The sequence below is a fragment of the Miniopterus natalensis genome, chromosome 18 (assembly GCF_054644295.1).
Source record: "Miniopterus natalensis isolate mMinNat1 chromosome 18, mMinNat1.hap1, whole genome shotgun sequence".
In the NCBI taxonomy this organism is placed as follows: Eukaryota; Metazoa; Chordata; class Mammalia; order Chiroptera; family Miniopteridae; genus Miniopterus; species Miniopterus natalensis.
The window spans coordinates 36,888,195-36,949,732 of NC_142098.1; the positions used below are offsets into that span (position 1 = coordinate 36,888,195).

Sequence of the window (61,538 nt, forward strand, 5' to 3'; positions counted from 1 at the left end):
GCTGTGGCGTCACTAGCCCCAGCTGGCTACACTTCAGAACAGAAAGGACAGCCCGCCAGAGGGCACCCAAATCTGAGGCGACCAGAGGACAGGCAGGGCAGGGGCTCTCAGTAGCTCCTCACACCTGGCTCTGCTGCACCCTCGCCACTCAGGTCCCGCTGTTTCCCTCCTAGGGGCACAGAACAAACACCTTGAAGCCACTGGTGACTCAGCTGCCTCTTCACTGGCCTGGAGGCTTTGCCTGGCACAGTCTGCCCCCCCTGTGGCTGTCACAGGGAGTGTGTTAAAAATGTCAGCTCATGTCCCTCCTTTGCACAGAGCCCTCCTGTGGCTATTGTCGTGGCCCAAGGCAGCCCACTTCAGGGAGGCGACAGCCACAGGAGGGCTCTGTGGACACTGGATTTGGCCTCAGAGCCTTAGTCCACTAACCTCTGCTGTATTCCGGTAACAGAACCTCTTGCTGTTCCAGGAATAGGCCAATCTCACACCTGCCCCAGGGCTTTTGTATTTACTTCTAGGCCTTTCTCACTCCCAGGCAGCTGCCTTTAGGGCTCATCTCAAACATTGCTGGCTCCCTGACCCCTGATCTAAGTCAGCCATCCAGCATTACTCCTGTATTCTGACACTGGGTTAGCTCTTCTCTTTTTTTTTTTTTTTTCAGGGAGAGGAAGGGAGAGGGAGAGAGATAGAAACATCAATGATGAGAGTCATTGATCGGCGGCCTCCTGCACAACCCCTACTGGGGATAGGGCCTGCAACAGGGGCATGTGCCCTGACCAGGAGTCAGACCAGGAATGGAACCTCGATCTCCTAGATCATAGGTCAGTGCATAACCACTGAGCCACGCTAGCCAGGCAGTTCTTTACTTCTTTGCTCTCCCTCTCCTGCACCAGAAGTTAGCTCCATAATGGCAGGGACTTCGTCTTGTTCCCTGATAGTTCTCAGCTACTAGGATGGGGCCAGGCACGCAGTAGGTGCTCAGGAAACATTTGTTTAATGTGAAGGTAGATTTCTCCTCTCCCTCTGTCCTTGGGGCTGGGGCACCAGGCCTAGCCACTCAGCATCACAGTGGCTCATACAAGGATGGCTATATGGGCCAACAAATCAGGCAGGGGCTCTGGGAAGTCCACTTTATCCTAGGGTGACTCTCTCCAGGCAAGGGCCTGCCCGACAGGGAAACCAACATGGAGACAGCAGGGCCTGCCAGGAGATGGGTGAGGCAGAGCCCTCGGACATGATTTGAGGCTTTTGGGAGCCAGTGTGCATGGGTTTCTGTCCTTTCCTCCCTAAAGCCCCAGTACCTCAGGAGGGAGGAGTCTGGATTCAGCCCAGCCCCTAATTCCCAAATAACCAGAGGGCCAGCAGGTAACACTGGGAAAAAATGTCTGTAGGTGTGGCTGTCTCCCCACTGGACGGTGAGTCCTGTGAGGGAGGAGTGAAATTGTGTCAGTCACCGTTGGAACCTCCCCCCCCATGGCACAGAATAGGGCAGGGCACACAGTGGGCACCTGGGTGACAGTTTCTTAAATGAAAGAACAAAGTACATTTTTACTAAGGTTAACAGGGACTTTTCAAACACGAAAAAAAAATGCAGCAACTTGAAGATGACCAACTTGAATTACAAATTTATTCTAACCCCTCTCCCCAAGTCGCAAATCCAAACACAACTTTTGCTAGTAGGAAGTCAGAGTGATGAACCATCCATCCTTTGGCCTCGTGTATTTTGAGAGGGGGCTCTTTCCACTTCCACACACCCTGGGTCCCAACCCCACCAGGCAGGTGAAGCTGTTGCATCCACAGGTGTGGCCTCTTCAGGACACAGAGTCTGTTTTCAATCTCACACATGAGTGCAGCACTACTTTAGGGTCAGGTTGGTGCAGGAGGTAGGGGCCTGGCTCTGACCCAGACTGCCCATCTTCACGTCCCACCTCTGCCTTTTTTCCCTGCCTGTATGACCTTGGGCAGGTCACTTTCCCTCTGTGCTTCAGTTTCTTAATGAAGTGAAGAAAATGTTACTGGGAACCTGTAAAGCACTTAGAACAGTGCCTGGCGCCTCGCCAGAGCTCAATGCATTCCATCTGACGGCTATTGATTGACATGATAGGGGGAGAGGTTTGCAGTCCGTCCCTGGCCTCCAGCAACCCGTGCTCCAGAGATGTGACAATGCCAGAGTAAACCCTCTCAGGGGTAACCATGGAAACCAGGCACTGAGCCTGTTCACCGGCTCCTCTGTCTACCACCCTCTCCTGCAGTGGTATCTCTAGCCTTCCCCTCATCATTTAACCCTCTGAGGTCACTCCTACTTTAAAAAACAGCCCACTCAGGACCCATCTCCTCGGTTCCCTCTACACCAGCCTCTCCCCTTCTACACAGAACTAATGTTTCAGAACCCAGTTTACTGGTTTTCTACCAGGTCTGTGTCCAGAGCATTTCTAACTGCTTGGGGAAGTGAGGTGAGGGAGTGAGAGAAAACCTGCCTGTCCCATGGCTTAGAAAAGGGCCAGGTGAAATGAATCTAACCCCACTCACTAAGTGCCAAGATCTCTGATGTGACCCGAGGCTACTCTGATGGGGGGGGAGGGCCACCACTCCCAACACTACCTCTGGGATCTCCATAGAGATCCCCGGCCCTCCCCCAGTAACCTGCCTCCTCTCATCTTCCTCCTTCCCCACACCCAGGATAACCTGGGCTCCTGTTTCCCTCCTGGCACCCTCAGTGGGTTCATAGCCTTGGGCAAGTCCTTTTGCTTCCCTGAGCCTCAGTTTTCCCATCTGGGAGAGTTCACAGGATGACTCCCAACTCACCCCCATGAGATCTCTCAGGTTCTCTCCTAATTTTAATGAAACTTGTCCCACTTTGGAGATCCATATAATGGTTCTCAGACATCCTTAAGATGACTTCCTCATTCAAGGGCTCCTTTAATCAGGCAACATCTACAGTCTGAGAAATAGGACCCTTCCCTACTTCTGTTGTGAGTCCTGGAAGAGAAACCCAGTCATAAAGGATGGTTCCTGGACTGTTCCTCTCACATGGGTAAGGCCGAATGTCCCATGGGGTTAGCAGAAGTCCCAGTATACTCCTGGGGTGGGGAGGTGTAGTGGGTTGAATGGTGGCCGCCCCCCAAAAAAGATTTGTCTACATCCTTACACATGGAACTTGTGAATGTGAGCTTATGTGGGGAAAAGGTCTTTCCTAGATTTAGGGTAAATCCAATGACCAGGTGTCTTTATGGGACAGAAAAGGAGAAGGCCACGAAAAGATGGAGGCAGAGACTGGAGATATGTGGCCACAAGCCAAGGAGCACCTTGGGACACCAGAAGCTGGAGAGACAAGGAAGGATCCTTCACTAGAGCCTCGGAGGGAGTGCAGCCCTGCGGACACTTGATTTTGGATCTGTGGCCTCTAGAACTGTGAGAATAAATTCTGGTTGTTTTAAGCCACCGAGTTTGTGCTAATTTGTTATGGCAGCTTTAAGAAACTACTAAAGAAGGTAAGACTGACTAGTGGCTCACACTAGTGAGATGGAGGTGGCACTGGGGCTATGGAGGCAGGAGGTACCAGTGCATGGAGAGGAACTGCTGGACCAGTCCAGAGCCCCAGGGGAAGGGGCAAGGAGTCCACAGAGCAACCGGTTTAAATGAAACATTGGAGATGTGATCATCTCATTTCAGTTGCCTGAAAGTGGCCACTGAAGAAGACAGTGGGGAAGGTAGGAAAGGGCAGTGAGAACAGGCCCAGGGACTCTGGGGACAGGTAAACAGGAAGCCAAGGCTGAAAGACAGGCTGGATTAGCCCTGAGCAAAATCAATTTTTCCACTAAGTAAGGGGGGCTGGGAGGGCATGGCCACTCCAGGGTTGTGCCACAGACTGAAGGATGAGGGGCTCTGTTGGAATATTCCACTTGCAGACTCAGGGAAAAGTATCACGCACACACCAGGTTAAGGAAAGATATTCAGGGGATCAATTGCAAGCCAGGATCCTTTTCCCCCCTCCTCTCTCAAAGAGAGTGGTGATGCCCAGCCACAGCCCACCTTCCAAAGTGAGGGCACTTAAACCCGAGGAAAGACACTGCAGTCCTTACAATGGCCTGTACCAACTGATAAAAGGAAGGGGGTATTCAGTGCAATGGATGAGTGTCCATTAAAGGTAACAGTGATCAGGTAAATGTGGAGCTTCACAGGTTGATTCAACTCAAGTCCAAGTTTCAATCTTTTCTTCTGCCGTAGGTGTGTATATCATCTTGCTGGCTGGGACCCTGCAGGTCTGAGGTCTGGGATGGGGGTGGAGATGAGCGCTGTGGACTGTACCAATGAGCTACAGGTTGGAGGGGCTATTTGGAACGCTTCACAGTCCCAGTGGAACGTACCACTGGTCAGTAGGGGGTGACCATAGGCCAAGTTCATCAAGATTTCAGTGGTTTCCGCTGCGCCTGCACAGGCAGGGGTAATGCGGGAAGGTCACAATTGGGCACACGTGGCCACAGCCAAGTCCAGGCTTCATTAGCCTCCTATTTCTCGGACGCGGCCCCTGCCTTGGGCGTGGATCGCGCCTCGCCGTCCCGGGCGCAGAGCTGGGCGCGCACCTCCTGCACCTGCGCCCGCAGCTCCTCGAGGGCGCCCGGCGCCGCCGCCGCCTGCACCTGCGCCTGCACCTGCGCCTGCAGCGCCTCCAGCGCCAGCGCCAGGCGGCCCACTTCGTCCTGCATCGCGATCCAGGCCGCCTGCTGTTCCTCCTCCTTGTGGCGCTGGTGCGCCTGGTGGCGCGAGTACTCCAGCACCATGCAGCCGCCGCCCACGATGAAGATGGTGGCCTCGCCCAGGAGTTCGGCGCCCAGCTCGGCGGCCGCCTCCTCGTTCAGCGGCTTGATGGCTGTGCCCCGGAAGCCCATGATGCGCATCTTGGTCCGCATCTCCACCCAGTGGTACACTGCAGGGATAGAGAGGGGTCAGGCCACGCTCCGCACGCCCCTGCCAGCCCGCCCCAACACGCCAGTGTCCAGGTGGGAGTGCCGGCCACGAGGCAAACACAGTCGCCAGGGGGCGCTCTAGACAGGCCCGCACCGGCCTCGGCCAGAGAATGTCCTGAGGGCATGGCATCCTTTTAAATCGCCCAGGAGATTCCGGCAGTCAGAAGAGAGAAACCCTGCCCCGGAGGAGAGGTCCTCGGACTGGGGACTGTGCCCCTGGAGGGTCACAAGGAGCTCTCAGGGCACAAAGTCCCCAGGAGCTGTAAAGGCTCAACTGCCAGACGCTTAGCTCCCCCTGCTCCTCCCTCAAGTCATCCGCTGGCCAGCTCCTGTCCTCCCCTGGCACTGTCGCCCCGTCCACTTCCCCAAGAGAAAGGACGACCCCCTTTCTTTCCGAATCTTCCCAAAATGCAGTGTTAGGGCTGCGGCAGAGGGTGACCCTGGATCCAAAGAAAGGGCAGCTGAAATGTGAGAACTGAGGTTACCCTGGGAACGCCGGGTAACCAATCCTCCTTGCAGGGCTGGGGGCTCCTAAATTGTCCATCAGCCCCGAAAAGGGAGCTAACAGTTGTGAGCTCTTCAGGTGGGTTTGTAAACACCTTGGAAGTAGCTGAGGAGTTGAGCGATGCTGCTGGAGCAGAAACTGCCTCGCCTAGCTGCTGCTTTGTGCAGGAAAATTCTCAGCACTTGAGTCTTAGAACCCAGGCAGGATTGATGCTGAACCCTGACTCACTCCTGTAATAATGGATCTTCATCCGAGGACACACGAAATTGACGGGGGAGCCCTGTCTAGCTTATTTGGAGATTCATTTCCAACATATTTTACTTTTAGTGTCTAATAATTATTCATGAAAATACGTCATACATCAAATGCTTTATATTAATTATGCACTAATAATAATTTTAAAGGGAATTCAATCTAGAAGAAAATATTTTAACATTTAGAATCTTATGGTCACAGGAAATTAAATAAAATTAAAATTTTAGTTTTTGTACATATTTTGGTTGATGATACATAATTCATGAGGCAGAATTCTGTCTGGAAGGGAGCTGTAAGTTTAAGGGCAAAGAGGAGGAACGTAAAATTTCTGACTACAAAAGAAGAGTTGTTTTCTTCTTTTCTTTTTCTTTTTGAAACCAGACATGGGCTGGCACCAGATCACCAGAGTAGATGGACTGCATTAGGTACGTCAGAGGAAGGACGTGTCAGCTCTGCTTGAAAAAGTCCATACCACAGATTACATCCTTGGCAACTACTTGAACTTTCAAAGAGAAGTTTTAGTTGTCAACTTGAAAATGCACTAGAGGGTACATAATTTGTCAGATTTTTAAAAGGAGAGGGTAGTGCTCCGACACTGCCGCAGCCTCCTTCTGCCGCTCCTGGGGCTGCTTGTGGGCTTGGTGGGTGGGGACCTGGCATCTCTTTTGTGAAGCGGTGGCTGAGGTGGCTCCGGTGCTCGTCAAGGCCCAGGGAAAGCCCCAGGAAGGAGTGAAGATCACATGCATTTGAGGGTGGTGCGGCAGGATGGTCTGTGGTGCCCTTGAAGACTCAGAGGCATACAGTGCTTAGTAAACTAGTGAAGGCCTATTGCGAATGGCAGCTTTGCCAATGAGGTGGATCCAATTTGGACTGGAGCAGCAGCCAGGCAGGGAAACGGACACCTGCCCCGCTGAGACCGAGGACCAGGACACCGCGCTGTGCTCCCGCAGCAAACGCAGGGCCTGCTGACCGGGGGCTGGCTGCTCCACGCTGCGGCGGCCGCACCTGGACAACCGCAAGATGTGCTTCAGCAGGTTCGCCCCGTGGTGGAAGCGGCCCACCGACTGAAGGGTCCCGGCACGTACCCCGGGGGCAGGCTCGAGCCCCGGCCCGGTCAGGGTGCATGCGGGAGGCAACCAATCGATGTGTCCCTCTCACATCAATGTTTCTCTCTCTCTCTTTCTCCCTTCCACTCTCTGGAAGGCAATGGAAAAATATCCTCGGGTGAGGGTTAAAAAAAGAAAACCTCAATTTGGTTCCACCACACACTGACTACCACAGTACAGTTCCTCTATTCTTTCCCTTTCCCTTTCCACTTCCCTTCCCCATTCTTTTACTATACATCAAGTAACTGATGTATGTGCACAGCATTTGCATTTTTAAAAATTAAATGGCCAATGGTGTGTTTTGATTGACAGTAAATGGAGATGGGGTGGGGAAAACACTGGCCGTGAAAGTAGCCCCTTTTCCATTAGTGGCATGCGCATTCGCTCTTATCTTTATATTCCAGTAAGTTATTTGGCTCTCACTGCTTAACAAAAAAAGAACATAAAAATCCTTGCATACTTTGTTCAACTGGAGAATTTTAACATTTTTCATTTATTATTATAAAACCAAGGACAACTTTACAGCTTTGGACATAGCTGTTTCATGTAGGGCAATCTGTCTCTTACTTTTATTTATTTATTTTTAGAGAGGGAGAGAAAAAGAGAGAGAATGAGAAACATGGATTCGTTGTCCCACCTACTTATGCATTCATTGGTTGTGTCTTACATGTGCCCTGACTGCGTATCAAACCTGAAACCTTGGCATATCGGGACGATGCTCTAACCAGCTGAGCTACCCGGCCAGGGCCGCCACCTGTGTCCCCAGCACCATGAGGTACCAGGCCAGGCACGCAGATGATGCTCAGTCTATCTTGTTGAATGTCAGCAGGTCCCAGCCTCCTCTCCATCCACAGCCCAGCCTCAGTCCCTGCAACTGTCCTCCATGCAGCAGTCAGGATCTGGCTGAGAGACAACCCAAACCAAAAAACTACAATTGTCTTCACCAACACAATGTATGAAAATAAAGTACACAAACTATAAAATGAAGTCAAAGCCAGCAGAGGACAGGAGGCTCAGTTGGCTGGAACGTCATCTTGTACACCAAAAAAAGGTTTCAGGTTCAATTCCTGGCCAGCGCACATACCTGGGTTGCGGGTTTGATCCCCAGGTGGGAAGCATACGGGAGGCAACAGATCGATGTTTCCCTTTCACACTGATGTTCTCTCTCTCCCCCAAACCAATAAACATATCCTCAGGAGAGGATTAAACAAGTGATAAAGCCAAAGCCCTCGCACCAGCCCTGATCCTCAGACCCACCACAAACCCACCCCCAAATCTTGCCTTAATCGTCCTTTCCCCCCTCGTACCATCTCCCCAGCATCTGATCATAAGCGCACATCACTCATCTCTGAGTTTTTCAACAGGAAATCCGCTTGTATTTATAGTTTTCTCCTCTGGGCCCCCTCCCAGCCCCACTATGAAAGATGAGCGTTTTGTCCCCATGAAGTCTGTCCTTCCCCCTCCCTTCTGCCTCCCCATTTTACAGGTCATTTGTATACACTTCTTATTCTTCCACTATCTCCTTTCACCGTCTCCCTCAGCTCCCAATATGACCAAGGAAGAAAACAGTGCCCCATGCCCCCATCCCTAGGCCAGACCATACTTTCACATTATAGGGTTTAACACACAGGCTGTCTGGTGGCTATAAGGCCCCTTGTACTTTGTGCATTGGCCAAGTCAGAAAAATAAAATTAAACAGCTTGTACAAGGCGATGCTCATGGAAACGCGAAGTGACCAAGCTAGGGCGGAACCCCTCTGTAGTGCTGTGTCACGAAGGGCGACGCCTGGAGGGCTGCAATCTCGGTATCAAGGCCAGATAGCTTCTCTATTCTCACCTCCCCTCAAGCCACTTCTATGTCATCTCCTCCCACACCCGTCAGTTTGCTCTCGGATGGAAGATGATTTTCTAGAATGACTTGGTTTCCACTCACATGGTACTTCTAGAACGGCAGGGATTCTGGGGGGTTTTTTTGCTGGCTGTTTGCCATTTTCCACTTGGAGAAAGGCACCTAACACTTGGTCAGGAAGGCGTGTGTCTAGTGTAGTAAGAAGCGGGGGCTCTCTCAAGTTCCTTTTTTTTGTTTGTTTTGCTTGAAAAAGACAAAAAAGACAACTATTTCTGCTTGCTGCAGCCTACATAGTCTATAGGGTGGGGTGAGGAGGGGAAAAAGGGTAGAGGAGGAGGGGTAAGGAGGTAGGGGCTGGTGGTGGCCACTCAGGATGGGGGCCCGCCGCTGGCTTTGCCGAACCGGCTGCCAGGCGCTTCCCTTGTGGCTGCCCCAGCGGGGTCACAGGTGACCATGCTGCCGGAGGCGGGGCAGATTCTGAGTGCTCTGCAGACTCCAACACTGCAGCCATGAGCGAGAGGACTTCCTCAAAAAGATGACGGTTCGTCCACCAGTGGTGACCGGGCTGGGCCTTGGGGAGACCAGTGTGGTGGGGATGCCTTCCACAGGGTACTCGGTACCTCCACAGGAGCTTAAACCTGCAGATTTTGTCTCGTTAGTGGGTAATGAAATCAATTTAGTTGCATAAACCAGCATTAAAAACATGATCAAGACACAACAGGAAATACTGAAGCCAATCTGAAGTAATCAGGGTAAGTATTGTCACAAAACTTTTGTTCTTGTCGTGTGTGTGTGTGTGTGTGTGTGTGTGTGTGTGTGTGTGAATGAGTCAATGGAACACAGTTAAAAGGTTGAAAGCCATTGTCCTAGATTTTGGTCGGAATCCACTGAGTCTACAGATTACTTTGAGGGCACTGACATCTTCCCAGTGTTGACTTTCAACCCACAAATGTGGCATCTCTCTCCATTTAGTCTGATTTTTCTCTGCATGTCTTGTACTTCTTTGATTATATTTATTCCTGGGCGTTGATATTTTTGACATTATTATTATAGTATTTTACATTCCATTTTCAATTTGGTTGGGGCTGGCGTACAGAAAAACAACTGAGTTACCTAAATGAGTTTCTATCCAGTGACCTCACTAAATTCACTTTTTTATCTTTTTAATTAAATATAATTTTCATAAAGTACATTTTAGAAACTTGTCCAAGCCAGAAACACAAGCACTACCTGTGGGCTTCCAGGCCTCTGCCCTGACCTCCGGCCCGGTCTCTCCCCTGTCCATGCCCCTTCTATAAGTGAAGTCACTATATGAAAGTAAACATCAGATCAATGTTCTCCCTCCAAGGGTTTCTATTGACTCCAGGATGAAGTCCAGCTTCCTTAAAATGACCTAAAGGTCCCATACAATCAGCTTATCTTTTACCACCAGTCCCCCACATACGAGGAATTCTTTTCAGTGTTCAAAATATTTTGTACTTTCTTCATATATGCACCCCCTTGCCCCAGGGCTCAGCTCAGTGTCCCCTCCCAGATCCTTAGGCTAGGCCGGGTGTTCCCTGTGGGCTCTCCCAGCCTCCTGGGCTCACCAGCCTGACTCTGCCCACTTGGGGCCATCACTGTCTAGGGACAGGTCTGTCTCCCCCGCCACACTCTGAGTTCTAGGGCGGCAGGACAGAGCTGGACTCAGAGTGGGGCACCCAGGGAGGGTGAATGAAAAATTAAATGAAGGAAATACACCAAAACACACATCCATTAACTCCTGCTTATTTCTGACCACTGGAATATGGGTGCTCTCTCTATTTTTTTCTTATCTGTATTTAAAATTTTTCTGCAATAAACATGGATTGCTCCTCTATTTTTAAAAATAAGAAAAAATGCTAATTGCTCTTCCTTGAAACCACAGTTCTGAGTAGGAATTTATTATCTTCTCCAAGAAAAGAAGTATGGATTTATAGACAGATTTGCATACCAGAGAAATGTCCCCTTACCCCCTATATGACTGGTCCATTTCCAGGCCAGGGACCTGCTCTGCACTCAGCCATCTGGCGGTACACCCTGAGCACTAACCACTTGGAGGGGGAACTAACAAGGAGGGGGGTTTATGGTGATTTCAAGGGTGAGAGGTGACCCAAATGTTTGTATGGCCATGTGATAAGGTCACTTTGAATACTCCTTATGGGAGCTCTTAGGAAGTTAATCAGGAAGTTCCTCAGCTGGGATCTGAGGAGCCTTTGGATCTTCCGTAGGAAGCCTCACTGCTGCACAGTGAGTGTGCCAGCCAGAGACCAGGCAGCAGGCCCTGCCAGCTCCGCTGTAATGGGACCAAGAGCCTGCTCCACTTGGAGGACCTGGCTTCTTACCTTCTCAGGTACTGGGACCCAGGGCCCTGCACCCAGGGCCCCCTGCACCCAACCCCTCACTCAGGGCCCCCTGCACCCAGCCCCTTACCCAGAGCCCCCTGTACCCAGCTCCTCACCCAGGGCCCCGGCACCTACCCCTCATTCTCTTTTCTCCCCTGAAGCCCTCTGCCTCCTGCTGTGGCCGCTCTCTAATGGAATGCCAGTGCCTACCTCACACTCCTGGAGCCAGGAACCCAGGGGTGAGTACAGGGGTGAGGATCTTCTGAGGGGAGGCAAACAAGTAAAGCGGGTTGGCGGTAACACAACCTTCCAAGTGGGAGTTTTTAAACTTCATGTCTACGATCTTAAGTGGTGAAATCAATTTGGTGTATTATGACCAGCATCTCTTTAAAGAAAAAAACGTGTAATTCCATTTATATAAAATTTTAGAAAATGCAAACATCTCTGGAGGTCAGGGGGTAGGGGGGCTGGGATTACATGGAGCATGAAGATAGTTTTGGGGTGATAGCTATGTCCGTTCTCTAGATTGTGGGGATGGTTTCACGGGTGGTCCTTTTAAAACTTATCAGACTGTAAACTTTAAATAGAACCGGATAGACTAAATCATGCAGGAAGGAAGAGGGAGTGGGCGTAAGCCAGGTGAAGTGACTAACACCACAGGAGATGAGGGGCAGTCCCCCGATGCCCCAGGCTGGGCCCGCCTCCCAGCTCTGGCCAGGCCCAGGCTGAGCCATTTCTGGTCCCCAGGCAAGGTGCTGGTAGTCCAAGCGGAGGCTTGGAGACGCTGTGGCAACGTGGCCCTGGACCCCAAGGACAGCATGTGGAGCTGCTGTGGGCTCCACTACCCCTTCCATCGGGGCTCCCAGAGGTGCTGCTCAACCTACATGGAGTTCCGGGTCATTCCCAAGGATGACAGCATGTCGGAGTATGACGACTGCAGGAAATACACCGGGAAGGAACTCTAGGCTCCAGGAAGGCATCCTTCCCTCCCCTGACTGCCCCCCTTCCTCCTGAGCCTTCACTGTGGGAACCTGGGAATTACCCAGGGGCCTCTTCTTTCCAAGAACCTAAGTTCCCATGGTGAATCACCTCCTAATTCTGGGCCTTAGGCTCCTTACCTGCAAAACAGACTGAATCAGAGGAGCTTCCAGCCTGGCTGGGGGAAAGGATGACGGCCCAGCGGCCAGGGAAGCAGAGACCCGCAGTTCTGGGTCCCCTTATCCAGAAGGCTTCTCTTAGCAAGAGAACAGGCTGAGCTGAAGGCCCAGGTTGCCAAGTTCACCCCAAAGTGCTGCAGGAACGTCTCTCTGTACCTCCTCCCTAGCAATTCTCAGCTGCAGGTCTCTGCCCAGGTCCTCCTCCCAGCCCCTGAGAGCAACAGGTCCAAGAGGGGAAAGCTGGGCATTCGAGGGCGCTCCCCACGATGAGGATGAGAGCGGTGAGAAGTGGGAAACCCACCTGCCAGGAGATGGTTCCCAGTTCGTGCACGTGCCAGTCCCTGTGACTGGGCCTTCCTGTACCATGACACTGCGACGCTCTAAAGGCTACTCCCCCAACTGCGCTGCCACACAGACCCCTGGACGTGAGTTAGAGTCGGCCAGTGAGGAGCGAGACAGGGCCCCCAACTGCAGCTTCAGGTCGCAGGCCGGGGTGGGCTGGGGATGCTGGGGTTTTCAAAGTGAACTTCCAGTGACTTATCACCAACTTCCTGGGTGTCATGGCTGCTTGGACCCTGATGGCATTAGGTCGATATGTTTTTCAACACACCATTTGAGTAGCAGCCTCAAAGGCACCAGCTCCCCTGGGGGTCAGTTCGGTGGCATCATTCCCAGACCCAGCCAAGAACTGCCTTACCCAGCCCTCCCAACAACTGTGCCAGACCCGGTCTCTGTATTAAATGCTTCCTGCCTAATTTATTTTGAAATGCATAAAAAAATGAGATGGATAGAGGGGTGGACCAATGGATGGAAATGTGATCAAGCAAGTACGGTAAAATGTTAGTGGGAGTATCTTCATGTGGGTACATGGGTGTGTTTCAATGTAAAATTCTTTCGAAGTTGCTGTATGTTTGAAAATGTTCATAATAAAATGTTGAGGGGAAAATTCCTTTCTTCTTTTTTTTTTTTTAATCCTCACCTGAACACATGCACATTAATCTGAGAGGGGAAGAAAGAGAAACAGAGAGAGAGGGAGGGAGGGAGGGAGGGAGGGAGGGAGGGAGGGAGGGAGGGAGGGAGGGAGGGAGGGAGGGAGGGAGGGGGAGGGAGAAAGAGAAACCTGGCTGTGAGAGAGAACAATGACTGGCTGCCTTCCACATGTGCCCATCTTTCAGCACATGGGATGATGCTCCAACCAGCTGAGCCACACCAACCAGGGCACATTCCTTTCTTCTTAAAAGAGCTGGAGTGTTTCTCTTTCTGACAGGTGAAATGTGATGATGCAGTAACCTTAGAAATGATGAGAGCAAGTGGCCCTGAACACCACAGGTGAACTGAGCAGCTGTCTTGGCCTTGGCCAGGTGCCTAGCACAGTGCAGAAATCTCTTCCCAGAAAGGAAGGCAGAACTGTGTAGGGTCCTCCTGAGTCACTGGGTCTCTGACTCCCTGGTGGCCTGAGATGAAGCACTTCCTCAGGCTCCCTCAGCAGAACCTGCTGGCTGAGAGTTAGTGCTGGGATTCAGGTGTCCCCAGGCTGGAGTCCCAGCAGCACTCCCTCTCCGGGCCTCAGTTTCCTCCTATATAAAACGAGTTTAATAATAATGTTTACCCCTAGGGTTGTACAAAATCCAACAAGACGGTGCCTGGCTCCATCTGAAGGTTCCAGTAAAGAGCAGCCATTGTTGTTATAAATTAGGCCCAGGATAGTGCCCCTGAGTCTCAAAACTGAAGGCTTTCATCCACTGCCCAGGAAGGTGACAGAAGATACACTGGGCTGTGTTCCTAGAGGTCTGTTAGCAATCCCCAGAGGCTCCTCTGTCCTCCTGTGACTGCCAAGACCACGGTCTAATGGGGCCTGGACTCAGACCCAATCTCCATTTCCACCATGAATCTCATTTCCCTCACCAGTACAATGATTGGTCAAACAGCCCCCAAGAAGGAGCAACAGCTCTTCTTACTTACAATTAATAAATGGAGAAGGGGAAAGGGAACAGGAAATCACATCAGGCAAACACTACAACCACTGCTGCAGACAAGATCCACCGACAGACGCTAATATGAGTGGGCAAAAGTTTGAGGAGAAACAGAGTAATGTGTAGTCTTAGGGTATCTTCCCCAAGACATTAACTACAAAGGGAAAAATAGTAACTTTACAATGACAAACCCAGCACACATCACCCTAAACATGTGACCAAGGTCAATATGCCCAGAGATAAGACATATTTAAGTCATGGGCCCCTGATGGGCACTGAAAAGGGTACAACATCATTTCTGTGGTAATCTTGCCAAAAAGGCAGAACCTCTTTCCAATCACAAAAAAGCATCAGATAAACCTAGGGATGTTATTTATCATATTCTCACAACAAATGTTTATTTATTATCACACGAGTAAGCACTGAACATCACCATTCATCAGAGAAAAGCAAGCAAGTTGCCATTTTATACCACCTGGAATGGCTAAAATTTAACTATGAAAACATTAAATATTGGCAAGGATGTGGAGAAACTAGAACTACACTAAACAACTCTTTGGTAGTTTCTTATAATATAAAACATACCTTTACCATATAATTCAGAAATTTTACACCCAGCATAAATAATAAAAAGCTGCCAGGTCTTGGAACTGGGCAGTCTGGGAGGGACCCAGCTCGACCAGCTCAAATGTGGTCATCAGAAATTTCTCAACTCAGTACCTGTAACCTTGAGCAAATACTTAACTGGTGTTTAACGTACAGCAGAGAAATGTGCTCATCATAAATGTATAGTCTGCTGAATTCACAAATAACCCATCCACGTAGCCAGCTCCCAGCTGGAGAAACATCCCCAGCCCCCCCCAAGCCCCCTTGTGCCACCCTCAGACTGGCCAATCAGAGCACTGCTTTCCTTGGGCCACAGTGATTGACTCGGATGGGGATGCCACCGAAGCTGGACCACTGAAAACCAGTCTGGAAATTTGGGTGGAACTACTGGGAAGAGGAACCTCTCTGTGCCCTGGAGTCCCTAGGCAGGTAACTAATATCCTTAAATGTGAGAGCAGGAGTTGTGTCTGTTTTGTTGACTACTGAGTTAGTCATACTTCCTAGAACAGTTCCTGACACACAGAAGACACCAAATAAAGATTTGTTGAATGAATTATACAGCCCCTTAGTGGACTGAAATATGTCCTTGTCTCAGAGAAGAATCCCCACTCAGACCTGGAGAGACCAACGCAACTTAGTATAGATGGCATCTGGGAATTTTGGAGCCACAAGGGAAGCAGCTAACAGAGGCTAAGCTTAGAGTGCTCTGGAGTAGGGTGGTCCTGGGTTCAAGTCCTGACTCTGCTATTTACTTGCTACATGACCTTGGGCAAGTTTCTCAGCCTCCTGCATCTTCATTTCCTGTTTTTCAAACCAGGATCATAAACCCTGACTGGTAGGGATGTTGGCACATTCAAGGCTTGTGCATAACCTGATGTCTAGCGAGAGACTCAGTTTGGCTGCCTGCAGAGACCAGGAATGGGGTTGAAAACGTGGGTGCAAACCAGAACTAGATCATTTGGTTCTAACTCTATCATTTAGCACCTGTGTGCCCTCGGGCAGCTTACTTAACAGCTCAGAGGAAAAAACCTAAAAGTAAAATAAAATCTGATTCAATTTTAAAAAGAAAACAGATAAAAATGACAACACACGCAGCAAGGCGTGCTGAGCCCTCCGCAGAGGGTAGCTGCTGTGGCTGTATGCTTGTCCAAGGCGGGGCCCAGGTGGGTCTGGAAGCCGGAGGACAGCTCAGGAAAGAGAGGGAGTGAGGGAGCTCTGTGCAAATCACCACTTAATGGAGGCTTAAGGGTCTGAGGCGGGGTCAGCAAGAGCCCAAGGAGCAGGAAGAGGAGGAGCCGAGAAGCTGTAAGTGCAGGTAAGGCCCAATTTAGGGGCAGAGGCATTGGGGGGGTCCAAGGCACTGGGTAGGCCCCTAGAAGCCGACCAGGGAGTCTCAAGGAGGGGTGGAGGAAGAGGGGTGGGCAAGGTGTTTCTCTGGGGCCCAGGAAGAAAATATCAGGGCTTCTGGCATGTTTACATTTTGAAGGAGGAGGGAAGGGGAAGAAGAGAAGGGAAAGGAGAAAGGAGAAAAGGAGGAAGGGGAAGAGGGGAAGGAGAAATTAGCTTTACCGGCCGCGCGGAGCTACACCGAGGTCGGCTACAGAGATGGCCTCTAGCGCCCCCGGCGGCAGGTGCCGCCAACCCCGGGTGCTGGAACCAGGAGCCAAAAGGGCGGCACGGGCGCCCTCCCCTGCCCGCGTGAGGTAATGCAGCCAGGGCAAACGGGCTGGGGATACTCCCAGGCTGCAAAGCAACCACCCCGCACGCGGGCTTCTTAAAGACTCCTGCTCGGGAACTTCCACTGAAGATTTAACAAGGTGAGCACGAGCAAACTCCAACAAACGTCTCCACATAGGAAGGGGAGGGACTGAAAAAGGAGCAGCGGGATTAAACGGCCAGTGGCACACTGCTCTGGTCTTTGCCAGCTGTGACAGCCATAAAGAAATGCCAAAACTAGGCTCTCACAGAGGGCTGCAGCAAGAGTTTCCAAATGCATCTAACAATGTCTGTAAAAGAAATCACTTTTGGTGAGAGCAAAACTTTTGAGGAGCCATAAATACATAAAATAAAAATTTTATGTTTAAAATATTAATTCCAACCCCTCTAATTTTTGTGTATGTTTTAGATGCACATAATATATTTACAGTATTATATGCTGGCACTATACATGACCGCTAAATAATTACACACACAAACACACACACACAGAGTGCAGAATGCTCAAAAATGTTTCCTTAAGAGGAGAGCGTAATAAAAACTGTTTGGAGGTCACCGGCAGCAGTCTGGCTGTCATGTAATATAACTTATGTGGTGCTCTGGGGATTATAAATAGACTCCAGGGCAGTGATTTTCAAACACTCATGCATACAAGAATCCTCTCTGGAGAATGTTAAAAATAAAAACGTCCAGCCCTTCCCCAGATAGATCCAATCAGGGCCTGCAGGTGGCACTCCTGGGCAGGTGAGGGGAGAACCCCACAAAGCTCGCTTTAGTCCCTTCAGATGGGCTGTCTTTCAGCGCACCATCTTCTAAGCAGCTGTATGTAATCTGGTGTTTGTTTAGGCCCTCTAAGAAGCTCTGAACATCAATTGCTGTTTTTGTCATCTCTCAAAGTTCTATTTGGTTCTTTTTCTAACTTCCTGGTAATTGTTTTATTGTACTTATGTTTTATATTCCTCCTATGCTATCCTTTTCACATACAAACGTGGGTATTTTATCTCCACATCTGATTATTCCAATGTCCGCAATGTCTGCAGGTCTTGACCTGCCATGCTTTGTGTCTGCTGACTCTCGCTCATGGTGCCTGCTTCTCTGTACAGCACATAATGTTTTATCATGAGCTCCTATGTGCCAGAACTCTACCTGGAGAAATCCTCCAAGGCCCAGGCCCAGGCCCAGGTGGCACTTCTACAGAGAGGGTGTGTTTGTGCTTTCCAGGAGCTTAGGGGCACACGGTCCCAGATTCATTCTCACACTACTGTTTCCAGGACCTTTCAGACTATAACTCAGGGACAAACCCACATGAGAGACAGCCAGTGGCCACAAATTCTTAGAGGAGACCTTTTCAGTCTCCACCTAGACCTAAAGCTGTGTGCCTTTGCAAGGTGGGTTTTCTCTAGTTTACCTTTTCCAGGACCTGGCTTTGCACAAGCCAGTCCCCCCGCCCAGCTTTCTCACAGCACAGCCCCTGTCCCCAAGACCATGGGAATCTGAATGTCCCTGGAGCATCGGGCAGCTTCAAGGCTCAGTTCCCTCCTCCGCTCTTTGCTCCTGCTTTCTCCTTGCTCTGAGAAGAGTCCCTTTTCTTCCTATAAGTACAGCCACTCATTTGAAAGGATGCCTTAAATATTTTATGAAGCATTAGGTAGTGGGTAGCTCTCTACTCAGCCACACTGCCCTCTCTCTGATTGACTCTGCCACTTTTCTTTATTCAGAAATATAACTCCAATCCCAGGGTCTGATCAGACGAACATAATAACTGCCCCATGCTGGTTAGTACAGACCTTTCTGCCTGTGATAAGCCCGTGAGGGCTGACAGGAGGTGTGACACCACCATCTAGAGGCTTGAAGTCCTGACTGCTCAGCTGTGACAGGCGACTCAGGAATACACACTGAGTGAGAAGAATCACGCTAGAAGGTTTAGCATTAGCTGGTGATGATGATAGAAAAAATAATGGTGCACGACAGTCAACCAACATTTATGCAGCACTTAAGGGCCAGGCACTGCTTAATGCTTTATAGATATTAATCTATGGAATCAACATTAACAATCTAACTTATAGACAACAAAACTGAGGCCTAGAGAAGTTAAATAACTTGTCTGAGGTCACAAAGAAGGTGACAGGACTGGCATTCACAGGCAGGCAGCCCAGCTCCAGAGGCTGGGTTCTTGGACACTCAGCCACACAGCTGTTCACTGAACTTAGTAGGCGCCAGGCCTGTGCTAAGGGTGTTTCTGCATGAACAGATCCAACCCTCAGACCTATGAAGTGAATACAAAGGAGGAAACAGGTACAGAAAAGCACAGTGACTTGCCCAGGACACACACCAAGTAAATGGCAGGGGAGGGATCCAAGTACTGAAAGCCTTTCTCTAGAAGCAGAGATTTTAGCATCTGGGCAGTAATGCCCACATACGATAAGAACAAATTCTGTATGTTCTCGTAGCCATGTTAACAACCGAATATGCATACCCTGGGCCAGGCCTTGATATCCAGTGTCATCTGCATCCTCACAAGAGTTCCAGCGGATGAATTCTATTATTACTCTTATTGGATAAATACAGAAACAGAGGCTCAGAGAGATCCAGCTACTTGTCCAAAGTCACATAACTAATAAGTGCTGTCAAGATTCAAACCCAGGAGTGGCAACTCTGTAGTAGCCTGCCTTTGGTGGCCTTCCATATCACACCCTGGGCATTCCCCTCCCACACTCACTCTAGTCTGTGATAGAGCTGCTCTGCCCAACAGAGCGTGGTGGAAATGGCACTGTGTAGCTCTAGGCCTTGCCCTTAAATGGCCTACAGCTTTTGGTGTTTCCCTCCTAGAAATCTGGCTTTTGGGAGCCCTGAGTGACCATGTGAGAAGTTCAGCTACCCTGCTGCAGAGACTACATGGAGAAGAGAGGCCCTGAGACAACACTGAGAGGGAGAGAGGGAAATGGCCATTTGAACATCCCAGTCGAGCCTCCTGATGACTCCAATCCCAGCCACCCTCTGACCACAACCCCATAAGAGACCACCCAGCAAGACCAGCAGAAGAAATGCCCAGGTGAGCCCAGTCAGGCCACAGAACTGAGAAGGAGAATAAAAGGTCACTGTTTTAAGCCACTAAGCTTAGGTCAGATTGCTATGCAGCAACAGAAAAACTGGAACCAACTCCAAGGCCTACACTCACAAGAATGACCACACAAAGTTTTAAGCACTTCCAAAAGAATTAGCCCAACAACCTGAATGAATTAATGTGGCATATTAATTTCCCATTGTTTCTGTAACAAATGACCACAAACATGGTGGCTTAAAACAAAACAAATTTATTACCTATGGTTCCAGAGATAGTCAAAATGGGTCTCACTGGGCTGAAGTCAAGGTGTCAGCAGGGGAAAGTTCCTTTCCAGAGGCTCAAGGGCAGAATTCATTTCCTTGCCTTTTCCAGCTTCTAGAGGCCGCCTGCATTACTTGGCTTGTGGACCCTCCTCCATCTCCAGCAGTGTAGCATCTTCAAATAGTTCGCTTTCTGGTCTTCCTCTTTCATTTCTAAAGATCCTTGTGATTACAATGGGCCCATGTGGATAATCCAGGATAATCTCCTATTCCCAATCCTTGATTTCATCACATCTGTGAAGTCCCCTTTGCCATGTATGATGAACACATTCAACAGGTTAGGGATTAGGATGTGGCCATCTTTGGGGGTGGGGCAATTACTCTGCCTAATGTGGGCAGTAAACTAGAAAAATGACCAGTATACTCCAAAGGAATAAGCAGAAACTAACTGGAATCTTCCCTCTGCCCAGAGACATCCCACAGTCCCCCCGGAAATATCAGCAGTGCACTTTGCAAAAGAGTGGCCTCAACCAGCCTGGCATCACCAACCTCTTTTAATTTTTCTCCCCCAGAAATCTTTGTTTAAAAAGATCATTGCCTCCCCAAGATAGTGCATCATCAATGAGTTATGCTTCTGGCATTTACTATTCTTTCCTCAGGCAGACACACCTACCACTCCAGCCTCTCTGCTGAGTCAGAAGCACCCCGGACAAAGACACAGACATTGGATGTGTTGGTCAGCTCAGGAGGACTGACCCAGGAGAATGCAAAGCTGCTACTGAATCTGGGAAATTCTAATTGCGCAGTCTGGGGGCCACAGCAATGGGCAATTAGCAATGTGAAGACAGAAACAACATAAGAAAAGAAGTTTAAAGATTAAAGTCAGTGCGCTCCAATATTTAATAGCATCTCCAACTAAACCTGTCCCAGACTGAGCTCCTGGTCCTTTCTGTGCAACCTGCCCCTCCGGTTGTCACACCCAATCCAAAGGAAATCCTGCCGCCTCTACTTTCCAAACAAATCCACTGGTTATTCATTACTAAGGGGAAAAGGAACTTGTAGTGGTCACCACCTTAACCAAGGGATCCAAGTTGCCATCACAAATGACGGAAGCAAGAGACATCAGTAGCCCCCTGAGGTGATGTCCCTAGGACACACCATCATGCCTTTGGTATCCCGCCAAAGATGCTCAACATAAATCAAATCAGAGGAAACGATCAGAAAACTACAGGTGCGGGACACTCTCTGGGACATCTGGCTTGGACTCTTCCAAATGTCAATGTTATGAAAAACAAGGAAGGAGCGGAATGCTGTTATAGGGCAGGGTCAGCAAACATTTTCTGTAAAGGGTTACAGAGTAAATATTTTAGATTTGTGGGCCATACAAACGAAACTTTGCAGCCATGGACAATATGCAAACCAACGTGTGTGGCTGTGTTCCAATAAAACTTTATTTATGAAGACAGGCAGTGGGCTGGATTGCAAAGCCCTATTGTAGACTAAAGGACACTAAAGAGACATAATAATCAAATGCAGTGCATGATCCTTAAGCAGACCCTACATTAAAAATAATAATAAACAGTAAAAAGGGGCATTTGGGGGGCAATTGGAGAAATCAGAATACAACCTATATATTAATATTGTTATCAATATTATCAGTATTAATATTCTCAGGTATGACATCGGCACTGTGTTACATAGAATGTCTTTGTTCTTAGGAGCTACAGGCTGAAATATTTAGGAGTTAAGTGTCATGTCCACAACTTATTTTCAAATTGTTCAGGGAAAAAAATGTATACATACATACACACATACGTATGAGAGCAAAGACATAGCAAATTTATCAAAGGCTAATAAGGGATGGAATAGGTGGTAAAGGGTATGTAACTGATGACTACCACTTTTTATAATGGTTCTGCACATGCAAAAAGGTGGGCCGACTGTGCAGGGCCTGTGACCACTGCAAATGCTTTGGCTTTACTCTGAGTGGATGGGACTCACCAGAGGGTCTGAGCATTTTTATAAAATATCCATTATAAAGAAGAGGAGACTAAAGCTCAGAGTAGTAAAGTGACCTGACCAAAACTACCTGGCTGGGAAGGGGTGGGGCCCAGAATGGAACCCATGTCAGTCTAACTCAAGAAGCCACTTCTAAACCACAATGCTAAGACATGTCACAGTGTTTGGGAGGAAAAAGAAACCAGCTCTGAGAATCCACAGTGCAGGATTTAAGTCCTGCCTTTGGCACAAACTCACGTGGGACCTTAGCAATTCACTTCTGCTTGCGAGGTCGCCATTTTCTCTTCTATAAACTGGGAGAGGTCATTTCCCATCCCTGACATGGGGACAAAATAGTGTGAGACTCAAATGAGATAGCTGATATGAAAGTACTTGATAACTGTACAATCCAACACTTTTCCAGGCTAAGATCTGCAGCTATGGCAGAGGGCCGACCGAACAAACGTCAATGGGCTAAAGAATTGTAGGGACTGGAAAGCAAACTTTAAGCGCCGAAACTTATAAGAGTGTGCTCCTCTTAATCATTTGACCTTTGTGCATGCTCCTCCCTCTCTCTCAACATCATTCCTGCCCCCTTTGTTATCTGGTGAGGTTCTCCTCACCCTGAAGCTGTCCCTGAACCCCAAGCCAGGTCAGGAGTCCAGTGGGGAATCCTATTCCAGCTCTGCCCACTCTGGTGATCACTCTTGCAGAATGGGTCGGTCCCTGAACTGTGAACTTCTTGAGGGCACAGACTGGGCTGACTTGGTCCCTGCTGTTTCACAAACACTGCCCAGCACAAGGCCAGGCACAGAGCTAAATGGATGGATGGATGGATGAATAGTGATTCCTTGAGCCAACGAATTACATTAATTTCCTTATTCTGTGCTCCCACAGACCTATAGCATATAGTTCTTTATAAACTAGCTTATATTTTGAGTGTTTACTATGCCCTTTAGATCTCAGCTCGGGCTGCCCTCCTCTAGACAGCCTTATTGGCACCATGTCCGGGTCAGGTGGCCTCTCTGAGCTCCACCGCCCCCCCACCACCACCACCACTCCGGGTTCACAATGAAGGGTCATGAGTGTCTCACCCAGGACCTAGCAAAAAGCCAGCACGGTCTGACTCCTGAATGAATGGACGAACAAACACGGCGTATAAGTGGGTTAATGAAAAGATGGATGAGTGTTCACTCTGGTTAAAATTACTCTTTGCCAGATTCCCAGGCCACCTCCCCAGACCCCAACTTCACTTCGCCCGGAGACACGCTTCTAAGCCAGTCTTATTTCCCGGAATATTAACTGGGGCAAACCGATATCCTAAATGGAGGATATACAAGCACCTTTCACCTCCCAGGACGGGAGGGAAACTGAGGCACAGCAAGGAGTTTTAGAAGCCTCGGCGCCTAAGGAATGCCCGGCAAATGACTCCGCCTAGTCCCTCCTCGGCTTGCCCCTACCTCCTCCCAGCCCAGGAATGCCCGGCCCAAATTACTCTCGTCTCACACTATTGGCTCGCCTAGACGTCAGTCTCTACGCGCTCTCTTCCTCTATTGGCTAGCATTTTCAACTCGGGAGCTAGCACCCTGTCCCCGCCCCTTAACCCACCCCCGTTCTTGCAATTGGATTAAGCACACGCCCTTATCCCCAGAGACCCTCCCTATTGGCTGCAAGACTTTGCCGGTTCGGGCTGTGACTGGTCGTGAACAGAAGTCCATCCCCTGAGCAACCACCTGAGAGGGGTTGGAGAATGGAAAGGTTGGAGGGACGTGGGGTCAGACTCACGTTGAGCCGGCGGGAGGCAGACATAGGTCTTGAAGAACTCGCTTCGGCGGGCGGCCGCTTTAATGCGGTTGGCAAGAGGCTTGCTGACCTGACGGATGCCCAAGTACAGCAGCTTCGCCATAGGGAACGCGCCTACCACCATCTTGGCGGTCGCACGAGGGACGCGTAACTCGGCCGACTGGGCGGGGCGCCTCCAATCTCTGCCTCCTCCCCCGCCCGCCCGTCGTCGTGCGTGCTTGCGTACCTACGTACACTTGGCGCGGACTGCAGGGGCGCTCCCTGACGTCACCTCGTCGCGCTGACGTCCCGACGTCCCTTCGCTGAATATACAAATATACGGCGGAAGTGAGGCCGTCAGAGGGTGGTGCCGTTAAACGGCCGCTACCCGGAGCGTGGGTTTGTTCCCACGTCCCCACAGGCTGTTGTCGCCACGCCTTTTCGTGACGTTACGTACTTAGGTGGCCGATCTGCCCAAATGAAGCTTTCAGTTAGTCCTAATTAGGGCTAATGAATCCCAAATACATCTACCCAGCAGGTTAATTAAGAGGAAACGGGCTATGTAGTCATACCGACCTGGTTTGCGATTCCAGTTCCGTCAGTCATTTGCTGTGTGATATTACGCGGGTGACTTAACCTCTCTGGGCATCAGTATTCTAGTCTACAAAACGTGGATCATGATAGCACTTATTGGGTTGTTGTGAAGTTTGCATGCACATCTTGAATGTAAAAACAGTGAACTATGTTAAGTGCTTAGAACGGTGCCAGTCACATAGTAAGCACTCAATAAACAGCCCTTATACAGGTATTAGCATCATTATTGCTAACCCTAGCTTGAGGGTGCATTTCATCTCCAGAAGCAGCTAATCCAACCCTTTCCCAAGTAACTGACAAACAGGCTCAGAGAGGGGCAGGGGGCTGGCCAGCAGAAGTTGATAGCCCAGCATTTTAGCCAATAAAACCATACCCATCTCAAGCAGCCCCACTGCCTCCATTGCGAGGCGAGGGTCCCCAGGGAGCTGGCTCAGGAAGGAGTTTAAGGACATGTCTCAGACTGTCCTCGCTTACCCAGCAGGGAGCAAAATCATATAAACAAGGTCAGGAAGGGGTTGAGAGAAATTCCTGGATGGTGGAGTGCTGATGGGTAATTGAGAGATTCTAGGAGAGGCAGAGGGAGACAGGAGCAGAGAAACTGTGTGTAAGAGGAAACAAAGGTTCAGGACACAGAGTCAGGGGACCCTGGGCTTGCTTTGATATCCACTCTGACTCCCTGAACATCCTTTGTCATGTCCCAGGCACTGATGGACCTCTGTGTCTTCATCTGTAATAACGATAGCACTGGCATGTGTGAATGCGGAGTCTAAATTATGTATTAAGAATGACAAGACCATAAAAACAACCCTTCTCTGGAGTCCCTTCTAGCCTAAAAGTGTGAGGGAGCTTGGGGCCTATTCAAGGTCCACATCCACTTGGAACCAACCCCCTCCCCATTTTGCAGACTGGCCAACTAAGGCCAGAGAATGAAAAGGATTTATCCAGTGTTCCAAGGGTCATCAGGTGGAGCTGAGGCTAGGATTTCTTGAGTTCCAGCCCAGAGTCTTCTCCTGATCCCTAGAGGTGTTAGCCTAGGGCCAAGGACCTACTGGGGAGACTAAGGGCCCCCATGATGGGATTAGGAAACTTCCAAACTTGTGCATGACTTTTTTCTGTATAATTCACTGCTGTTTCCTCAGCTCCTAGAACAGTGCCTGGCATGTAGTAGGTGCTCAATAAATATTTATTGAATGGGAGTGAGCAGTTGGTGGAGGAGTAATGTGTAGGCTTTCACCCCATTCTCTGAGGGGGCTGTGTTCAAAATACCTGGCCCCCTCCAGCTCCATCCCAACAGCTTTATGGTGGTGAGACAGGATGGGAAAATTACTAAGGCTCCCAGATCCCAGGCCTCCCTCTTTTCTCTCCCCCAACACCAAAGCCCCGACTTCCTGCATCTCAGTAACCTCCCTCCTGCAAAGCCATTTTCTTCATTAAGTTCTTTTTTTCTCATTCCCTTCCTCCCTCCTCTTCCTTTCTCTGAGAAGGGTTTCGAGGAACCTCTTCTGGGAACTTCTGGGACAAGAATGTGTGTAGAGAGATATGGGGTATTGTCACATCTCATCAGGAGCTTGAAGCCTGTTACACACCAGAAGGGTGACCTACCAGAAGGGGCGAGGCCTGTCCAGAGCTGGGGGCTTCCTCCTGTTCTCCAGCCTGCTTATGAAAGGAGGGCCATTCCTGGTGACCTCTGAGAGCTAGGGGAGGGAGGGCGACACCAGTCAGAGGAGGCAGCCTTGGCCACTCTGGGTCGTGGGAACAGAGGCAGAGACGGGGAAGGGAGAGGGAGCCTAGGATGGCCCCAGGCTGACTCACCGGCTGTGCAACCCTGGGCTAATCTCTTGGCCTATCCAGTGACCGCCCCGTAATAGGGCCTGGGATCATTCCCAGAGGCCCTTCCGGCTCAGGCTCTCAGTCACTGTTTTCCCAGAGTGGGCAAGAGGCTCATGCTACAAAATCCCACAGGCCCTTGTGCTTCTTCCATCATCGTATTCCTTCAAAGCAAACCTCAAAACTCACCACTGTTCCTCCCTCGCCCCACCACCCACCTGGGTGCAGCTGCCAGCATCTCCCACCTGGACTAATCCACCGCTTCACGGGCTCCCGGCTTCTGCCCTCACTTCCCATGTCCTGGTCCCCACCCAGCAATCAGGTGGATGCTGTTAACATTTAAGTCAAATCACATCCCTCCTCTTGTGGCTCCCATTTATCTCAGAGTAAAAGGCAAAATCCTCACCAGGCCTTTGAAACCCTGAAGATGGGCCTCTCTCCCCTCGCCAGTCTCACTCCCATTCCTGTCCCCCTCCGTCTTCTCTAGTCACACCACTGTATTTCCTGTGCCTTAAATTCAGGCACGCTCTTCCTCCAGGGCTTGATACTTGCCTGCAATGCCCTTCCCCCTGACAGCCACAGGGCACCCCCTCACCTCCTTCAGGTCTTTGCTCAAATGCCAACTTCTCAGTGAGCCATCCCCTGACCTCATCTAGACCAGACTCCATGTCACTCTCTGTCCCTTCGGCTTCATTTTTACCCAATATACTTATCAATTCCAAACATTATATCTATTTTGATTTACTCATTTACTGGGAGCTCCGTAATGGTGGAGCCTGGGCTGTCTTGGTCACCCTTGTGTCCCCAGCTCCAGCCTGCAGAGAGTAGATTTTAAGTACAAGTAAATCTGTTGACTAAATAACTCCTCCTGCCAGTCGGCCTCGATTGCCCTTCACTTGGCTTTGGATATTCTCCCTCTTCTTCCTCAGTCCTGACTTGGAGGATGCTGTTTATCTAAAAACTCACAATTGCTCTGTCCTGCTCACTCTCCCCTACATGACAGGGCTTCCAGAGAGCTGATCACTCCACGCTCAGAGAATTTCTCCTTCCACCTTCCCCTTGAGTCACTGTCTTTTACCCCCACGTTGGAAATAACCTTAACCTTTCTTTTTGTCTTTACCTCTGGAAACTTAATTTACTGGTCCTTTCCTCCAGGAAGCCCCCCCAGACTGGGTCAGATGCCCTTTTGGGTTCCCCCAGACCCTGGCCTCTCCTGTCTGAGCCCTGCCCACTCTGGGCCATCACTGTCCAGGGACAGATCTGTCTCCACCACTGGAGTGGGAGCCCGGGAGGGCAGGGCCAGGTCTGTCATTTGTCACCACTATGTCGCTAACACTGCCCAGTAAACTGGGAGGCACCGCTCAGCTGAATTGTTAAGGGGTCATGGTAGAGGATGACAACTGACCAACGACACACCAACCTTGCTGTTTTCCTATTTTCTTATATTCTTATGAATAGTTACACAGCCTTATTTATGTACAATTTGCACACACCAGACCAAGAGCGCAGGGAGCGTGGGGTGTGATTCTGGGAGACGGGGTCTCTCCGCGATCTGAGGGTTCACTGTGCCGGTGGCGGCAGCATCTTCAGCTGCACCTGGTCCTCCTGGGAGGAAGGCGCTGCCACCCAGCCGGCCGCCGTGGTCTTGGCCACGTTGTTCCTCTTGGAAGTGAGCGGGGTCTCCAGGGTGATGGAGGCGTTGGCCATTTCCTGGGGCTTGTCACTGGCCAGGAAGTGGAGCAGGTTGTGCAGGGCCTTGGCCACGTCACTGCGCGTGCCCTCGTTGACCAGGCAGTAGAGGATGGGGTCGGCCACGCAGTTGAGGCTGGTGAAGGCCAGCGAGCTGTGGTAGGCGGAGAACACGCGCTCCTCGAAGCCGCAGTCCCAGGGGCGGCCCAGGTAGGCGGCGCTGCGGGACAGCAGGAGCACGTGGTAGGGCGCAAAGCAGACCAGCACGATGGCGATGAGGCTGAGGGCCAGCCGCTTGATCTTGGTCTTCTCCTGGCGCTCGGTGGACACGCTGCCGCGCACGGCGCGCAGGATCCCACGGTAGGAGAGCAGCATGAGGGCCCACGGGAACAGGAAGCCCACGAAGACGCGGTAGAGGTTCATCCAGGCCACCCAGCCCTCCATGGGGAACTTCTCGAAGCAGAAGGTGTGGTTGTAGCGATCGCGGAAGAGCTCGTCATGGAACAGGGGCGCCGAGTTGGCGCCCAGCTCCGTGGCCCAGACCACGGAGCTCACGGCCACGGCCGTCTTGACGCGGCGCAGGCGGGCGAACCGCAGCGGGTGGGCCACGGCCAGGTAGCGGTCCACCGAGATGCAGCACAGGAAGGCGATGCTGATGTAGATGTTGGTGTAGAAGATGAAGCCGAAGAGCTTGCAGGAGCCCGGGCCGTGGATCCAGTTGTCGTGGTGCAGGAAGTAGTCGACCCAGAGCGGCAGCGTGCAGATGTACAGCAGGTCGGCCACGCTGAGGTTCATCAGGTACACGCCCAGCTCGTTGCGCTGCCGCACCTGGCGGTAGGCGGCCCACAGCGCCAGGCAGTTGGTGGGCAGCCCCACGCCGATGACGAAGATGTAGAGGGAGGGCGGGAAGAGGTGGTCCATGCGGGAGTCCACGTGGCAGCCCTCCCATGTGCGGTTGCCCATTCTCAGCACTGCGGCTTTCAGCGGCTTCCCATGGCCCGCGGGGGCGGTGGGGCCACGGGGGGCGGGGGGCCATGGGGCTCCCTGAGCCCCCTCCTTGGAGGCTCAGGGGAACATGGTGGGAAGGAGTCGGCGGGGAGGGGGGGGGAGGTTAACCGTGGACAGGAAAGGGTGGAGCTTGAGAAGGAGGGGTTGGAGGAAGGACAGAATTACCGCAGGAGGGAGGTTTGGGGGATGGTGGGATGAACAAAGAGCTTAGTCAAGGAGGTGTTTATAGACCCTGGCAGAGTGTAAAAGAGGGAGGAACGGGCTAACACAAAAACCGGCCGAGGGGTGTTTGTGGAGGGGAGGAAGGCATCAGTGGGCAGCGGAGAGAGGGAGGTATCGGTGCAGGGTGAAGGGAGTAAGTGGCTGTGCCACAGGAATGGTGGGTGGAATGTACTAGAAGACACAGGAAATACACAGGAAGGTGCTGAGAGGGGGCAGGCTACAATTAGGGAGTGTTGCAAAGAGCAGACAACGTGGGCGTGGGTGCTGGCGTGTCCTAGGACCCCAGTAAGAAATGAGGCAATAAGTAAGGTAGCCCCTGAAGAGAAGACGATGGAAAAGGAGGTATTGGGAGGTGGCGCGGACAGGGAGGAAGGGCTCAGTCTGAGGAATGCGGGAAGGGTTTTTAAGAAACAGGAAGGAGGTGAATAAGGGCTAGATCAGAAGATTATGGGCGGAAGGGGCAGTTTGAAGGGGGCAGGGGAGGGATCCGGCTTGTCCTGCTGGGGGCTGGGCAGTTGAGATGAAGTGGCCCCCTCACAGTTCCCAGGTGACTGCAGTGCCTGTGGGGAGAGGACCCCAGTGAGGGTGTGTGTGGCCTGCCCCCTCTCCCGTGTGCATCCCACCTCCCCATGGCTCCTACAGGCTGCAGGGTAGATACCCAGATAATGCCTTATTGAACCCCATTCTAGACAACAGATCTCTGAAAACACGGATTTGAGGCGCCAGATATTTTGCCCTAATAGATGTTAAAATGATGACCCTACTTAGAGTTTAGAACTTTCTTCCAGAAACCACATAAAACTGGCACAGGAATCGGACCATGTTTTGGGAAATGCTAGATGAGGTTAGCGCTGTCATTTCACAGGCAGAGAGGCTGGGCCACTTCCCTCAAGGACACACAGCAAGGTAGTGACGGATCTGGAACCAGAACCGGAACTGGAACCAGGACCAGCCTCCCACTTCTAACCCAGAGTACCCCAATCTTGATGATGATGATGGTGATAATAACAGCTGAAATTCATGAGTCCTACCACATAGCAAACCCTGTCCTAAGTACTGTTATGGCCATTAATTCATTAAAATGTCAAGAACCCCATGAGGAAAGTACTGTTTATTCCCCCTCTTTGACAAACTGAGGCACAGAGCAGTTCAGAGACCTTTTCAAGGTACTGGTGCCGGGAGAGGGGAAATCTCTGCTCTGGCTCCCTTTGTTCCAGCCCATGCTTCAGGTTCCACTAAAAAATAACTGGACAGAAAGTAGCCCTGGGCTGACAGCAGGGGCCGGGAGAACTACAGCTGCAGAGGGCCGGGGCTGCTGGGTTTGATCAAGGTCAGGGAGCAAGGTCAGGGAGCAAGGCCAGCACCTGCGGTCCCCTCCCTCGGAACCACACCCTTCACTGCCTCTCTTCTGACTTTCCTGTGAGAACCTTGCACCCGTTACCTCCTTGGTCCTGGGAAGACCAGCAAGCACAGGGCGGAGGGCAGTCCTGGACCAAGCCCCTCACGGAGCATGCTGAGCCCCAGAAAGGAGGGGAGCGAAGCCTGAATCAGAAGCATCTTCAGAAGCCACTGCATCCAGGGGTTTGCACAGGTTTGATTTTAGGGGCTTAAAAAAAAAAAAAGATCTTAACTGGAAACCCCACTTAAGACAGTGAAAAGGGAAAGCTGCTCTGTGCTCTAGATGAAATAAGGTGAGGGGGGCATCTCTGAAGAATCCCCCGACACACTTTGAAAACCACTGATTGAGTCAGTTGGACAGATGACAAAACTGAGGCCCAGAGAGGGGAAGAGATGAGCCCAAGTCACACAGCAGGTCCTTGGAAACCTCCCAGATGCCTAGGCGTCATTCTGTGGGAAACTCCTCTGGTTCCCCCCACCTCCACAATGTGCCTCGAATCCTGAATCCGTGCAGGTCTCTAAGCCCCCCCAATGCCTGCTCTGCACCATCACGGCTGACTAGCTGGGACCCTTCCAGTAGCCTGCTCACTGCATTCTTGGCTGCCATTCTCACGTCCTTCGCCGCACATCCCACCCTGCAGCCAGAAAGGTGTCTCCAACAGGGAAACCAGCTCTGGTCGCTTCTCTGCTTGAAACCCTCCCATGGTTTCCCAGTGCACTTAGGGTAAAATCCCAACTCCTTGTCCCAGGTGACAAGGCAGGTGGTGCCTGCCTTTCCTGCCCACAGTCCCTTCCCCACCTCAGTGGGCTCCAGGCCAGTTACTTTCTTTCCAGCTTCAAAACCTGTGCTCATCCACCTCCCTCTGCCTGGACCGATCCTCCTTCAGACCTTGTTGGAATCAGCTTCCTCCGGGAGGCCCCTCCCACCCAGAGTCTCCCCCCCCCCCCAGCCCCAGGGCTTCCTCTTCACAGAACCTGGTATTTTGTTTTTGTCTGTCTGTCTAGAGTGGAAGCTCCGGGAGGGCAGGGACCTTGTGTTGATTGCTGTATCCCCAGCATATAGCAGGTGCTCAATAAATGACCAAAGGAATACTCATTGGTCAGCCCATTCCCCAATGCAGGTTCCCTCTTACCTGGAGGTGGCACCCCCATCTTCAGGCTCAAACAAGTTCCTGCAGGGTCCCAGAGAAAGCTGGGGAGAGGGGGGCTTGAAAAGGGCAGGAGCTATCTGCTATAGAATTGGCTCTGAAAGGTCAGGACTGAGTCCTGCTGGGTAAATCTTACCCACCGTGGGGTCCTCAGCCACAGAGCGCCTGCCCCCACCCCAGACTCACAGAAGGGATGGAGGGGGCTTGGTCCCTGCTCTAATAGGGCAATGCAGTCCCTCCCTTCAAATCGAAACCCCCCACCCAGACCCAGTCCCTCAAACACCTCTCCCCTGGCTCTCTGACCCTCGGTCTCCTCCTCTCTCTCTGCCCTCTGTCTCTCCCTTTTGTAACATTGAGGGAATTACTTCTTTTTCAGGAGCTTCGATTTCCCCCTTCTTATAAGGGGGGGGGCACAACTTTTATACTAGTCACATCACAGATACGAGCATCCTTGTTGATATCATTATAAATTATTGAACAATAATCATTCCACAGGCACTGGAAAGCTGAGACTAGAAACCAGTGTGTAGTGGGAGGAGGTCCCCAGAGCTGGGGTTTCCCTTTGCCCCGCCCTCTGGAGGCCACCTGGGGTCAGCAGAGGGGAGACTGATTTCTGGAGGCCAGAGCAAATACACTTCCCATGCTGATGTCCTCAAGGGGAACCAGCTGGACGCTCCCCTTCCTCCTCCCCCTTCCTCAGCCCACCTGCTTCTAGGGAGTGCTGGGTACGGGGAAGGAGCACTCAGACAACCCTCTTCTCCCAGGTCTGCCCACCATAGAGCCCCCAAAAGACAGCACAGAACTGAGACTCTTAGAATCCCAGAGTGCAGCAGGGCCTATATGTGACAACTGAGGGTGCAAGGCTACTTTTGACATCTGCTTGGTACAGATGGGGAAACTGAGGCCCCTCAGAGGGGCAAAGCAGTTCTCTAAGTTACATGATGTTCCAAGACTGGGCAGATGTGTCCTTAACTGAAGAACTTCCCTGCCCCGAATGCTCCCTCTCCACACTCCCTGACTCCTGTAATTTCCCTCAAGTCTTTCTGGGGCTCTCAGACCCTCTTGAGAATCTGCCGAAAGATTCATGAACTTTCTCACCATAAGCAAGCGACTAGCTGTGTCTCGGCGTCCCTCCTTCACCCAACTCCCTTGCGCAGCCCCCTCCCACCTCAACCCCAGTGTCAAGACCCTCTTCAGATGTAAGTTGCTTCCCTTACTCAGACTTTTTGGGGGCTCAACCCCTCAAATCTCACAGCCCCCACAAAAAGCTCTCCCTGTCCCACAGGTCCCTCCCTGTTTTGGTCCCTGCTGGCCACTCCCCAGAGGAGCAGGGAAGAGAGATAAGCCCAAGTGTGGATGGTGGTGGGGGAACAAGAAGGATTGGTTAGACCACAGCCCCCACTTTATACCTCAGCTGCTCAGGCCAGATAAGTCCCTAGGTTCTGGCAGCCACCCCTAAATCCAGCAAGGATAAAGGACTGGCTGGGGTGGGGTTGAGAGGACAGAGGGAAAGGTGATGCAGTCCCCCACATCCCCACCACCCTTGGCTCACCAGCCTCATCCTGGAAGCCACCAGGTCACCTCTCCCCATTTTGCTCCTCTGTTGGCTCTGGCTCCCCCCTCCTCTGGCTCTCTGTTCCCCTGGCAGCCCCAGGGGACCGGCCAGCTCCGGTCTGCTCATTAGGGGACGAAATGTGATCACCGCGCCTCGCTCCCCACCTGGTGCCCTGGTGGCAGGCGGAAACCAGGGGCCAGTCAGGCCATGCCGACTGCCCTGCTGGGCCTCAGTTTCCCTTTTTCTACCAAATGGGTCCTCATCTCCCCCAAGGCCCACACCAGCAGGAAGGGACAGCAGGGTCGTCGGACTCTATCCCTCTGATGCTCTAAGTCCCAGCGTTCTCAGATCCTCAGGTTCAATCGTTAGTCCAGTTCATGGTTTCTGTTCTATTATTGTAACACTCGGAGCTTTACCTTCTTCCATTCTATTATTATTATCATTGCAGCTTTCCATGCCCTCACCCAATATTCCAGGAGGCTCACATTCCAAGAGTCAAAAGTTCTATTGTTAGAACGCTCTATGATGTTTTTTAACATTCTGCGACTTTCATAATCTATTATTAACCTCTCAGTGATTATTATCTTTGCCAAGCAAAAACATGAACTCATATTTCCCTTTTTTTAGAGAAATGGGAACACACTCTATGTATGGTGAGCCCCACTTCCTTTCTCCCCTTACCTATTCTGTTTTTTACCATTCCAGCGGCCTGAAGTTTAAGATTATGCAGAATACTGAAATACTAAGGAATCTGGGGGGGAGGGTTAGTCACCACCTCCACCTAGTCCCTAAATTCTCACCATCTGGGAGGGGGGCAGGCACTAGGAGCCCAGGCTGCCTCCCTACCCCTTGTCCAGAGAGCCTGGCCTCACCCTCCCTCCCTGCTGGCTCACACCAGCTGAGTTATTATTTGTCTAGACACAAACCAAATTATAGGCCCTGTCCCAGGGGAGCAGTGGGCTTCATGGGGGGGGTGTCAGGAGACAGAACCAGGCGGGAGTTAATCTCTGCCCCCCCACTTTCCTCCTCTCTCCCCTCCTCCTCTGAAACTCCTCATCTTCCTCCACCCAAACCAACTCTTGTCCCCTCTCCCTTGCCACCACCATGGCATTAGAAATATTTTCTCTTCTCTGCTTCTAAAACGCTCCTCTGGGTTCCAGCCATTCATACTCACCAGGGGAATCCTTCCCTCCTTCCTGGGAAGAACTTCTCCAAATTAACCCAACTTAGGCAGCAAAAGATGCCAGACCTCTGGATTTGGGCTTCCATGGAACTAGGGTGCCAGCCCCCAGACTGGCATTGACTCACTGTGGGGACTTCAGCTCTCGGGCCTTAGTCTCCCCATCTGTAAAGTGGGTGCTTGGCCTAGATGGCTCTGAAAGCCTTTTTGAGCCCACAGCTGGGAACACTGAAAGCTGCCAAGATTCCAGCAGGAATCTTTTTGGGTCAAAGGATTCAAACACCTTGAGGACCTTTGACTTGAAGGTTGGAGCACTCACAGTTCTCCCCTCTGATCATCCCCACATTCTGGGTCTTTCTATTCAAAGACTTCACACTCAAGGCTTTTTGATTATCTCATTCCCAGAGCTTGGAAGCCCCCATCGGTCTCTATCATCTCATCCTAATGGGGTCCCCCCAGAAAGGAAAACCTCCCCATCCTCACCCCAAATCCAAATTTGAGTTCATCCACAGAGACAGCCTTAGTGGGAGTGGGCGCCTGAAGGAGGGCCTTGGAGGGTGTGGCCCCCACCATCTCCATCTGTGCCCCAAGCAAAACCCCCAGGGCACACACACATCCCCAAACCCACGCCCCACCTAAACCCAAGAGCTGCCCCTCAGCCTGGTTGGGAGGTGGGGGAGTGTCCAGCTCAAGGAAGGGGGGTAGAGGCAGGAAGGAGTTAAGGGTGACCCAGCCAAATCCTGGAAGGGAGGAAGTGTGAAAGGAAGTCCACCCCCCAGCCAGGAATTCCTGAAATTGGAGGGTGGGGTGGGTGGGAACTCAGGAGCAGTGGGGTGACTGTGAAAAGGGCACTGGGGTCACAGTGTCACCAGGAGTCTGCCAGCCCCAGGTAGCAACCCCGCTGCCCCCCTCGGCGCCACTCCCAAGCAGCTCCTCACCCCAGGGCAAAGCTCGGGATGGGCGAGGGTTTGGAACGAGAGGAAGCCGGGGTCTGGGATAGAGAGAAACAGGGAGCGAGGCAGAGTCAGGAGGGGCAGGGCAAAGAGAGGCACGGACGGAAAGAAGCCAGGTGGAGGCAGAGACACCCAGAGATGGAGCCGTCAAGAGACTGGGGCACGGAGGCAAACAGAGACGGGAGGGGTACCGAGGCCGCGAGAGACGGAGGCAGACCCGGACGGGGCTCGACAGGCAGAGACAGAAAGACAGAGACATCAGAGATGTCGAGGGAGAGGCACACCCGGAGGGAGAGACATCAGAGACAGGCGGAGAGATGGAGACAGACCCGAGACAAAGTCAGGCGCGGGGACGTCGGGAGAGCCGGCGGCAGAGAGGGGCGGGGACCAGACGGCGCGGGACACCGAGGCAGCCGACCCGGGAGCGCGAAGCCCCCGAGGGGCGCGGGGAACAGCGCCCCGCGGCGGCGGGCGGCGGGCGGCGGGCGCGGGCCGGGGAGGGATCTGCACCCACCTGCGCGGCGCGGCGCGGCGCGGGGCGGGCGGCGCTCCCGGCGGCTGCGGGCTCAGGGCTCGACGGTGGCGCGGGGACCCGGCGGCGACTCCTCCTGGCCGAAGCCCCGCCCCGCCAGGCCCGCCCCCGTTAACCCCTCCTTTGTCGCTCCCCCTTAACCCCTTTAAGCCGTCACCCCACTGAGGTCTTCCGGCGCTGGGGAGAGCTCACCTGCTGCTGGGACCCCCCCCCCCACGCGTCCTTCAGTCCCCAGCCTGGATCCCCCCGGGCTCATTAACCCCTTTGCTCGCTCTCCCTCCAGCCCCACGCCTCCGGCCCGATCAAGCGCAGCTGTGGGGGGAACCCCCATCGACCCTCCCGGAGCCCAGCCATTTCCTCCCCTCGGAGCCCCCAAGCCTTGCAGCTCATTTCATGCCCCACAGGGAGAAAACAGGGGTTCTATTGTCCCCATTCCCAGGGTCAGGGCCACCTCTGGAATGACTTTTGGGGCTTGCAGTCCCAGCCCTGCCTCTTGACCAGACCCGAAGCTGGTGACCTCTCTGTGCCTGTTTCCTCTTCTGTCACTATGGTCACAGGATAGTCCCTTTGTCATGGGGATGTCATTTAGAGGTGTCGATACTATCAAGTTTGTAAAACATGCTCCCCACGCTGGCATTCCTCCTTGTTTTATTTACTTTTCCCCATAGAACTTGTCACCACCTAATGTTCTACGTATTTCATTTTTTGTTCTAATTGTGCATGTGATAGGTGCAGAGCACGTCGTTTTCAGGGAGTGACACACACATGGTGAGAGCTCCAAACACATTTCCTTCTTTTGATTTTCAGTATCATCACTAACTGGTCATGAGAACTCATTCTAGGTCAAAGCACTCCGGACAGACCAGGGATGGAGCCCGCAAACATGGCAGCTATTCGGGTTGCAAATTCTTTTTTGCTTATTTATTTTTGTAATAAAAAGAATGCCCGGATCTTAAGTACAATGAGTTGTGACAAACAGATACACCCATGTGACTAAGCATCCAAATCAGGACCGGGAACTTTCCCATCACCCAGAACATGGTTCTCGCCCCTTTCTAGGCAATGTGCACACTCTGCTTCACCCCCAGAGCAACTCTGTGCTTTTCCTCACGGAAGATTAGTGTCTCCTATTCTAGAACTTCATGTAAGTGACACAGTTGTTGTTGTTTTAAAGGTAGTTGTTAAGGTCATTCGCTGTGTGACCTTGGACAAGTGACTACACCTCTCTGAACCATATTACTGCCTTCCTCTCAGGGCTCTTGAAAGTGAGAGAATTAACCAAGCACCCAAGTAACCTGCAACGCACACAGGAATGAAGGCTTTTTTTCCCTTATGCTCTCCCTTAAGGGACAGTCAGGGACAGATCCAATGAAGGTGTCATGAAGGCTTTAGTCCCTCCCACAGGTAACCCTATACACATCTTATTGGCTTCAGGACAAGCCCCACAGAACCCTCCTGTCAGCCCTTGGCCATCTCAGCTCTTCCTAAAGAGAAATTCTGGGGCCCACTAGTGGGCAAAGGTTCCCCTTCTCTCCTGCGCTCACCCTAAGTTTATGCTGATTCAGTCAGGGTCCTGGAAGGAAACAGGCAGCCACTCCAAGAGTTTAAGTGGCAGCACTTTTTAAAAATGCATTTATTATTGATTTGAGAGAGAAACATCAATTTGTTGTTCCACTTATTTATGCATTCATTGGTTGTTTCTTGTATGTGCCCTGATCTGGGATCAAACCCTCAACTAACTGAGCTACTAGGCCAGGGCTAAGTGGCAGCACTTAAGAAGGGGTGTTTTAGAGGGATGGGCAGGGTGAAGGACTCCACAAAGTATGGGGTGGTGCCAGGGGACCAGCCTCACAAGAACCAAGCCATTGCCACCCTTTGGACAGAAAGCTAGAGTTCGGAGGGGAGCCCCTAGGAGCTGTAGCTCCAGGTACAGGAATGCAGACAGGGCCAGAACTGCAGGGATGCAGAGGGGCCAGAAAATAAAACACTCTCACCTCTCCCAGGCTACCTTGGATTTCCTGTCAGTGTTTCAGATTAGCAGAACCCAACCAGAAGGCGGAGGGCAAGGGACCCTGTGGGTGGAGTCTGCACGCGATAGTCTCCCAGGGCCCTGGGGTAGGGGGTGAAGGGGGGCATGTGGAGAATTACTAGCCCTGCTCCCATAGAACCTTCTAGGCACGTTTTCCATGCAGGTTTAAGGCCGGGCACAAGGGGGCGACAGAGTGCTAAGAGACCCAGTGAAAAAGAGTTATTTCCCTCCCTTAGGAAGAGATGGGCTTGGTAAATTGACACTGTGAAACTGCAGGCTCTGAGCTTTCCATCCCAAGTTATCTGTAGAGGGGACAAAATTGTTATGTACTCTCCTGTCCAGGAAAATCCTGTTTGCTACTTTATTCTATTTCCATTAGACCAGTGGTCCTTGATGGGGGTTGGGAGCTGCACTGTCATTATAGCAAGGCCTGCAGGTGATCCTAATGCTCCGAGTCTGAGAACTACTCAACTAGGGAATAGAAAAAATCTGCCTCAAACATTTGTTAAAATGTAATTAGAGCCCAGCCAGGCTTGGCTCAGCGGTTGAGCATCAACCTAGGAGCCAGGAGATCACAGTTTGGTTCCCGGTCAGGGCACACACCCGGGTTGTGGGCCCAATCCCTGGTGGGGGCCGTGCAGGAGGCAGTCGATCAATGACGACTCTCTCATCATTGACGTTTCCATCTCTCTTTCTCCCTTCCTCTCTATGAAATCAATAAAGATTTTTTTTTTTTAATGTAATTAGACAGCATCATTATTGATAGTATCTTGGCTACAAAAGATGAAGAAATCAGAGTAACTCAATCCCCACTATATATGTGTATATATATCTTTTTTCCCCTGTGATGTGATAAGTCAAGGTAGTGGTTACTGTGGGGAGCAATGACTGGGAGGGGGCACAAGACGACTTGTGGGGGGCCAGGGATATTTCTCCATCTGGGAGGTGGCTGCATGGATGGGTTTTTGTGAATTTAGCAGACTATACATTTATCATAAGTTCATTTCTCTGCTGTATGTTAAACACCAATAAAAAGCTAAATATTTGCTCAAGGTTACAGATAGTGAGTTGCGAAATTCCTGATGACCACATTGGGGCTGGTCCAGCTGGGCCCTCCCAGACTAACCAGTTCCAGGACCTGGCAACGTTTTATTGTTTATGCTGGTTACAGTAGGTTTTTGTCTCTTGCATCCCAGAGTCCTCATACCCTAACTCACAGGCATCTTTTGTGTCATAGGCCCACTTCTCTGAAAACATTTCTTGATCTGTTTCAACCTTGTGGGATAGGTGGAAACTTCCCTGTTTGTATATAACACCACCTCCCTTGCCACAATTATTGGCCCAGGACTGGTACTTCACCCAAGTGGAGCCAATCACAGTAGACCAATTAGCAAGTCAAATCTGATTGATCTGCAGATGGGCCAATCACAACTTTTCCCTGGGATTTTTGGCCTTGGGGCCCAAGTCTGGTTGATGTGAGCTTTGCAGCTGCTGGGTGTAGTTTTGGTGGTGTGGAGAATGCTGATCCCAGAGAAAAATGCTGTCTCGCAGGTAAGAGAAGGTGTAATGGGAGTGTCCTGGTGGCCCTCAAATTCTTGGTTCAATGGCCCTGAAGCCCAGAGGCACTTACTTGTTTGAGTTCTCTTTTGGCCTAAGTTAGAGCAAGCTTGCTTTCTGTCACTTGTATCCAATAAAGACCTAAGTAATAACTGTTCTTCATCAAACACTGTAATCCAAGCACACACATCCCCCATACCCACAGGCCTGTAGACACACTCAACCTATGACACACCATATATGCAGACCATGACACTCCATCTCAGTGCATGTGTCTTTATTTCTAGATGATATAAAAGAATAAACTAAAAAAAACCCCACCCCAAACCAAGCACCCAATGGGTCCCCCAAAACAATGACCCCTCTTCCCACCCTGATAAATAGAGACTTCTATCTGTCAGTCCACCCTCCCTCCCCCATAACCCTCTCTGCTATAGACATACTCTGGGTATATATTACTCTACTCGGCAATAGACATCTCCCGAAAATAGAATTCCAGCCCTGCCACCTGACTACCCTGGCCCCATGTCTCTGGGACCCTTCCACTGACACTTCAGACCACCCGCCATTGCAGTATGCTGGTGTCCTTGCCCCCTGTGGTCAGGGCCATGCTGTCATCCCACAAGAAGGCCACATTCGTCACGTGGCTGCTGTGTCCACCGTATTTGTGGCTGAGGGCCTGTGATAGGGGAAAAAAAGGAAATGAAAGGTCAAAGGGGGCACTGTCACTCCAAGTCCTCCCAAGCTGACCCTCTTCTCTCCTGCTTAATAAGCCCCTCCTTTAAGAACCAGGGCAATTGATCCAATTTCTTCAATAAGCCACTGACACAAAAATGAGTGTGCACATGGGCGAGGAGGGTCTGTATGGCAAAATATGAGACACAAGCAAGTGCAATGTCTGAACCTTGATTCAAAGGGACCAAGTATAGAAGACCATTCCGGGGGACAATCAGGGAAATGTGAATACAGACTATTAGATCATATTAAAAAATTAATGTTAATTATTGGGTATGAGTATGGATTTGTGGATATGTAAAAATTATCTTTACTTTTGAGATATAAATGCTCATTTGAGAGGCTAAAAGGTATAGAAAACAAAACAGGACAGAAGAGCAGGAAGAAACAAGCTGCCAAATCTGGTACTAGCTGACCATGGGTAACAGGTACAGGCGGGATCACTGCGCTTTTATGCATAGTTTCCTAATAAAATGCTAAAACAGATTTCACGTCTGTTAGAACCAGGGATTGGTAAAATTAACACCCAGGTTTCTGGTAGACACAGGTTATCTGCTGGTCTGTGGACGAGTTGAATATTCCCTCAGTGTTTTTAGAAAGATAGTTGCTGACATTTACAGATCAAGGGAATTCACATTAAAATTCTGATTTTCAGCCTCTCTCAAAAACTTGCCTGTCTGGCTGTACTGAACCAGCTTCCCAGTGGAGCAGTGTAAATAAGGAGCAACTGCCCCCCAGCCCCAGCCTCATTCAATTATTCTCATGACCTGTCTGACCCTGTGGCCTTGGAGTTTGTGTCTCTTGTCCTAGAACTGCAGGAGAATCACAGATGCTGCAGATCCAAAAACCTTAGACCTGTAGCTACTTGCAACTATCATGCCACTTAAAATGTCAGCTCAGTGACCTCATCTGACTTGCTTACTGCTGTGTCCCCTGCTCCCAGGCACATAGCAGGTGCTCAGTAAATATTTATTGAGCTAATAAGGATAAAACAAGAAAAGATCTCAGAATTGCAGATGCTCAGAGATTGAGCACTTCAGACTCTGAAATTCATCAACTTTCAGGTTAAGAAAGGCCCTTAGGATCAAATCTACTACCCTTCTTATACAGATGGGGAAACTGAGGCCCAGAGAGGCCTGAAGGTGGACCAAGGCTGCCTCAGTCTTGCCCCTATTCCTGCTTGTTACCTCCACCCTGCCAGCCCCCCAGAGGACTCACTCGAGGCTGACAACAGGGGTAGCTAAACAGGTGGACTTTGCCAAAATCATCAGCTGAAGCCAGCAACTTCCCATTGTAGGAGCGGGCCACGGCGTTGATGTCAGTACCATCCGCTCCCTCAGACCAGATCCCTGTGGGCAAGACAGGGGGAGGTGGTGGTAAGATGTCAGCGGGATCCAGGGGTCCCCCAAAGAGGAACAGGCCCTGGCCCCAGCCTTCCTGCCTTCCTCTCACCCAGCCTATCTCTAGCCAGGGGTGAGAGTCAGAATGATCTTTCGGAAATGCATATCTGACCCTGTCCCCACCAATGCTCAGACCCCTTCGTGGCTCCCTTATGGCCTCAGGAGAAAGCCTAGGCTTCTCACCGTGATCCCCCAATCCCTACCTGGCCTGGCCCCCCCACACTGCTCTAGCCTTGTCCTCACCAGTGCTCCCCTGGAGCTCTGCAATGATTTAGCTTGGCATTTGGAGAATGCCAAGCTCTATGTCACTTCTGGGCTTCTGTACATGCTATTATTCCCCTTGCCTAGACACTTCACCGCACTGGAACGTACCCCATCCTCTATCTTGGATGTCTCTTCCTCCAGGAAGCCCTCCCTGACTCCCTCACAGGCTGAGGCCAGACGCCACCTCTGGGCTTCCTTGTCCCTGCCCAGTCTACTTTGGGTTGGCCAGGGACAGATCTGTCTCCCGCACCGGACTGTAAGCACCATGATACCAAGGCTGGGCACAGAGGTGCTCAGGAAGTAAGTATTAACTGCTTTAAGGCCTGGATAAAGGAATGGCTAGGATATGGGCAGTATAATTCCCTCTGGACCAGGTGCCAGCACCCATCTGGTCTCATTACATTACAGGTCCAAGAGACCTCAGCCGTCATCTCCCCCTACCCTTTCCTCGCACACAAATACTGCCCACAGGTGTAAAAGAGTGAGTTTCCTGCCCTGAGGTAACCAATAAGAAAGAGACTGTGAAAACCAAAAAACAGGGGGTGTTTCTTTGAATTTCTGTGTTTAGTGACAACTTCCCCATTCCAGAACTTACCAAACACCCCAAATCCCAGGACACAAGTAGCTGTGGCCCATTTCATGTTCCTCACAGCATCCGCACTGGTGATCTGCTTACAGGTAGCTGGGTCCCCTGGGGCAGAAAATGGGGGGAGGGATTCAGAGCTGAAAGAACTACTGACAACCCATCCATTTCACAGATGGACACTGAGGTCCAAAACAGGAGGCAAGGGTCCCAGGGCTTATTCCACCTCTTTGGACTGGCCAAGGGGTCTGGATTCTGGGTCCTGACACCCCAAGGCCTGAGCAGGGGCATCTGCTTAGAAACCTGTACCCCACCCATTCAACTGGAAAGAGGAGGGCTTGGTGAAAAGTGGGGTCTACCAGGGAGGAAATCAGAAGCCAGGAAGCCAACCAATCAGAACAGTCCCTAAATACAACAGTCAGAAGAGAGACTTGAAGAAGCCCAAGCTTCTCTCCCCTCCCAGAACTCAACGATCACACAACGCAAATAAGGAGGCTGAAGGAGGAATGCCTTTGGGTCTCAGAGAACTCACAGTACAGAATCTCATAGTCCCCGGAGTTGGTGACAAAGCAGCTGCTGTCCTGGGCCCAATCCAGGTGGGTGATAAAACTGGAATGGCCCTGCGGGGAGGGAAGGAGTGGAGTCAGAGCTGGAGGGGGTGGGATTGGAACGGGAAGGATGGCTGGCAAAATACAGAGGTGCAGTGAGAACACAAAGGGGCTAAAGGAAGGATACACAGGGCTTTGGAGCGTGGGGGCGGGGCCAGGCTACCGTGGGCGGGGCTAGACAAAAAGGGCTTAAAACACGAGGGGAGTTTAGAACATGTGGGCAGCGCTAGACACAGAGGGACGGGCTTTGAATGCAATGGGCTCCTGGGCTACACAGAGGGAGCTTAGAACGTGAGGGGCGGGGCTACAAGGGGCGGGGCTACACGGGGCGGGCTTAGAATGCAGGGGGCAGGGCTACACGAAGGGGCGGGCTTAGGACACAGGGTGGGGGAATGTGTGGGCGGGGCTAAGACTCCAGGAGGTGAGCAGGGCGGTCAGTTGAAGGTTGAAGCTGTGCTCCCTTGAGGCAGAAAATTGGTTAATTTTGCACCCCCTAGACGGGGTGGCGGCACGGGCTGGGGCCACTGCCCACTCACCGAGCACTTGCCCTGGCGGCTGACCTTGCGGCCGCCTTGGTCCACCGTGTACACGTACACCAAGTTGTCGTGGGAGCCCACCGCCAGGTACGCCCCGTCTGGGGGAGGGGGAGGGGGGCTATGAGGAGGCACCCAGGCTCCACCCCCTCCTTGCTCAGATTCAGCCCCCCACTGTCCCAGACTCCTCAGCAGTCCCACGCTCCATCCCCACTACAGTCCTAGGCCTGCAGCCAGGCCTGGCCACACAGGCTCCACTCCTTTCCCTGACAGTTACTCTGAGGCTCAGTTCCCAGGCCTTGCCTCTCCAAGGTCTCAGGTCCTGCCCCTTACCTGGGGAGAAGCTGACCACTGAGATCTGTTCATTGCCATCTGTATGGATAGCCACCAGGTCATGGGTCTCTGTGTCCAGCAGCAACCATCTTTAAGGAGAAGACATGGGAATGAAGGAGGAAAGGTGAGCTGATCTGGTAGGAGGGGGGGGCAATCTGTAGGGCCTGAGGGAGTGGCTCCAGAAGAGATTTGGGAGACAAGCTGACTCCAGAGGAATGTTGGGAGATCAAGTCTTGGTAAACAGTTGGTACCTAACTAATGTTCTCTGTGGGCTCTGGGGCAGTAGGGAATAGGGGGGTCAAAGGACAGTTCCGGGGAGAGGAGAGCAGAGAAGCCATCCCTAAATGCCTAAGTCAGCTTTACCTGCCAGTCACTGTGCCCACAGCCAGGACAGAGCCACTAGGGTGGAAGCCAGCAGAGCGGGCAGGATCCTGGGGAGGGAGAGAAGAGGCAGGGCTCAGAGCTGGGGTCCCCTATCCATCTGGCCATTCCCCTGCCTCAGAGCCAACTCTCAGCCAGACACGGAGGCTCTCCCTGCTCTGGTGCCCTCCAGGAACCCACTGCCTCAGACACACTAGAAATCATCCCTCTTTCCTTTCACAAACCAGCTTGAACAGAAAACATTCCTCCTGTGACTGTCGGTTCTGGATCCTCTTTTACTCCTGTTCTAAATTCCCACAGCTTGATTCATCCAAGATGATTTACTTAGGTAATTTTCTAGAGTGAGACTATTGGGACAAAAGGTATCTATCTATCTATATTTTAAATATGTTTTTATTGATTTTTTTAAGAGGAAGGGAAAGGGAGAGAAAAACATCCATGTGACAGAGAAACATGGAAGGGCTGCCTCCTGCACACCCCCTACTAGGGATCAAGCCCACAACCTAGGTATGTGCCCTGATGGGGAATCGAACTGGGGACTTTTTGGTGCATGGAACAATGCTCCAACCAACTAAACCATACCAGTTAGGGCAAGGTATCTATAATTTTAAGAGTTTTGATATATAATACCAATTTGCTTTCCAAAAAATATATGCTAACTTATTACCAGATGTGTCTGAATGACTGTTTCCCCACATCTTTATCTAACATCCAGCACTAGGTATTATCATTTTTTAAAGTTTTGGGAGCATTGGGTTGGTTCACAGGCAATAGAGCACCATGGAATCAGACCTGGGTTCAAAGGTGTTGTTCTGGGTGTCATTCCAGTTGAGGACCCTCTCCTCCAGCCCTTCCAAGAGATTTTATAAGGGTTTGAGTTTCTAAGGGAGTATTAAGCCCCCTCTGCTTAAAAAGAACGAGTGTGGTTTCTGTCTAATGCACCGAGTCCTGACCCATTAGAACAGTGTGTTAAGTCCCCTGTGCTCTTACCTCAATGACCCTGCTCCACAGGGGCTGGTGGGACTCCACGCTCCACAGATGCACCTGTTTATCCAGCCCGCATGTCACAAACTGTGCCCCGCTGGGGTGTGTGGCCAGGCCCCACACCTCTTCCACGTGGCCCTGGCAGAAATGAAAGATGGCAGATTGGAGACCACAAATCCTGACCCTTTCCCCCCAACCCTGATGCCAGAAAGAAGAGCTGGACTAGCTCAGCAACACACCTGCCCATAGGTGACCCAGGGAAGGTCCTTTCTCCAATGTGTCTGAAGGAGGCAGTGATAGGGCAGACCCCTGCCAGTGTGTGGCTGGAGGCAAATGCCCCACCCCCTCCCTGCTTTCCTGTTTGCACAGTGGGAGACAAGAGAGCAGGGTGGGTAGGAGCTTGACTTTGGGAGTCAGCTGGCACCCAGAAGGCTATGCGATCCCATGTACTTGGCCTGGTTGGGTCTGACTGCAGCTCTCTCTACTGACTGGGCAGTCACCTGGGCAGGGGACTTTAATAAGTCATTAACACTGATAATATAACTATAATAATTGGTATCAGTATAATAGTAATGCTAATAATTAATTCATAATATAATCAATCACAAAGAATATTGATGATATTATTAGGGGTCTCCAAGGTCTATTCTGGGGACACGTGGAAAACCCCTGTAGCCTTTGTTTTTCTTCATCTCCTTCCTATGGAAACTAGAGTGTGTGTGTGGGGGGTGTCTAAATGCAGCAGCACAGAGGGAAAATGTCAGAGGGAAAATGCATGGAGAGGGTGAAGGAAGGGGGACTACTGAACAGGAGCAATTTTGGCCAAGATTCTGAGCATTTACTCTGTACCAGGCACCATTCTAAATAAATGCTGTATATGAACTGACTCACGGATTCATCACAAAACCCCATGAAGTCAGCTCTGTTATTCCTTGGTTTCACAGAGGCACAGAGAGGTCACTCACTTGCATCCTGTCACACAGCTAATGAGCGACAGGGCTGTCACTAGATCCCAGGCAGTCACACTTTAGAATTCACATTCCTAACAACCACACTATCCCATCTTACAGGAAGTGGGATTGTTAGTGGGCAGGGGTAGGGTTTGGGCACACCAGGAGGGAGGAGTGGGCATGAGCCTCAAGGAGAAAAACAGGCAGACTCCAGAGGGGCCCCCCCAGATCCTTGGACCTGGAGACCTGGAAGGTATGTGGCCTGAGGTATGTGCAGCCTGTGTGACAACCTGCCATGACACTTATAACAGAAAGGGACACTACCCTGATCAGAAGAGCTGGGGCAGCACAGCTGGAGTGGGGTCCTGGGGACCCTCTGCTGTGCCAGCAGTTCACCTGTTGGTTGCTGGGTCATGGGGAGTTCTAGGAGCGGTCCTAGGTCAGGGGTGGGGTTATAGAGCAGGCGCAGGTAAAGGGAAGGGAAGGGAAGAGGTGTTTGCCAGGCCAGAGGAAAAGGGATGGGGCAGGGAGGTGAGAAAAAACCAGAAAGGGAAGAGAAGAGATGGTGGGGCAGGGAGGTGGGCAGGTGCAGAAGAGAGAGCTCACCTGGATAAGCAGCGAGAAGCCCGTGTGGACAGAGCCCTGCAGGATGCAGTTGCGGGTGGTCCCCACATACAGCGTGTCCCCCCGGCCCTCTGCCACAGTGCGCACAGGGCCAAAGTCCTCGGGAACCTGGGCAGGCGAAAGTGGAGAAGGTGGGTAGATGAGGGTAGGACACACACAGGGGAGGGCGGAGGAGGGTCTAGCATTAGGAGTCCTAATGGGGTGAGGGGAGATCTCCTCACCTTCGTAGGAGCCTCTCCCTGTCCTCACCTCCACCTCCTGCAGTTTGCTGTAGTCAGAGCCCCAGAAGACCACCCGCCGATCGCGGCCACCTCCGGACACCAGCGTCCCGTCCCGCAGGGCGCAGAGCCCAAACACGCCACCATCGTGGGCACCAGGCACCACCTGGGTGATGCGGTTTCCACCTTTGGGATGGCCAGGGGCAGGGGTCAGCATGGGGAAGCTTCCCCTGTACTAACCCCTGAAAGCACCTAAAATTCTCAATCCTACATCCATCCATTCGGCCCCCCTTCCTGTTATCCACCCTTCCACCCACCCACTCATCTGCTGAAATACCCAGGCTTCCATCCATTAAACCTCTGAACTAACAACTTCTCATCTACCCATCCACCCACTCCCCGTCCATTCACCCACTCACCTATCTACTGGTCTGTCCATCCATCTATCCATCCCTCAGCCACTCACCCACCCATCTATCCATTCATCCAGCCACCGGCCCTTCCTTCCTTCTTGCCATCCACCCACCTCTCATCCATTCATTCATCCTCTGTTTCATTCAAGAACCCATTCACCAATCAATCTATCCTTCTAGCCAAACACCCACCCATTTCCATCTATCCATTTCACTCATCTATCCACTTATCTGTCAATCGAACCATCCATTTAGTCATTCATTAACCCATTCAATCAACAATTATTTAACTAACATTTACTCTGGGCCCAGCTACCGATTAGGACATTCAACTCATTTATTCATTCAGTAATCAACCCACTTCCTAGAATAATCCATTCTTCATAACACATTAATCCACTGGCTGAGATACCATTCATTCATTCATTCGTTCACTGCTCTGGGACACACCATCTTTCCACCTATCCATCCATCCACCCACGACTGGGTTAACCCATTCATTTATAGCTCAAACTTGATCCCTAATATGGGATTTGCAGAGGACAAGGGTGGGAAAAAAGGGAAGATTTCAGGGAGCTGGGGTATTGGAGCTGAGCCTTGATGGGGGTGTTGGAATTGAACAAGTAGGATTTAGCTTGTTTTATCTTCCATTCTACACAAGCAGAGTCAGAAGAAGAGAGGCACAGCCAAAGCAGGTTAGGGAGGGCTGGGTTGGGGACCCAAAAGGTGGGATGATACCTTTGCCCCAGACATAGAGGTTCCCTCCAGAGTCCCCGGTGACCACATCGCCACCCTCCAAGAAGGTCACACACAGCACGTACTTCGGTTTCTCATGTTTCTAAGCGGGGGGAGAAGGGGAAGGTCTCAGAAGCTCACTGAAGCTGGGTGGCCTCCCAGAGCCCATCCATTGTCCGGGGGACTCCCTCCATGTTCTTGGGTGAGGCCCTGCGTGGAGTGTCCCCATCTCCAATCCACCTCCATGGAGTGCTTACGTTGCCGAGTTTCTGACCACACTGTCTCTTTCCCATCCCTGGACCCACTTCTTGCCTAACTTCTCCCCTCTGTCAGTTTCCCCTGCTCTCTTCCCCTGGGATTCCCCGTGCCCCTGACCCTCACTTCTCCCCTCTCCCTCCATCCCTCCCCATCTCTGTCTCTAGGTCTCTTTCTCAGCCATATCCCACCCTCTTCTCAGTACCTCCAGTTCATCTCCATCTGTGCCTGGTGTTCTCAAGGCCTCTCTTTGGAGTGAAGCCCAAACCCCCACCAAAGGCAGAGGAGCCCCATCAGAAGTGCCCCTCGATCTTCTCTCTAGGTCCTCTGCTTCCCACTCAGTTTCTCTGTCTTGGTGTGCGTTTCCCTCTGCCAGCCTGCCTCTGACCTCTCTGTTTATCCATAACAACAATGGCAGCACCCATTTATTGAGCATGTACTATCTGCTAGGAGCTGCTAAACTCTTCATCCCACTGAATCTTCACAATTTCAGAGCTAAGGAGCATCTGGATTCATCTCCATGGTATGGATAAGGAAACTGAGGCCCTGGCAGGCAACATCTCAGCACCTGCATAACCTCCAGCCCCTGGGACCCTCTGGAGTGCCCTATTATCTGTCTGGGCATCCCCGCTGCCTCTTTCAGGCCCAGCCTGTCCCCCCACCCTCAGCACTCACCTCAAAGAGGCCCTGCCGCTTGCTCAGGCTGCCCCCCTCCAGGGTCCAGAAGTAGATGTGGGATTTCCCGCAGGTGATGAGCATGGTGGGGTCTGTGGGGTGGAAGGTGGCCACCAGCACAGCATCATTGGAACACTTTGGGGAGTGAGGAGATCTGAATGAGGTCCTCAAAGCCACCAGGGCCACCACACCCACCCTACATAGAAGTGCCCTATCCAGCTGTGTGCTGTACATTGCACTTCTGACTTGTCTGATTCTTTTCTCTCCGGGCAAGTAAAGCACAGGAGGCAGGGCCCACCAGCGAGGCATTACTGCCACCTTCATTAACATAACAGCAAGGCACCTAGACAGCTCTACTCCACACCAAGCACTGTGCCAAGCACTTTATATTTAACCCCACAGCACCCTGTGAGATAAGGCTCATTAGTGCCTCCCCTTACACATAAAGAAGTGAGGTTCAGAGAGGTGAAGTCGCTTGCCTAAGGCCACACAGCCAGGAAAGCATCGTGTTCGGTATCAACTCATATAGGTCTGACTCCAGAGCGCAGCCTCTCAACCATTCCTCCTTCCCCAAACTGTGGGCCCCAACCCAGAACCCAGGTCTCCAGCCCCCAGCCCAGAACAGGTGTGTGACCTCGGGCAAGGAGTTCTCCCCTCTACCATGCCTGAGGTTCCTCATCTGTAAAACAGGCCACTGCCCAGGGACGCAAGTCAAGGTCTATCTTGGATGTGGCAGGATTGTAGAATCAGCAGCCACCTCATACCAAACCTTCTGTTGGGCCTGGTCCACCCCCGCATATCCCAACATCAAAGCCAAGGCCTTACAAGGAAGAAGCTACCATTATCCCCATTTTTAAGATGAGGCAACTGAGGCTCAGAGAGGGCAAGCCCAAAGTCACACAGCCAGCAAATGGCAAAACCAGGATTTAAACGTGAGTCTCTCAGATACCAGACGCCTAACCACTGAGATCCGGCCAGTCCCACAGGGACATCCCAAGGAGAAGGGATGAGCATGGTCACCTCACCTTGCTATCCACCACCTTGGCCTCCTTGGTCCAGTCCCACACGGAAAGCACGTGATCGTTGGATTCATCTACTGCACAGAGTAGGTTGCCCCCATTCTAGGAGAGAGGGGCAAGTGAGTCAGCATCCACCCCCCGCAATAATTCACCCGCTGGGACATTTGCCACTCAGACCTGTTTTAACATTTTCAAAGGCTCTGGCCCACGTCACATGAAGCACATCAAAATACACTCCCCATCCAGCAGCCATAAGCACGTTTTTATGATTTCCCTTTGGAAATGACTTGTCCCTAAGAATCTATCTCATTTACCCTCAGCTACAGTTTCTCCACATCATCACAGTCAGGAATTCTTACTGAGGCCATCCAATCTCCATTTTCCTATGGAATAACTTTTATGTATATGAAATTAAACAATAAAGTTGGTGAAATGTTTCATTATACGTTGAGTTAAACGTAGGTTAATCTTGATTTTGCAGGGGTTTACACACACACATACTGGCAATAAAATAGCTTTTTTCCTCCCAAAGCTCTCAAATGTCTCCTTAGGACTCAGAAAACCCACAAGGCTCTAATCCAGAGCTTCTTAAACTATCTGTGGGAGGACCGGCTGTTTTTTTATTTCCCGATCCACTGCAGGCCAACACTGGTAAAATGATAAAAATGTAAAATATGGTTTAAAAAAACCCATACCACCATACTTGGGTGTGTGTGAATGTCAAACTGCTCTACAAATTCCCAAAGGCTTACTCTCAATGCCTTCATTTATCTTGCCCAGACCTGCCAACGCCCTGCCCGGCACAAGGAGCCCCATCGCCCTGGACACTGGGCTGAAAATGTCTTTGAGGATGATGGTAGGGGTGGGAACTAAGGCACCAGCGTTAACTGATCTACAGGGCATCACCAAGGAGTTCGTCCGGGGCAATCAGGACCTATGGGTGCCCCTCGTAAGGGCTAACAGAGAAGGCCTGTGAAGTCAGAGATGGGCACCCAGCCTGGAGGGCCTGAATTCTCCCAGGGGCATGGCCTACACCTGTGACATCACAGTAAAGGCTGGCATCCAACCCAAAGGGGCCGGTGGGAAGGTGCTGTGCTGGCTGCTGATTTTGGAGGTGAGAGGGCAGGTGAGGGTGGGTGCAGGACTTACCGATTTGGAAAAGCCCACACAGCACACAGCTCTGTCAAATACACCCAGGCCCAGCACGTGTAAGGTGGAGAGGGAAACTGAGTCCCAGATGCGCACGTGGGGTGGCAGTGGCTGCAGGAAAGAGAGGCCTGTTACCTGGGGAGGCCCAGCTGCCTGCCCCCCCAAGCACCCACTCCAGTCTCCTGGCCCTGCCCTCTCCACTCTGTTACCTTCCCTTCCTTAGTGGTGCCTGCCACCTGTCCAGTGGCAATGGTGACCATATCAGGGTGGACAGCCAGGCTGGAGAGAGGACAAATGGACAGGGCTCAGTGGGAGCAAGTCAGGGCTGAGGCCTGTACCACAAATACCCAGGAGTGGGCACCCACTTAAAGGGGCCACCACCAAATGGGTCCAACAGATTACAGGACTGTCTGGGGTGCCAGCTAGAAGTTTTCAAAGGAAGTGAAAAATCCAGGCATTTGAGAGAATTCACCAACACTTGAAATATAATCAATCCACACTTTTTCCCTCTGAATTCAGCCTGCAGGCCAGCGAAGGCTTGATCTACCCCACCGCCCCCAAAACTGTCCTGAGCAGGATCTCCCTCCAGGCCGCCTCCCAGGCCTCACCATTTGATGTCATCGTTGTGTCCCAGGTAGTGCCGCTGCCTCTGTTCCTCCACGCTGTAGAGCACGGCCACAGAGGCCACGAAGTACACTATCTCCCCTGTGGGCAGCAGGTAAAGGTTGGCACGGCAGTCTCGGCCACGGTAGCCATAGCTGGAGATGCCCAGGGCTGGTTAAGGAGCCTGTTTGGCATTGCGCATGCGGACTGACTACCGAGCTCAACCAAGTAACTGGAGGTGGGTTTTCTTGCTTTCAAGCTCACCACCGTGAGAGCTTGAATGGTGGTACATCCCCAAAATTACATCCACCAAAATATGAACCCCGGAACCTGTGAATGTGACCTTACTTGGAGAGGAGTCTTTGCAGACGTAACTGGGGATCTTAAGATGGAATCACCTGGATTATGAGTGTCCTAATCCAATGACAACTGTCCTTATAACACACAGGGAAGATCCAGACCCAGGGGTGGAAAAGAGTATGTGAACATAGAAATTGGAGTGACTTGGAATGACGCAGCTACAAGCCAAAGAACTCCTGGGGTTGCCAAACGGCCACCAAAAGCTGGGAGACAGACAGTGACAAATTCTCCCCGGAGCCTCAGGAAGGCGTGGCCCTCCTAACACCTTGATTTGGAATTTCTAGCCTCCAGAATTGTGAGAGAAGACTTTTCTGTTGTTTTAAGCCATCACATTTGTGGTAACTTATTACAGCAGCCACGGGAAACTAATATAACCTGGGGGCCCAGCCCTCTCCCCCAGACGGATTTGGTTAAATCCATTAACAGTAAGTCAGCTTACATGCCTTCTCTTCTCAGAACCTCGCACGGGCCCATCTCACTCAGAGTCTAAGTCAAAGTCCTTACGAAAGCCAGGGCACAAGGCCTGGCCCGAGGAGGGCCCGGATTCCTCGCTCCCCTTCTACCTACTCAGATCCAGTCACAGAGCCTCCTCCCTGCTCTCACCTCCCCGGCTTTGCCCTGGCTGTTCCCTCCACTGGATGCACCTCCCCTTCATCTCTCGGAGGCTCCCGCACTTCCTTCAGCTCTCTGCTCAACGGTCAGCTCCTGGGGAGGCCTTCCTGCCCATGCTCTTGGAAACTGCAAACTCACCCATGCACCCTTACTGCCACCATCCCCCCCTCGCATTTCTGCAGTGCACTCAGCATCGCACCTGCTATCTGTTTAACTTAGCCATCTCCTCCACTAGCGTCCGAAGGGCAGGGAAGCTTGTCAGTTTTGCTCACTGCTATATCTGCCATGCCCAGATCAGGGCCTGATGCACAGAGGACATACGGGGTGGGCAAAAGTAGGTTAATAACAATAATAAAAAATACAATAATTAAAGAATGAATAATAATATAAGAATAAACTGTTTTGCATACTCAAACCTACTTTGGCCCACCCCAGTATGGATTCAATATCTGCTGAAGGAATGACTGACTCTCCCATTCAGAACTTTCTGTGGCTCCCCAGTACTCCTAAGAGAAAGCCTGGTTGGCCCCTCCCTGGCTCTAGCAGGGCTCCTGCTCTCCTTTGCTCTGGTTTTGGAGTTCCTCAAAATGCCATGATCATTACCACTACCCCAGGCCTTGGCACCAACTTTCCCTTTGCCTAGTCCATTCTACCTGCCACCCTTCTTAGCTGTCGCCTCCTCAGCACTATCCTCAGGCTCATTTCCTCCACTGGACTTATCCCACTTAGTAATTATCTGGTCTATTTGTTAGCTGTCCCTACTTCCCGATGAGACTGAGTTCCATGGTGGGGAACTCGGGGCTGTTTTGTTCACCTCTCTAACTCCTCCTCTGAGAAGCCTTCCTGACACCCAGGCTGCCTCCTTTGGGTTCCCCCATCCCAGCCTTGCCCACTCTGAGTTGTCACTGTCAAGGAGTCTGTCCCTACACTGGATTGTGAGCCCAGGAGGGCAGACAGACACTGTCACAGTGACTACTGGGTTCCCAGCCTTTGGCCCCAGAAAATGTTCAGAAAAGACTTGAATGAATGTCAGCATGTATATCCCAACCCCACAGAAAGTGCTCCACTTTGTAGTCATTTTTGAGATGGGAAATGAGACCCACACTGACTTTGGGCTCTCTCAGTTGCCTCTCATCTGATGCTATCAAGCCCATCCTGGCAGGACAGCTTCATATTCATTGGTTCCCGTGTATATTTCCAGCTGCCTCAAGGACATTCTGGGCTCCAACATCCCTACCTCCTTCAGAGCAGAAACCAAGGCCAAGAGAAGACAGGGTAGGGTTCCATGGATGCTGATCCCAAGCCCTAGTGGGCTTTGGGGAAAAGCTTGGGGTCCAGAGTCAGAGTTCCTAACTCAGATCTGCTCTGCCTCCCTAAGACAGGGCTCAGGCCCCTCTCTCAGCCTCAGTTTCCTTATCTGGGAAGTGGGGGTAATAATTCCCAACCTGCACGCCTCAGAGAGCTCTCAGAGGCCACTAGTTGTGAAAATACATTCTCAATTCCACAAAAGAGAAGGATCGTATTATTCAACATATTTATACATCAAATAAGTGCTCAATAATGATGACTTTTTATTTTATAATCTCTGTTTATGGAGCACTTATTATGAGCTCAGCACCTCTACACGTTGTTTCACAGCCCTATGAATCTGGGATCATGAAATCCATTTTTCAGAGAAACAACTCAGACACAGGGAGGCAAGGTGACTTGTCTCACATGAGCTTAGGCTACAATATTCCCAGCATTTATTACTAACTGAAATTATCTTGTTTATTTAATCACTGACTTCTGTGTTATGTGTCCCCACCAGCTTTAAAAGGTGAGCTCCATGAACCAGCTTGCAACTGAAAGAATCTGACATATGGAAGGCACCCAGCAAACATTTGCTGCTTTAATGTATCATAAAAGGTCATTTCAGTTAACATGCCTTCAACTGCTCCCTCCAACTCCAGGATCATCCTGACCCCTCAAGCCACAGAGGCCTGGGAATTCCCATCTTCAGTAAAAGGACGCTTCCATGTGCTGAAGTCCCACACCAGAAGGACTTCTGTCCCTTCCTGACTGGGGGATGAGATGTGGGCACAAGGAGGTAGGGATTAAAGCAAAAGGATACACCCAGTCCAGCTTGAGTCTGCAGGAAGGCAGCTCTGAGCGAGTGTCCAGGCTGTAGGTGGGCGCCAGCTCATCCGGGATCAGCATGGGCACAGGACGGCCCCTCAGGAACATTTTCACGGAGCCCTCCTCTGCCAGGACACCCCCAGAGATCAGGTGCTGACATCAGCCCCATCCCTATTTCCTCTCCCCTTCAGTCTTTACTTAAAAAAAAAAAAAAGTGGGGAAACTGAGGCCAGAGAGGCAAAAGCCTAGCAGCCAGTCCCCTGACTTCCAGCTCCTGGTCTCTCACCCCAAGCCCCAACCAAGCCCCTTCCTCTCTCCCCACTTACCCACGCTGAAGATAGCTTCTTTGGTTTTACTGTCAGGACAGAACAACAAAAAAGTATCCTAATTAGCAGGCAGGTCAGAAAAGGAGAGACACCACTCCTTCACCCCACCCCTGGGGGAGGTCTCTGATGAATAAACAATGGGGGCCGCGTAAGGAGCGGAGCGCTGCCTCTCTGCAGGCCGTGTGCTTTGCTCGGTTTATCGTGCAGAGCCTAAGACACAGGCCCAGAGAGGCAGTGATCGCCAAAGATCACACAGCACGAAGTGGCAGGGACGCGATCCTGCAAGAGCAGAGTCTCCAGGGACACCTCCCTCCTAAACAGCACGGCTCTTCCAACGCTCCCCACCCCCACTCCCACAGCGCCCCGAACTTGAAGCAGCGAGGAAAGCAGTCAAGTTTAAGGGAAGGGGCGTGTCTCCAGGTTCCCTCCGCGGGCGGAAAGGGCTGATGCTCCCGCGCCTGGGTCCCCTTGCGAGGGGGGAGAGCTGGGACCCAGGCCCGGGAAGCGCGGACAGGAGGGGTCTGCGAGGGTCTCACCCAGCTCCAAAGCTACTCATGGCGGCGGCCGGCGGAGCTTCGGGACCGGGGGTGGAGCCGGCACCGGCCCCGCCGCTTCCGGCCCTGGGAGGCACCCGCGCCGCCGCGCCCTGCCCCGCCCTCCTCGGCTGCCCCCCAGAGCCGGCGGGTCACACTGGGTCTCAAGTCCCGGGCTGTGGTGTCCTGATACCAGGCTCTTTTTGGGGGGTGGGCGAGAGTGTTGTTTGAGAACATGGACTCGACGGCGGCTCTGCCTGAGTTCAAACCCCAGTCCTGCCACCTCCTAGCAGTGTGGACAAGTTGCCCAACCTCTGCCTTGGTTTCCTTGTTTTTAAAATGAGGCTAATAAGAGTACCTACTTCCCAGAGTAGTTGCAAGGATTAAATTGGTTAATTCGTGTAAAGTGCCTGGAGCAGTGCCTGTACAAGACTATGTACGTGTTTGCTGTTATTTGAATGGGGTTGAACTGTGCGTGGATTTTAACCCTGGTCCGGCCTAACTCTAGTTCCCAGGCTTGACCACGCCCACTACTTCATGGCTCCGCCCAGCCCTTCAGTACGGCCCCGCCTCCAGGAGTTTGCCACGCCCAACATTCCGATCACACCCACTTTACTGATCCAGTGCCTGAGTTGATTGTCTCTTGACAATCGACTGCTCACGGGGCCCTCCTCCGGGCCTCTGGCCCAGCCAGGCATTTTGACTGCGGCCACTTTCACGTGATCCAGTCCCTGAGTTGAGGGTCCCTCTGCAGCCTGAGATTTGACCATGCCTACTACGACCACGCCCATTTCTGCCAGGCAGTGACCCAGGCTCCGCTCCACCCGGCTGCCAGTGTCTGACACGCCCCCACCTGGTCGCAACTCAAGTGACCTCCTCCCCAGGTTCTGATTCTGCCCAGGCTAACATTCTGGCCACGCCCTCAAACTCTAATCACTCCCCTTCCTGAATCCCCCATTCCCTGCAGAAACTCCCCCGAAGCTTCTGCCCTTGGTGCCACCCCTGGGACTCAGTGGGAACTCTCCTTAACATTCATTCATTAGCCATGCCCACTAACCGGGCTCCTCACTGACCTACACTCTGGGTCCCCTAGAAGACCCGTACTGTCCACGCCTAGGCTCTAATCCAGCCCCTTAAGGTTTTGACCACGCCCCTCAGTGTTGGCTCCGCCTTTCCAGGCCTTCCGCTCCGACCACGCTTTCTCAGCTCGGTCCCTCCAGGCTTCCGGCACTGTGCCCCTATTCTTAACTAGTTGACCTCACTCTAGGTTACCATCTCGTAGCCTGGGGCATCACCCTAAATTCCCCATCCTTTTCAATGCCTATCTGAGGTCCTGGCCCCACAGTCTATGACATGACCCCCCTCCGACACTTACCCTTCCTTTTTGGCGCTACAGTTGCTGCTAGAGGATGTGGTGCGGCTGCGGGGGTCTTCGCGGCGCACGGAAGCGAGGCGCTCTGGTGACAAGTAGCGGCGGGCACTGCACAGAAAGAGCACACAGTTAGGGGCGGGTCCAGCAGGCGAGTGATGGAGGAGGGAGAGAACCTCTAGGCACCTTTCAGTACAGGAGTTCCGGCACTTCAGTCCATCCCTCTCCATATGAACTCTGTATGAACTCTGTTTCCCACAAGGTCTTAGAGGAGCGTGGGAATCCCAGTTTCTGTGCCTTACCTGCGCCCGGAGGTCGCCTCCTTCTTGGGCGAGGATGGGGAGGTGGCATAGCCGCCAGCGCGCCGAGGGGGTCCTGAGCCATTGAGGGGCGTCTTGTTGGGAAAGCCTTTCAAGAGCTGACACACTAGAGAGATGGAGTTAGGGGACAGAAGCAGGTGACTGTGAGGTCCGAGCCCCGGGCCCTCCCTATCTCACCCCTCCAGTCCAGGGAAGATACCCGAGGCTGTGGTGCCCAGGCGCGGAGGCGCCCGGCCCTTGGGGGTGCTCCGCGCGCGCAGCGCGGCGCCCTGCTCTTCGCACGCCCTTAGGCGACGCAGCGCGTCAGCCAGCGCCGCCTTTAGGACCGCCAGCTCGTCTTCCTGCAGCTGCAGCCGCTGCTCCAGCGCCGACACGCGGTCGTCCACCTCCATGCCGCTCGTGCCTGACAAATTGTCATCTGGAAGGCAGGGGAGGGCTGGCTGCGGAGGCCACCCAGGAACTCCAAAGCCCAAGGTGTCCCTCCTGCGTTCCCGCGTGTAAGCGAGGCCAGCCACGCCCCCTTCCTCTCCCGCAACCGGGGGCTGGGACGCTTGGAGATGGGCCAGAAAGAGGGCTCCGAGCGGGAAGGAAATCCCCAAGGCTCTCACCGCTTCCTCCACATTCTGCTCAGCACCCTGGAGCTGTGACCTTAGGGAAGTCCCTTCCTCTCTTTTAAGTCTACGAATCAAGAGACTTTCGACTCTGGCTTTAAGATTCTATGACTAAGATGCTAAATATTTATGAGTGATATCAACATTTTAAGGATGACATCAACATTCCTAGTGACACCAACGTTCTAGAAATGATCTCTGAAGACCATCAATATTTTATCGCGAGTACTAACGTTCCCTCTCTGTTTAAGACTTTCCAAAACTAAAAGGTCATGCCTGGTCCCTCCTCTTCCCATTCTGTCCCCACCAAGGGGTTGGAACCTAGAGCCGCCCGCAAGGACAGAGTTTCTGCGCCCCCTGGCGGCAGATTTGAGGGTTGCAGGTAGCGCATCGCAGACCCAGAAGACCCAAGAAAGGTAGATGCGGGGATCAGACACCTAAACTCTTTTTCAGTCGGAGTTTCTCTCCTCTGCTCCCCTTCTTTATTTCGCTTCTGTACGCCACGCCCCAGATTAGTCTCCCCCTCTCCTTCTAGCCCTTGGGTTGCAGCCAGATAACTCCTCCATCGCCCTTCCCTCCCATTTCCAAGGTGGTCCTCTTTCCCCCCTCCTCCCAGACCACTCATACCCAGACTCATTGCTGACAACAATCGAGGAAGCCTTGGCTCCCAGCCGGATGGGTTTGAATGTAGTAGCATTAACAGGGACGGGGAGTGGAGGTCGCACCTGCCATCCCGCAGCTGTAGGCTGCCCTGCCCGCCCGCTGGGCTCCGCAGTGCAGCCCTCGGTCCCTCCTCTCCCTCTTCCCGCGGCCCAATCGCCTGCTGGGCCTCGCCCGCCCTGCCCCCCACCCAGCGCCTCTCTGGCCCAGTGCCTCCCTGGTCCGGACCTGCAGAGGAAAGTGGGAGCCTCCCAAGATTGGGGGAGATGGCTGTCAGGGCTTGGAACTCAAGAGGAGGGAATCCCGGGGTCCCGTTGGCATCACATATGCAAAGGACGGAAGTTGGAGAAATATGCAGAGACTCTCCAAACGTCACACAGCCAATAGGTGAGGGGCAGGAGGGCCCAATCACCGCGTTGTGTCGAGCCCCCTCTTACTTACCATTAATACTACCAAAAAAAAGCTCTGCTATAGCGGGCTTACATGCGGCAGGCACTATTTGTGCAAAACGCTAAGCACGTTTCAATTTTATGGTACCTAATGCTCCCAGCAACTCTAGCAGTTGTGTTATTATACCCATTTTAGGAGGAGGGGAGGAGAAAGGGGACTGAGGCCCAGAGAGGTGAAGTTGCTTGTACTTGGACACACAGCCTTTCAGCAGCAGAAAAAGTACTTGACGGAGGCTTAAGCACCGGGTCATTCTGCCTCTTAGGGGGGCAGAGCAGGACAAAATGAGCAAGCATCCTGGTCCTCCGCCAACTCCAGTGGTCCCCAGCTCTGGGGTGTGTACCCAGGGCAGTAAGCCTCTAAACTGGAAGAGGGCCCTTTCTTGGGGCTTCCTGAGTGAATAGAGGAGCTTTCACCTTGGTTCTTCAGCCCCCACCCAGAGAGGCCAGCTGCATTCTGAGGCCTTGGCCTGTCCCGACACTCCCAACCATGACTCAAGTCCTCTGATCCCTCCAGACCATTCCCCCACCCTCAGTCCTTTTGCCCAGAGACCACTCCCCACTTACCATTTTTCCTACCACCTCCCCTCCCCTGTGCCTCCAGCTCCCTTCATCTGGGCCTGACACCCACAGTGCCCTTCTGCTATCATACTCATTTGTCTAAGGGGAAGAAGTGGGTCCTAATGGATGGGAGGGGTGGGGCCTAAGGATTTGGGGTTTAGTAGAGGCAAAGTCCTCTGGTGGTCCTCCAGGGTCTCATACCCAGCCCACCAGCCAACACCAAATCCCACCCTCCCCCTAACCTGTCTGTCCCTCTGCCAGGGAGAAGGAGGGTCCCAGAGGACTGAGAGGGGAAAGAGGAGACAAAGTTCCAGACCTCCAGGCCTTCTCCCCTTCAACCCCCTGAGGAGAGGAAGGTGGAAGCAGGGGTGACTGAGATCAGGGCTTTGGGGATCAGAGACCTTGCTCTGGGGTCAGGGTCCTTCTGGGAGAGAAACGGAGATCTCTAGCAAGGGCGAGGATGGGGACTTGGAAGCAGGAGGTTGGGGCAGGAGACGGGTCCAGCCCTGGGCAGGGCCAGGGTCGGGAGTGTGGAGGGGTCTCACCGTTGCAGTACTGAAGCAGCGAGGACGTGTCGTAGAGGCCGCAGAAGGCCGGGCCGCGCTCCGCCATCGCCCCGCCACAGCCGCCGCCGGCACCCCCGGCCCCAGCCCGAGCCCGGTCCCCCCCCCAGGCCCTGCCTCCCGTTGCCATAGCAACACCCTCGGTTCCAGCATCCCCGGCTCGGCCGGCTCTGCATCAGGCGGCCGGCGCCGGGCCTGGCACCGGGGTCATCCCTCAGGATGCCTAGAAAGGGGGGTCGGGACGCCCCCTGCTAGGCCCCCCAACACAACCCTCAGGCCGGGATTGGTTGGGCCGAGATCCCCCACCCCCGGTACTGTCTGGTCCCGCCCACAACCGGCGCATATTCTCCCTAGACCCCCACCTTGCCCGTTCAGGACCAATGAGAGCCTGTTGCGCAGGCCCTTCCGCCAATAGGGACACAGAAGGATTGGAAGGGGCAGGGCCTTCTCTGCTTTTCAGCCATAAGCTTCGCCCGGACTCCGAGAGGAAGATAGGGTGGAGGAAGACGCTCCCATATCCCCCAAACGTTCTCCCCAGTCTTTAACTGGATTTCCCAAAAGCCCCCTTGCAAGACTAGAACCCGACCCTAGGATCTGAAATCCACCCGGCTATCCACAAGCGACGCCCTGGAACTCTTATTCTAGCCCAGTTCTTAGAGCCTTTGTTTATTAGATCTAGACCCGCCCCCCGAGGTCTTTACTCCACCCCCAGAATCCTGCAGGGGGCAAAGTTCTCTTTCCGCCCCCAGAGCTTGGCTCAGACCCCCAAGCCGCGAAGGACTATAATTCTTCCCCCCAGAGCCATTGGCCCCGCCTTCTTATAGGTAGCTCCGCCCCCGGAGTTTAGGCCCCTCCCCCAAATCGGTTCCTTCTTAACCTTTCCTTCCACTTTCATATCAGCCGCCCCTTAGTTTCTCCTCTACAGCCCTTATCTCCCACAACTTCTTTATCCTGTCCGGGTTTTGACACTGGTCCAGCTGTGACGCCCGGCCAGCTGGCGGTGTCTGCTGGAGCTAGCTCGAAAGTTGGGGAAGAGGGCCCAGAGTGGGAAGAAATTTGCCTCTGGAAACACAGGACACTGAAAGCACAGGGCTTTGAAATCAGATCCATCTGGGTTTGATTGCTGATTCCACCACTTTCTCGTTGTGACTCTGAGAGTCAGTTTCCCCGTCTGGAAAGTGTGTGTGGGGGGAGGGTCCTCTCGTGCCTACCTCTTTCATTCATTTAAAAATGTCCACTGAGGGGAGAAAAAGGGACATCTGTAATACTTTAAACAATAATAAAATTGAAAAAAATAAAAATGTC

At 52.1% G+C, this 61,538-nt stretch overlaps 3 protein-coding genes across 3 annotated transcripts; all 3 read right to left on the reverse strand.

Annotated features, from left to right (window-relative positions):
• Positions 1-3,939: 3,939 nt before the first annotated feature.
• Positions 3,940-23,752, reverse strand: LOC107536782 (outer mitochondrial membrane lipid metabolism regulator OPA3). The gene is made up of 2 exons (XM_087827264.1): positions 23,604-23,752; positions 3,940-4,927 (listed from the first exon to the last, which is right to left on the reverse strand). The coding sequence occupies exons 1-2, from the start codon at positions 23,743-23,745 to the stop codon at positions 4,509-4,511; spliced, it is 561 nt and encodes a 186-aa protein (XP_087683390.1). The 5' UTR covers positions 23,746-23,752; the 3' UTR covers positions 3,940-4,508.
• Positions 23,753-27,530: 3,778 nt separating this feature from the next.
• On the reverse strand, positions 27,531-28,694 carry GPR4 (G protein-coupled receptor 4). Its single transcript, XM_016212599.2, has one exon. The coding sequence runs from the start codon at positions 28,671-28,673 to the stop codon at positions 27,582-27,584; it is 1,092 nt and encodes a 363-aa protein (XP_016068085.2). The 5' UTR covers positions 28,674-28,694; the 3' UTR covers positions 27,531-27,581.
• Positions 28,695-39,673: 10,979 nt separating this feature from the next.
• Positions 39,674-55,568, reverse strand: EML2 (EMAP like 2). The gene is made up of 18 exons (XM_016212547.2): positions 55,171-55,568; positions 54,840-54,969; positions 51,760-51,909; positions 51,361-51,430; positions 51,152-51,262; positions 50,009-50,104; positions 48,984-49,118; positions 48,057-48,156; positions 46,937-47,091; positions 46,670-46,795; positions 45,120-45,251; positions 44,112-44,179; positions 43,749-43,837; positions 43,419-43,516; positions 42,807-42,894; positions 42,287-42,382; positions 41,246-41,376; positions 39,674-39,971 (listed from the first exon to the last, which is right to left on the reverse strand). The coding sequence occupies exons 2-18, from the start codon at positions 54,950-54,952 to the stop codon at positions 39,846-39,848; spliced, it is 1,884 nt and encodes a 627-aa protein (XP_016068033.2). The 5' UTR covers positions 54,953-54,969; positions 55,171-55,568; the 3' UTR covers positions 39,674-39,845.
• Between the last annotated feature and the right edge of the window lie 5,970 nt (positions 55,569-61,538).

Excerpts from the sequence above, each read along its gene's own strand:
- LOC107536782 (XM_087827264.1), bottom strand. The coding sequence starts at position 23,745 with ATGGTGGTAGGCGCGTTCCCTATGGCGAAGCTGCTGTACTTGGGCATC. Across the intron at positions 4,928-23,603 it reads CTGCCTCCCGCCGGCTCAAC|TGTACCACTGGGTGGAGATG; the intron begins GTGAGTCTGACC and ends CTATCCCTGCAG.
- GPR4 (XM_016212599.2), bottom strand. The coding sequence starts at position 28,673 with ATGGGCAACCGCACATGGGAGGGCTGCCACGTGGACTCCCGCATGGAC.
- EML2 (XM_016212547.2), bottom strand. The coding sequence starts at position 54,952 with ATGTTCCTGAGGGGCCGTCCTGTGCCCATGCTGATCCCGGATGAGCTG. Across the intron at positions 51,431-51,759 it reads CACAACGATGACATCAAATG|CCTGGCTGTCCACCCTGATA; the intron begins GTGAGGCCTGGG and ends TCCTCTCTCCAG. Across the intron at positions 45,252-46,669 it reads GCTTCTCGCTGCTTATCCAG|GGCCACGTGGAAGAGGTGTG; the intron begins GTGAGCTCTCTC and ends CATTTCTGCCAG.